The sequence below is a fragment of the Amblyomma mixtum genome, chromosome 10 (assembly GCF_055824585.1).
Source record: "Amblyomma mixtum isolate Tamu chromosome 10, ASM5582458v1, whole genome shotgun sequence".
Classification (NCBI taxonomy): Eukaryota; Metazoa; Arthropoda; class Arachnida; order Ixodida; family Ixodidae; genus Amblyomma; species Amblyomma mixtum.
The window spans coordinates 77,028,597-77,100,685 of NC_143021.1; the positions used below are offsets into that span (position 1 = coordinate 77,028,597).

The 72,089-nt window shown below is 47.5% G+C and overlaps 1 pseudogene across 1 annotated transcript; it reads left to right on the top strand.

The window, feature by feature from the left end:
• Positions 1-19,564: 19,564 nt before the first annotated feature.
• Positions 19,565-40,699, top strand: LOC149326184 (pre-mRNA-splicing factor ATP-dependent RNA helicase DHX16-like; annotated as a pseudogene). The gene is made up of 10 exons (XR_016286527.1): positions 19,565-19,586; positions 20,518-20,628; positions 20,962-21,284; positions 22,577-22,720; positions 28,302-28,360; positions 29,798-29,928; positions 36,148-36,320; positions 38,083-38,311; positions 38,588-38,665; positions 40,523-40,699. The product of XR_016286527.1 is annotated as a pre-mRNA-splicing factor ATP-dependent RNA helicase DHX16-like (transcript).
• Positions 40,700-72,089: the final 31,390 nt, after the last annotated feature.

Genomic DNA, 72,089 nt, shown 5'->3' on the forward strand with positions numbered 1-72,089 from the left:
CAAATAAAACAAACCATTATGAACGGACGAGACCTTTCAGCGGCCACGTAATTGGTGAAAGCTTCAAAAACCGCGTGTTCTCGCCTTGTGTGGCTAGAAACTAGTCGAATGTAGCAAACTTTCCGTTTCTCCAGAGATCATCTGGTGACGACAAAGCGTCGAGGCTCCAATGTCACTATATCAAAAACAAAAAGAAAACGCGCAGAGTAGAACACAAAAATCACAGGACGTTATTACCACTGTAGAACGCGAGATTTCAGGTGATGAAATTCGTATTTCTTATTGGCATTTATTTTCATATTGCTTTCAATACGCATGACCTCACTATTCTTTCACTCGTGATGTAACTGTGCTCGTACCTCTCAGACGTCAACGCCAACACCGACGATGCACAACCAAGAAACATGCCCTCAACAGCTGTCGATGTTAATACGTCGCAGAGCGTGCACTGAGAATGCAGACAACGAAGGCAGCTCCGTGGAAGATACCCGCTTTCACTGTGGGTCGCTTGGCGGCCTTGATGTCCGCTGACGCACCCTAGCATACTGTCGACGTGCCGGCATTCATTGTGTCTGAAGTAAATGGACAACTTGCAGAATTGCAGGAAAGCTTATTTACATGAAGGTCTCTTCAAACCAAGAACCTCGTTCACAGACCGCGTTTCCACTTCCTGCTCGGCTGGCTCAAGGGGTTAGCGCGAAGGGGGATGAGTCAGTAGCCCTCCATTGTATCGTTCTTGGAAGATGGTGAGGGGGGCTGCTCCCTAATATGCCGGAACCTGAAGCCTCGACGCACGCCTCCAGCCATCGAGATAGTGTAAAAAGAAGTTGCCGAAAGGTTACCATGATGCGTTCTCTTGACAAGTACCTCTCCCGACCCGCTCCTCACATCCTTTCCACAACTTCTGTCTTATATTGACAAAGCGACATCTCCCCCCTCGTTTTTCGAACGAGAATGTTCGGTTGTTGAGGGCACTCGATATGCTGAAAGTGTGCTCCAAGGGCCCTTCTTTGGCGTACGCGCTCAAGGTGGGCGCTCTTGGAATACCACAGAACCGGTATAAGCATGCGCACTATAGGAGACGTCACCGGACAACCACCGGAACGCACGGGCGCTCGCGCACGCGTAGGAAGCGGGGTCCGGTTTACGACATTCGGAGGACAGCGGGGCTCTCGGCGACTCTTTTCTTTATGGCTTGAAGCTCTATCAGGTTCCCAGAACTTTTCGCGGTTCGAGCTGCCCTTCAGAACACCCAACCTCTTTTCTTCACGGCTCGAAATTACTTCCGTCGGCTTCAGAGGGGGAGCCAGCCAGCACCAAGAACATGGAGGTGCATGCCCTTTTTCGGCGCCCGTTCGGCGTACGCCGTCGCTGTACTGCTTGCAGCATCGGTTCATGTTTGGTAAACTTCGGTATGCCAGGCACTCGGGCAAGTGGTTTGTCAGCGGAACGTTTTATCATATCCGTTCTAGAAGCCGCGCAGCAGCTGCGTGAAAGTGTGGAAGTTAAGCTGAAAACGATCTGGCTCCCGTGAGAAAGTCGGAAAGAGGAAAACATATTGCGTTAGAGCTGCGCTGGCTGGACTGTACAGAACAAAGACCCACACGTACTGGTAGTACACGAATCCGTGTAGGCCGGTTTATTGAAGTGAGCGTAGTTCTAACATTGCAATCGCACCAACTAACCCTGTTACAAGTAGAGATGCCGTGTTTTCGGTATCCGCTAAACTCCGTTAAACTCCGAAAAATGACCCCCGCGGCATTTTGATATGAATGCTGGAAAACCAATAAACACTGATTTGCAGCCGTCCTTGAAGAAAAGAATGCCAGTTTCAAGTGAAGAAATGTACTCTACTTTTTTTTCTCTAGTTCACCCGGAACACAGCCGCACTGAACTGTCCTTGGTACCATTCCTTTCAATCGAAACCAAATTCTGTTGTCGCGTTCCTTTGTCTTCTCTTTAACAGCGTGACGGTTTTCAAGTTTGTAGGTCAGGCATAAGTTTCCTGTAACGAGGAACGCAACAGGACACGAGAGTACACAGGACAAGCTCCCCACCCGACAAAATCTTCTGCTCTTTCCGCTCAGCAGTGCTTACAGGCTCCAGGGGAATACGGCGGGATTTTCACATTGCCTGCACGTCTCTCTCATTGCCAGTTTGGCAACTTGCCACTGTGGTTCCCCTGAGAGCTGGTACTTTTTTTTTGCGTTCATTCATGTTCTTGGTTTCTGGAGAGCAATCAAACAAAAGGTGAAAAGCTCGAGAGCCTGCTAGCAGTACTCGCTATCCCCGAAGACATGACTGTATATATAGTTTTTGTGAAGTGTAATCACGTGGTATAGAACATCGAAGCAATAAACACAGCAATAAAATCATTGGAATCAGAGGAGGCACTTGTCTGCCGCGTGTACTCAATCCTGGTTCATCTAGCCTGCACCTTCACTGGTCAATACCTTCCTGAATGGTCAGCGTTTGGTGCGAAGACCGATATATTCGCTACTCGAGAAGCTATGAAGTCCGCGAGAAATATATGCGCTGCTTCCGCGAAAACTCACTTGATAGCGATGACTTCTGGCATCAAGTGCAAGTTGTGGACCCGTCCATAGAGCAGGAATTGATGACAAAGAAGTCTTTAATGGATTATTTTAGCCTGTTGTGAGCTCTGCAGACCACCCGTTTTTGAAAGAAGGATCTCAGAATAATCGCTGTTCAAAATTACATCTGCTGACGTTTGCTTTCACAGCTTATGGAGAGCGCGCTGTAAAGAATGGCCGGCCTTGTTAAAACCATCTCTTGATTTTCTTGCCATCCCCCCATCAAGCGCAAATGTAAAACGTGTGCTTTCTGACCGCATTCCTCCGATGGCTGACAAATCTCTCAATGTACGTGTCCATTTTGTTTTCACTACGTGTAAATATAACATTTTATACTCTTTAAAGCCTTATAGTTCCATTACGAGAAAATCAGGCGCCGTGCGTTCGTCGTTCCAAGTATTTGCGTGTGTATGTACTACATACACTACAGACAATCCAAGCGATGCCATCACTGGCAAAGGCTCAATGCGGTGGCAATATTCCCAACTACATTCGCGCCAAAATTTTGAATAACCTTACGTCGTACAGCGTTCCGTTGCTGTCATAGCATTTCTCTTTTATTTTTACTCGTTTGGGCATTAATTCATTGGGTAGGGTGTTTGGTATATGTGTTTAATAAAAAAATTCAGGTGCGTTATATTTTCTCCAGTAATTATACAGCCGCTTTACAACACCTATCCCGATAAACGCCGGTTTCTCTCCGGCAATGAAAGTAAAAAGCGAAAATCATCGAACCAAAGAGAAAAAATAAACACCATATAACCCCCAAATGGAAAAAAAAAAGAAATACTGAAAACACGGAACCCTAGGTTTTTAGTGAAACGCCTTAGCAACGAAATAAAGCACCCAAGCGCTTTCCAAGAGGCGCCATATGGTGCGCGTGTCATTATTCCAGAGGACGAGGCAAGCCCAAGGGCCCCTGCCTCATTCCAGATAGACGCAATTGCAGGCCAAATCTATTCAGGGTGTTTCACGGAACTTGAACCAAAGATTAAAAAAAAAGGGTTGCTGCGTAGCTAGGTGAAACCAACGACATGTTGTTGCTCACTGTGTCGCGCTCCTCAGAGTATTTCTTATTTTCGCTTAATTAGTTACTTATTTAAGATCAATTATACATAATTTTAACGTTTACTGTAAGGGAACGTGCATTTTGTTAAGTTGTACAGGGGCGTTACGAAAGAACCGATCCAGTTTTTTGTAGCAACGTCCGTGGCCCTTTTTTCGAGTTTTCATGGAATGCTCGCTAAATATGAAAAAAAAAAAAAAAACACTTCATTGCGCTCTTGCGCTACTGCATTGTAGCGCTGCCAAGCGCGTTCTGAATGAAGCGTGCGCTCTCACCTTCTGGAAGTGAGCAGTCGACGCCGCTCTTAGCATAATCTTGAAAGTGCGATCAGCACATTCTTCCAGCATGGAAAGCGCACGGCGTGATCTGCCAATTGCGATAGGGCTTTTATGAGACATCGCGCAGGCAAACCAAAAAATGAAGTAAGCTCGTAAGTATACTGCATGATGGCTATAGGCCCTATGCAAAACTCTGTGCGTCAGCTTTTCTTCAGAGCAAAAGCCCCTTTACCATGGCAAGGCGGACCGTCCCAGGGGGAGAAGCTGGGTGCAGCGCTAAAGTCTCCTATTCCACGCTTTATGCTCATGTACACTAGGCTTGTGTCTTAAGGTGTTCGTGCTGTAACTGAGATTGAAGCTTATGACACATGTTTCTTGTTAGCCGATATGACAATGCCCCGGCTGATTCTGAAACCGTTCCTGGCGTGCAGAAATTAGTTTCAGACAAAAAAAATTGAGCTAAAAATTACTTCGTAAACACAAAAGGCAATTAGCGTTATGTAGGACGTTTACTAAACGCAATAACGAGGCTACCTCAATTTCTGGCTCCTCAACGCAAATGTATTTTTTCGTGGCTGTCAAACTTCTTAAGTTCCATTATTTGTTCAGTTCACTCTCCATCTAACCACTGTCCAGGCTCGTGAGCTTATCTCGTCCTATCTATGCCCATTTACCTCATCCTTCACAGTTTAGATACCTTCCCGACCATGTTGTTAATGATAGCAACTGTCAGGCTTTTAGGGCTCCGCTCTCTGATTATCGCAGCAAAATCTTGTCCCGTTGTCTCGAAAAAGTTCTGTGCCGCTTATGGGACGTTTAGTCATGTCTAATGTGATGTGTATACTTGCAGTAATCTTTGACAAATCATCGCTCGAAGTCGCACGAAGAAGGCACAGAGCCCTGTTAGCCGCGACCCGACTTTTCCTTTTCTTGCACGCCAACAAAGGGAGCACGGAGGGCAGCCGCACAGCCAGCCCGCCTTGAACACGCTGGGTGAGAAAAGAAAAAATAAACGCAATACGGCTGGTTTCTTGACACACAGGCTGAGGACACGTGGTTTCCGAAGCTTCCACTAATTACGTGGCCACAGAAAGGTCTTGCTCCACATGGCAGTGGAACAACAGCGACCTGATGAGATCAAAGTTTTTTTTTTTACCCGGTGGTGAGGCTTCTTAGTGTTCGCCTAGGTCCGTCTGTATGTCTGTATGTAGGTAAAGAAAATACCTTACGGACTGAGTGGGTTGCGAATCCGGACGGCGCGATTAGATTAGTTTTGCTGGCCACTGCATCAGACCAATACATCACTGCCTTTTGTTCTATGTACGTGAACCATGTTCAAACCATATGGAAAACAGTAGCAGATCGACATGACACGTAATACGACACACCTCAGCAGCACAGCACTCGCTCTTACATCACCGCAGCCGAACATCGCGTGTCCTAAACTACCCGTCTCTCGCGCTGTGCTTTGGGTATCTTCTGCATCAACTTGCAGCCGTGATCAGTGGATTCGAATATCGAAACCGCAGTGCTAAAACACCTAATTCGCATTTGCCGTAGCCACGACAAATGGACCAAAATTTATTTTTGTGCCACTCTTTGTGCCTTGCACTGCTCTCTTCACAAAGCTGGTGGCAGTCCTGCGTAACCAGGACGTCAGAGAATGCAATTGATTCTCTCCAAAAACTCTGATGGGATTTTTGGGAAATGTTTGACCGCTTCAGTCAGGAGTGGCACATTAGCAGTTGTAAGGGTTTTTTTTTTTTTTTTTTTACGTGAGCCGGCAAGGATGCGTTCATGCATGAGACCTTTCAGGACCGGTTTGGCAGACGCGCCAGCTTTGTCGTTCTTCAGCGTCGGAAGTAAAAAAAACAGCCCACTTTAGAAGAAAGCTCGGCCTGCGGTCCACGGCTCGAGGAAAAGTAAAAGGTGAAAAAGAGAAAGGCGCACACAAAGGTACAGTAGGAGACAGCACCCTCTCCCTACTGCCCTTTGCTCTCTCCTCCCCCTTACCCCCGCAACCGGTCACCTACGTACCTCTCGAAAATAACGCCCTTTTCTCCCTGTGTTCGTCATACATTTAATTCTGCGAATCTTGCGTCGCGTTGTCATAGCCTTTCTGAGAGGAACATATTGTCAAAGAGTTGTGTAGGAAGGGTAGCGTGAAATTCAAGCAAGTTTAGGTTGAAAGCGATGCCCAATTCTTCCTTATTTATTTTAAAATCAGCGATAGCAGTGCTTTGAGCATGCGGTTCGCGGGCGGTTCGGTTGTTGGATTCCCAGTGCCCCCCGGGTACCTATCGCCTTCCAATGCATACAAATTTTTTCGTGGTTTCTCTGAGGTGAATTGACTCGAAAAATGTCTTTCACCTAACCTTATGTAGAAGAAAACACTGTTCCATGGCGCTCTTTGGTGCAAGGCGGCCTTGCACCATTAAAACTTGTCAACAAAAGAAAACATCCTTATGGGAAAAAACGTAACGAAAACATTTCTACGCGTAGGCTAAGTACACGCCAGGAGCAAAAACGCGTATGCAATCTGTACGTAAAAGGCGTCAGCAAAACTTTGGCCAGCATTCGCGGAAAGGAAGCGGTGGAAACTGGGTACCAGCCGGACATCATTATCAGGCGCCTCCTCCCCTGTCCCGAAGACCCGTCGTCCTACAGAAAAGATGCAAGGCGTGGTACGCAAGAACCCTGCTCGAGTGCTTGGTGTCTAGAGCGGCGTTTACTTGAAGGGGTTTAGTTGAGGAATTCAGTTGAAAACCGGTTACTGGTTTCATGTAAACACCGCACAGTCGGTTCCGGGAGTCGAGGAAGTGAGTCCAGTCAACTCCGCTGCAGGGGGGGGGGGGGGGGGTTGACTCGCTCAATCCCAACGGAAGATAGCACGTAAACCGGATAGAGACGAAGAGTCGGGTTAGCGGGAGTGGACAGCATAAATTACGATCCTGTTCTTACGCTTGCGCCATCGCGCCTGCGAGACAGCGGTGCCGTGCCGCAATCTTGGAGGCTGCCACTGCCCTCACCCGCTGCGCTGCTCGACGCTTGGTGTCGCTGCAGTTGAACCGGTCTCGACTCGCTAAAATCTAGTTCATGTAAACACGCAATCGTCGAGTCGGGCTGACCTTACACAACTTGACCCCCCGATTCGATCTACCGCAGTCCGGTTCATGTAAACGAGGCTTAGGCTGGGGACACCAACAATATGACGGAAAGAGTGAAGCAGCACAAAGCTTATGTCAAGCAAATGAACAGAAGCGCAGTGGCCGTACTTCCCAGCCATGCCACCACAGGGGTGACTTTGACGGCACTATTGTGGTGGAAACCGAACCAAACTGCGCAGAAGACTTCTACTTGAGTCATGACGGAGGAGAATGTTGAATGTTTTCTGGGAACCACTCCTTTTTCCTACATCCACGGTTTAAGCTCCGTGACCCTGCGGTCGACCTTATGTGAGCTTAAAGAAGGCTCCGCAACGCGCCCGCAGTCGCACCTTCAAGAAGTAGTAGTAATCGTTTACTGACAAAGAAATACAAAAAGGAAGCACGAGAGCTGCAGCCGGTGGAATTCATGGAATTCAGAGCCGGGGAAGTCACAGGGAGAGGATAGCGAGGAAAAGTACGGAGGAAAGCTGCCGGCAGAAAAGACGGGGAAGTTTTGTACACAATTCACAAAATGCAAAAAAGTATCAAGTTCGCGCCGCTCGCAAGCTAGTGCCTAAGCATTGTTGTAGACATTTACAACGCGCGTAAATTAAGTGCATATTCTAGGCCGCGTGCACGTAGCGTCCTGTCGCTACTGGACAGCGCGAGCGGCGCATTGCGCAAGTGGCCCGGATGGAGCGCCCAGCTGCCGCCTTAAAGCAGAAACAGAGCCGGCTTTGAAACGTCGTGTTATCCTACAAGAACTTATTTGGCTGGCGTTTACTTCTCAAATAAATGCAAATTATAGTCCTAAAATTTTAATTGGATTTGCCTCTGGGTTGCAGCTTTGGGAAAAGGCGTAGCTTCCTGCACAGCAAATGGCGGATTTGTCAGAATAGCTCACAACATGCCGTTCTATGAACTCTTCGTTATCGCTTCATAGTTTGCACACAATTTTGACATGAACGCGGAAATTAGCAGCGATTATGGCAATGGCAAAGCCCTTAGCGACGGTGAATGATCGAATAACTGGAGGCACTTTAACAAACTAGAAGAAATGCTGTGAATTACCACACTACGAATTGTTACATTGGACAAATTGCCTAATGCGCACAATCAGTTAGTGAAACAGGCACGAAACGGAGCACCAGGTTTCTTGCATAGAATCCTGCAGTACTTGCAACGTACAAGCTTATGGGCATCTATATATGTACAGATGACAGGAGTACAGCAAGAAGCCAAACGAATTCGGCTTGATTGGGCTTGTACCCTTACAGAAATAGCTTTATATTCAATAAAGAGACTACAGAGGTACACTGATTTCAAAGCATCCCTGCTGCATTTTGACCGCATCGCCTAAACTTTCGAAGAGCTGAACGCTATTGAGCTTTAAGATGTAGCGATTAATGCGCTAATACCTAAGTTTCCTGGCTTTGTATAGTTAATGCGCACGCATTTCCACTATCACTCATCCTCAAGTAGCCACTGTATGCGTTTGCAATAGTAAATGTGTCTGTAAAGCTCCGGAGTTTGCTTATAATCCTCTATAATACCCATACATGGCGAGCACTTTCTTGTAGCGGCCCATGTTTGTGTGCCTACATCCGGTGGGGACACTTTTAATAAAAGGGCGCATTCACAAGGCATGACTTGATCTCCTTAAAGCAATCAAAAAAAGCGTAGACGTGCGCCTAGCCAAACGCACCAAGAGATGGCGCCACACGTTTCTTGCCGATGCTGAGGATGCATGATGAATAGAAAAATAGCCAGGGAAAAATTCTGCCTCTTTCAAATGTAAAATACTTTACATCTATTAAAAGATGGGACATTTCGCTACCTAAAGCTCCTAGAGCAGTCCGATATATTGTAAATCATGGCAGCTGTGAGTGATCAAATGAGGACAAGTGGGGTTTTTTTCGCGACCTCGTCATAGGCATCATGCGACCATATCTCATCGCGCAGGGTAAACGCAATATTTAAGCCACAGTCATGAAACTTTAGTAAAAGAAACTTTATGAGGAATTTAACCCCTCAGGGTCAGAGCTCGCTTGTAACTGTTATGCGTGATGAGATATTGATTTTTTATTTTTCATCGCCATTCAGTTACGCGCCGCCGCGCCGCCGGCTGTCGCGAGATGGCGCGACCGGTTTTCCGAGGCGCATGGGCCGGAATCCTGGGGATGGTCGAAAGGACGATCAGGCAGGCACATCCGACCTTTTCGGCTTACCTGCGCGGCGGCCGATTCCGAGATTTGGAGGAGCTGGCCGCCGGATCAAAGCGCATTCAAGGCGACATTCTCGCCGCGCGCGCCTATCGTCCGCCACCGCCGGCAAGCGAGGCCCTTGAGCCACGCTGTGCATGGAGAGGGGCCTTGCCCTTACCCAACCGGCGACCACCCGCACAACCTGCCTTTGAAGCTGTTAGCGGGCAAAACGAGTCATGGGAGTTGAGCGACAGAGCTCTCGATCCCTACTCGTACGGGAGACGGGCAGCCTGCGCTGCACCGTTTTCTGAAGCGCGTGCTGAGGGGCGCCAAGCGCTCCAACGCACAGCGGAGGGGGGAAACCCGACTCGGCCGACCCTTTGGTCGTGCAGCGGGCGGACCCAAGCAGGGAGAGGCGCAATTGTCCCGCGACCAAGCTCGCGGCGGTGTGCGCTGTTTCCGCTGCCAAGAGAGGGGCCACTTAGCAAGAGAATGCACCGTAGCCAGGCCTCCTGCGAGGCAGGGAAACGGCGGCGGGGGTCGGTCGTAAAGGGACCACCGGCCCAATCTCTGCTAATTCCCTCTGCGTACAGAGCAAGCTGCCTTGCTAATGCGCACGCGCCGTTTATTCCGGTCACCATTGCTGGCCGCGAATTTTCAGCGTTACTGGATACGGGAGCCAGCGCTTCCTTGTTCGGTGAAGAGGTGTTGTCCCACTTGCAAAAGCACTCTGTGCGCTTGCGGGACTGCCGTACGGCATTCAACCTTGCGAAAGGCGTAGCCCATTCGGCTGGCGCCGCGAGGCTGACTGTCAGGTGGGGAGAGCGGACGAGACGCACGCGTTTCATCCATCTCCCAGGGCTCAGTGTGCCCATGATTCTCGGACGGGACTTTCTCCTGAAAACTGGGATCGTGGTGGACATTGCGAATGGCGGCTATCGCGACGGACCATTTTCCCAGCTTAAGCCGTTCATTAGCCCACCGGCGTCAGTATCTGCCTGCGCAGTGAAGGCGTTCGGAGAGTGCCACGCTCAGCGGACAGGGCCACGCCCTTGTGTCGAGCGCTCCGTCGTTCAGCCACCCCTTTGGGACCGAGCGGCGCGGCACGACCAGGCACCACATCCGCTGGCCGCCTGTGCGGTAACATTGGATGACACACACAAGGCTCGTTTGACAGCGCTATTGCGTCAGTACGATGAGCTCTTCACGGCTCAACCTGGCTGTACCACTTTAGTGAGCCACAAGATCCACACTGGAGACGCGCTTCCTTTGAAGTGCAACCCTAGACCCGTCAGCCTTGCGAAAAGGCAGGTGATTGATGGGTTGCTGGATGAGATGCTGTCGGCGGACATTATCCGCCGCTCGTCCAGCGCCTGGGCGTCTCCGGTGGTGTTGGTGCCTAAGAAAGATGGCAGCCACCGTTTGTGTGTGGATTATCGCCGTCTGAATGCGCTGACTCGCAAGGATGCCTATCCGCTCCCGACGATCAGCTCAATCGTAGGAAACCTGGGCAGCGCGCGGTACTTTTCCACGCTAGATGCCTCCAAATGTTACCTACAGGTCCAGATGGCTGACACTGACCGGTCCAAGACCGCGTTCACGTGCCACAGAGGGCTGTTTGAGTTCACTCGTATGCCCTTTGGTCTCTGCAATGGTCCTGCGACTTTTCAGAGGCTCATGGACCGCGTCCTGGGGGAAGCGAAATGGTCCCACGCCATGTGCTACCTGGACGATATCGTGATTTATTCACGAACCTTCGATGAGCACTTAGGCCACATTGCCGACGTGCTCGAGAGGGTACGGGCTGCTGGGATGACTTTGAATCCTGCGAAAGCCCAAATAGCGCGGACCCGGGTTCAGTTACTAGGGTTCACGCTGGGCGAGGGCTCCATTGAGCCTGATGCGGAGAAACTTCGAGCCATACTCGAATTTCCCGCGCCCAAGGACGTACGCGGCCTGCGCCGTTTTCTGGGAATGGCCAATTTTTATCGGTCGTTCATCCCGTCCTGTGCCCGCGTGCAGGCACCCTTGACCAAGCTCTTGGGAAAGACTGCAGCGTGGCGATGGGGGCCCGAGCAAGAGCGATCCTTTCGCCTCCTGTCTAGTGCCATTGCCGAGACAGCGCAGCTCAGGCTACCCGACCTGACCAGACAGTTCGTAGTCCAGACTGACGCGAGCGATCTGGGTTTAGGAGCAGTTCTCCTACAGGAATTCGATGGCGTGTTGCAACCGCTGGCCTTTGCCAGCCGCTCCTTGCTGCCCTCGGAGAGGAATTATTCCGTGACCGAGAAGGAGTGCCTCGCCATCGTGTTTGCACTGCGCAAATTTGACGTCTACCTTGATGGAACGCAATTCGTGGTGCAGACAGACCACAGTGCGCTCAGTTGGCTGATGCGGCTCCGCGAGCCTGCGGGTCGGCTGGCGCGCTGGGCTCTCCTGAGACAGCATTACGACTTTTCGGTGCAGTATCGAAAGGGGAGCACAAACGTGGTAGCTGACGCGCTATCCCGTGCCCCACTCGCCAGCGGCGCTTTGACGCCTGTAGGCGGAGGGGGCGAAACAGCGGACGAGCCGCCGGGCGGCAAGGAGGGGGAGCCCGGAAACGGGTTAACCCATTCCGCTAACCAGGCAAGCAGCGCTTCGCAAAGCGGACGAGAGGCAAAGCTCTTCGTGAGCGCCTCTGAAGTGCCGACGCGAACGGAAATTTTGGCTGCAAACCTGAGTGGGGACGAGACCATGCTCCCCTCTGGGATGACTGGAATCGTTTTCAGCCGTAAAGAGCTACTGAAAGCCCAGCAAAATGACCCCTTTTGTCGCGAGGTGAGCGACGGTCTCAGGGAGACGGAGCGCCGTGACGCTACTTGTATTGTAGCGGGCGCAGGGGGGCAGAAGCCAGCGTGTGTCGCGGCGAACCCCGGGGATTCATATTTGCTGGACAATGACGGGCTCGTGCTGAAATACATAGCCACCGATGACGAGTCCATCGACCCGTTCAAGGTGATTATCCCCAAAAGTCTGAGGGGTGCACTGTTGAGATTCTCTCATGACGAACCACTGGCCGGTCATCTGAGTGGCTCCAAAGTTTTTGCAAAACTGAGTCAATCGGGGACGTGGCCCGGCATGAAGCGTGACATTTTCCGCTATTGCCGTTCCTGCCATGTCTGTCAAGCGGTGAAGTCACGGGGCGGCAAGCCGCCTGGAATGATGAAACCGATTGACAGTGTGCGTCCGTGGCAGATGGCCACCTGCGATTTGATGGGGCCTTTCCCCAGGAGCAAGCAGGGGTTCATTTACCTGATGGTAGTCGCTGACCACTTTTCCAAATGGGTTGAGTTGTACCCCCTTCGGAAAGTGTCAGCACGAGCGGTGCTGGATAAACTCCAGGAAGTGTTCTGTCGGTTCGGCTTTCCGGAAAGACTGATCACGGACAATGCGTCCTATTTCACCGCTCGGGTGTTCGGTAACACGTGCCGTTCCCTCGGAATCGAGCACTACACCACTTCACCCTACCACCCCCAGTCCAATTTGACCGAGCGAATCAACCGAACGCTCAAGCCAATGCTTGCGGCCTTTGCCGAGTGTCAAAAGGATTGGGCAGACCATTTGAGCGAGTTTGCGTTCGCCATCCGAACAGCTGAGAATCGCTCAACTGGTTTCTCTCCCGCCTTCCTCAATTTCGAGAGGGAGCTGGCGAATCCGATGTCAAACGTCGTGCAGAGCCAGCTTGGGGATGAGCAGACGCGGGCAGACTGCTCTGCTTATGCGTCGACGCTTCGGGACCGGCTTGATCGGGCTCTCAACAGAGCAAGGCAGAGTTTGGCGGCAGCCAGAGCCCAACAGAAGGCTCAATATGACCGCAAGCACCGCCGCCTGACTTTTCAGGTGGGTGATCTTGTCCTGAAGCGCAACCACGTTCTTAGCGATGCGAGCAAGGGGTTCTCAGCCTCGCTCGCTCCTAAGTGGCTTGGTCCGTACCGAGTGGTCAGAGTCTGGTCGCCACTCGCGTACCTGCTGGAGGATTCCCTTACGGGGAAAACCAGCCGTGCCCACATCGTAGACCTGAAGGCCTACGCGTCACGGTCTGACGAGCTTGCGCCGGTACCCATTGGTATCAAAGGCAAGCGCAAAGGCACAACTGGTGCTGCGGAACGCAAGCGTACGCAGCACCGGTACAATCTGAGGCGACGGTCACCGGTGTGATTTATGCCGGACGGCGGACTTTTCCGCAACCGAAGGCACGCAGCCTCAGTTAGCTGGCGAGCTTTCTCGTCAGGCCCTACCCAGGTGAAGCACGGTGTGTTATTTTTTGTTGTTTTGGCAGCATGCTCAGTTCCAGCCTTGTGTGTTTATCAGTTTATTTATTTGTTTGCTTGAGTCAGTTTCTAGCCACTTTCGTTTCCTGCTTGTACGTCTGTTTTCGTTCTAACGTACCGAGATGTACATAGGTAACATGAGTTTGTGTTGGAGTTCAGTTTTTTTTTACCAGACTTGTACATAGGCAAACTTCAGCCCGCTCGTGCTTGCTCTTATCTTTAGAAGGAATAGATTGGATTAGGTGTCGTTTGTACAGCGCGCCATTTCTAATTTCCGGCCCGACTGTGGGTGGTTGGCTCGTTAAGGAGCCGTGTGTCGCGGTGCGAGTTTTGTGCGGCCCGTATGGAGGGGAAGTTGGCGGGGCGTTTGGGGCGATGGGGGGCGGAAAGTGCACCCTTTGACCCTCGCTGCGGCGCCTCTGGACGCTTCTGATGGGGGGGGGGGGGGGGGTCGTTGTCGCCGACCAGCGTCCGCGCACGTGCCGGTGTATGCGTGTTTGTGGCTGTGGCTGTGTGCGCGCGTAACCATGAGCCCCACAACTTAGAAACCCACAACTGGGCGCCAGTTGTGGGTTTCTAAATGGACACAGGCCACCACCCACCGCGGGTTCGAGCTTCGCGCGAGCCAAGGGCCCCGATCAGCCGTCACCACACACACACTGGGACACCGATGCGGTGCACTCAACCTCCGCTGGGAGGAGAGCGATTCGCCGCAAAGAAATATGCCTCCAAGTTCACCAAGGAGACGTTTATTCACGTCGTCCTTCAGCAGTACACACGCACTCAATCGTCACCCCGTCCCGGGGGCGCGCGAGGAGCAAGGCTCCGCTGCGCGCACGAAGCGACTCGAGCAATGTGCGCCGCTAGCACGCCGCTGCAGGAGAATGTCCCCGCGGCAGTGCTGTGATCTCTCTCTCGTGTCGACCGTTGGGCCGGTTGCGAGAGAGAGTGGGCAATCAACGCAAGGTACGCTTGTCGGAGGTCGCTGGACCCCGCTGGACAGGCTCGAGCCGCTGCAGGTCAGAGGACACGTGCGGGCGAGCTCGAGTATATGCACTGGTCCGAACGGCAAAGGCCGGCACGGACAAAACAGTAGCGTACGCACCTTGCGCTGTCTCGGAGGGATCTCTCTCTCTGGGCCCCGCTCGGACGGTCGCGGGGTGCGCGGCCGCACAAAGCGGGTCCCAAATTCCCGCCAAAAGGCGCCAATGGCAAAGGCCCTTGGGGAGCCAGGGCGGAGCTGTGGCTAAATGACAGTGATTAGTCACCCAGCCGCCTCTCCACCGCCTGAGGCGGGAGCAAGGGAAAGAGGAGAAACAACGCGGGAGGCCGGCTAGCCGCGCAAAGGCGACGGCGGAAAGCCAGGATTCCCACAATCTCAATCTTGGGTGGCTACACTTGTTGGGCTTACGAGCCAAGGGAAAACAAGCTACTTTTACCATTTTCTTCGGTTCAGTCTAAGCTGGTCAAGAGGTGTCACTAACCTTTGTTTCAAAAATGCCTTAATGAAATCCTGTTTGATTGCCATGACATCCAGTTTTGCCCAGCTCATATACCGTTTGTCCTTTACTGGATATTCAGAACCTTTGTCAGTGTCTTTAGCCGATTGCTTTAAGCAGAAGTTGTAACATTCCTTTTGTGCCCCCGTCGAGACTAACTCCCAAAAGGAAGGTTGTACATACCTGTTCCCTACATCCACGATTGGTCGCACCAGTTAAATAGGCAGTCGAGTTGGCGTTGATATTGTTTTTCTAAACCTATGAAGTTTCAGTACCTGTAGTCAACCGAGATTATCCATCAGAGTCTCTTCGCGCACTGCACAGAAGACATAGTGTGTTCGAACGCCTTGAAATGCGGCTATGTTTACATTGGGAAAACAAGTGTGTCACTGAGAGGTTTAAAAGACCACCACGACGATGTGAACAAAGCTTGGGGGAGAACTTTGATGATTCACTGTCGCAATTGCAATTGTTTGCCAGATCCTAAACGCTGTGAACCGGAATTCACATTCTGCATTTTGCCTGACAGACACAGAAAATTTTGTGCGTGAGATAGTAGAGGCCGCTGAAATTAAAAAGAAACCGCAATCACTGTGTTAGCACACCTTCTTTATCGCTTCCTAAGGAAGAGTTCATGCTCTTAAATGCTTCTTTATCAGTTTTTGTTTTGTTTTCAACTCATGCAATGTTGTAGACACAAGGTGTCCTTTGTTCGTTGTTTTTTTAGGCCACAGTGTATATATTTTGACGTGGTTTCCAATACACATTGGCGATAGTCAGCACTCATGCCATCGTATTTATTCCTTCGTTGTCCTTGTCTTGTCTGCATTGTTTTGTCACAATGTATTGACCTCCTTTCCCACCTCTAGGGTTAATGGTATGGAGAAACCTTAACCAGATGCAGCCCCACATGCTTGGAGCATGTCATGATCTGTGTGCTCTTGCCGTGCTGCGCAGTTTATGCATAAAAATTTTATTGATTCCAAACTGAAGTATTCCCTAGCTCTTTCAATTTTGCACCAAACTGTTTGAAGCTATGCCACCAACTCCCTTTAATCCAACAGCGACACTTGGTACAGCATATGTGTAATCAGTCATCTCATTTGACCACCAGACATCACTGCATAAAAGGGGAAATCGCTCGTTTAGGTGTGTTCCATGTACTCTACAATACTTTTCCACAACTTAATGTTAAATGTTGCTGCCCCGCTTCAGACCAGGATGCCAATACCACTAAATCAAGAAATATTTCCTGTTCCCATTGAAGAATAAATTGGCTACCTCACCACATTTTCATTGCATGTGGTCCCTCAAAATTATGGAAATAAGTGATATCGCTTAGAGCATTGACACTGGTTTGTTTTACCTTTTGTTTGCTGCTGTTTTTATTTTTTGCAACTGATGTATCAATGGAGTGTATGCCTCTTTTCTTAGTGTATCGTCTGCGATATCTCAGCTGTGCTACTGCAGTCACCCTTCTGATGTTACCTTTATATTGTCCCTCTTATTAATACCCCACTAAAAGCCTTCAGAGGACAAAAAAGATGGCTTTTTTATTTTGCTCATTATGGCACACGTCAGGCTTATGTTTAGGGATATAGGAGAGGCCTTTGTCTTGCAGTGGTACTAGTTATGCTGCTGATGATGGTACTTAATGACGAGCATATGATATATTGAATAAGAACCTCAAATTATTTTTCTTTTTGAGTGCGAATAGCTTCAGTGGTTCTTGATTTAGGTTCACTTTATTCCTGTGGCCACAATACGGAGTTTACTTTTTTAGCACTCTAATACTGGCAAGAATAAAAACTTGTGGATTATAATTCTTTCATTTCAATCTTTTCTGCAGAGTGCATCGCCCAGTTTTCCCAAGCCCTCATGCACCGGTGGTACATCAACAAGGCTGTTTCATGGGGCCCAGCTGCATTGGCAAGTGGCTAAAGGAGAGCAAGAGGAGCATGAACACAAAATAAAACTGGCTGTAGGAGCTTCATCTATTTTGAAATTTGCTGTCTCATTGCGACAGACGTAACATTGCCGCATGGCCCCTGCCCCAACACCTCCCAGTCATCCCAATATCTCCCAGTCATCCCAATATCTCCCAGTCATTTCAACTTACCCAATCATTCCAACGTGCCCAGTCATTCCAACGTGCCCAGTCATTCCAACATGCCCCGTCATTCCAACGTATTTTCCATTACCATAATCCACCAAGGTTTCCAGTGTTGGTTTCCAATTTTTCCATTGTTGCCTTTTTTTCCAATAGTGGTCAGTATCGTTGCCGCCTTTTGTAGTCTCGCACGAACTTGGGGACGGGTCACGCTTGATGCCCAAATACAGATATCATCGGCGTATATTGAGATCTGGACTGATTGTGGCAATGAGTCAACCAGGCCGATGAGAGCTATGTTGAAAAGAGTTTGGCTCAGCACTCCACCCTGTGGGACTCCGCGCGAATTTAGATGCGAAGAGGTAGGTCCGTCTTCAGTCTGGACAAAACACGACCTCCCTGACAAATAGCTGTGTATCCAGCTGAACATGCGGCCTCCAATCTCAGCAGCTTCTAATGCGTCCAAAATGGCCTGATGCGTTACGTTGCCGTAGGCGCCCTTGATGTCCAAGAATAGTGCCGCAGTCAATCTTTTCAAGTTTTTTTGGTGCTGGACGGACGATACAAGGTCAACCACATTGTCAATGGAAGAGCGGCCATGTCGAAACCCAGACATAAATGCAGGGTAAATTTGGTATCGCTCCAGGTACCATTCCACGCGTGTTAACAACATTCTTTCCATGACTTTCCCGACACTGCTGGAGAGTGCAATTGGTCGGTATGCTGAAATGTCGAGTGGTGATTTTCCCGGTTTAAGGAGTGGTACGAGACGACTGGTCTTCCATGCATTAGGAACTATGCCCTCGCACCATGACTTGTTGTATGTGTCCAGAAGAACCCGTCGAGCCTCTTGGCCAAGGTTGGCGAGCGCGGATTATGTCACACCATCGGGCCTCGGCGATGACGACCTTCTGCAACAAGCCAGCGCAGCGTCAAGTTCCTCTATGGAGAACAGGTTATCCATTCGTGAATCCCGCGAGGGTGGAACATCACTGCAGTGCAGCGTTGTGGATGGGTTCGGTTGGCCTGTTATCCTTGCTCAAAATTCTTCGGCTACCGCGACCTCGCTGCGTTTTTGGTGGAGCGCGAGGGATTTAAACGGGTGGCGCTGTTGAGGGGACGTGCGAAGGCCACGGATCACACTCCAAACGCGTGACAAAGGCTTTCGTGGGTCAAGTGTCTCGCAAAATGTTCTCCAACGTTGTGTCTGCAGGGCTTGAATTCTGTGCTGGATTTTCTTCTGCAGGCGTCTTGCATCTCTGAGGTCTAAGCGCGACTTTGTGCGTCGGTATCTGCGCTCTGCCCTGCGCCGTAGTGCCCGCAGTCGCTGTAATTAAATATCAAAGTCGGTGTACTTTGCGACGGTGTTGTAGCAACACGTAGCGCTCTCCATGACCTCCTTAATTTTTGTTCAAGACCTGTCGAGAATCCTTCCATGCATGCATCCTCCATACGCGCTTTAAAAACTGTCCAATCAATGCGCTGCATACGTGTGGCAGAACGGGACGTGCAATGGCCGGTAAAAATCAGGTAGGTTGGGATGTGGTCACTGCTATGGGTTTCTACATCCGAAAACCATTGGACGTTGTTGGTTAGGCATCGCGAAACGAAAGTCAAATCTAGGCAGCTGCTATAGGTCACCCCTCGAATATACGTCGGGGATCTGTCGTTTAGGCACTGGAGGCCGTGGTCAGAGGCGAAGGAGACGAGTTTCCTTCCACTAAGGTTCATCCTAACGCCTCCCCACATGGTGTGGTGAGCATTGAAGTCACTCACCCATGGACCGGAGGTGGCTTGCATCAAATCACTCAACCTTTTTTCGTCAAAGCGCCGTGACGGCGCCATGTACACAGCCAAAAGCGTAAACGTGAGGTCACGGCTCTTCACTGTGAGGCAAACATACTGGTTGTCATTGTGTGGGGGAACCGAATGAAGCACATATGTAAGTTCACGTCGAATGTACACGATGACTTTGCTGGTTCTGTTGTGCGTGGGGGAAGTGAAAGCTTCATAACCGGATAATCGCAAAATGTTGGGTAGATTCGGTTCACAGATAACAAGAATGGGGAAGCGGTTTTCATAAACATAATGTCGAATATCTGAAATCCGGGACTGGAGCCCGCGGGCATTCCACTGAAAAATAAAAGCTTGCTTGACTTTCTTCGTAAAAGATTGTTCCGGGGGAGCCATGGTGCCTTCTAATGTAGAGCTGCAAGAACTGGCTGTAGCGCGTCCAGTACTTGCAGTGCGTTGTGTGCTGCTGGCGTGCGCAAGCCGGACAGCAGAGCACGCACAATATTCATCAGTGACGTTAGCATTGCAATCACTTGTATATCTTGGCCGTGGTCGGAATCATGCCTTTTGCCCGGATCAGTCGTAGGTGTTGCAGACATGGGGTGCGGCAACGTACCGGACGAAGTGTGTGCTGTAGGCTTTGGCAGTGGTGGCCACGTTGTGTCAGAGGCAGCAGGGCGTGTTTCACGAGTCGCCGGGCTTTCCTGATTTGTTGTCGGTGGAGGCGGACAAGCTGCACTGCCGCTTGGGGTCTTCTCTTCGAAGGTATTTCTTTCCTTCAACGACCTTCGGCGGCGGCGCGAACGACGTCGTCGCACCTTTGCAGCGGCTTCTCTGTGGGCGGAATGGTCACGCACCATTTGCTTCAGTACCGCCCTCTCTCTTTAGGCGAGGGCAGTCCTTCGAGGAAGAGGCGTGAGGGCCACAACAATTGGCGCACTTCAAGGCAGTCGCGCGGCAACTGTCGCCGCTGTGTGGCTCGCATTTTGGGCACACAATGGAGTTGTGACAGACCCCGCTCACATGACCAATTTCTCGGATTCCAAGCGTCCTCCCCGCCGGTTACCAATACTGGTGCACTTGCAGCTCCTCGTTCACTCGCTCGGGTTACGGCAACGTTGTAGGCTGCTGTTGGTCCGTCTGATGGTCCGTTAATGATCTTCGGTGCCATGTCAGCCGTAAGTCTCTGTACAAAGACATAGTTACAAGTTTAATAAAGAAACTGGATTACATTGCTATCGATATTACGATACGCGACGCAGCGTCTGCCTTCGTTTCGGCGCTCGCGTAATGCGATGCTCCTCTGCCGTCTCGTGATCGCCGTCCCGCATAGTTGTCCACGAAGCGCAGAGCCGACGAAGCGGCGGAGAGGCACGTGCACTCATGCCAACACCGCCAACACCTGCCTGACCATAGTTCCTTCCTTCCTCCATGCTGACGCTCCATCCTCAACATTCGGTTGGAATGTCATTTGAGCAGAGCAGAATGGTGGGCCTGTTGGTATGGCATGTAGAAAACCAGCCAAAAAAGACCTTGTCATTTGAGCAGGCCCTTGGTTTCCCGCCACTACGGCCACTAGATGGCAATGTGGCTGCCACAGATGAAATGGTCGGTGCGGTGGAAAGTTGGTGGTATTAACTCTATGGGTGGAAACAACCAAGCGTCGACTGACGCTGTACAAAAAAATCTTTATGAAGACTAAGAAAACTGCAGGGCCTCCTACAAAATAGGCTAGGACACTTACGGAGGTGTTTCCTTTTTTTTCGTAAGGAGACGACGATACGAACGGAAAGCCACATATCCAAATCCAAATCTAAATCCCTAGGAACATGGCGCCGCGCGTACGACGTGTTGTCGTTTTCCCCCGTGTGTTGTTTCCAGCCATGGTGCCAGCTTTTGGTTGAACGACGCCTGTTTTTCGTAATTGTGGCGAATATCGCATCGTAAACCAATGAAGGTCAAGGTGTAACAGCTGAGAGAAATTTTCCGCGGCGGTGCTCCGCGGTCGTCGCGTTGTGTGTCCGCGCACCGCGACGTGCGAGTCGGCCTGCTACTGATCGCTTGACTGAGTGTCCGCCAGCCACGGCTGGCGTGGAAGAGTGGGTCAGCGATCAGCTGCACTCCATTCTGGGGTTGAGCGATCGCTATGTTGCCCAGTTTCTGGTTAACATGGCCCAGAAGAGCTCCTCTCGGCAGGACCTCGTTGAGAAGATACGTGAAACAGGCACCATTTCGGTGGACGACGATGTTGCGCGATTCATGGGACAACTGTGGGACAAGGTACGCACTGTTGGCTCTGCCCTTGATTGCCTTCGTGATAGGCCAGTGGGGCACGGTGTCCAGATTTATTTGGACTTGAGAGAAGTTCAATGGAGCGATCGCCTGTGGCTTCACTTTGCCGGTCGTTAATCGTCTTGTTGCTTTGCAGAGGAAACGAAGAAAGATGAGTCTGAAACGGGTTTCAGAAAATTTTGGCTGACTCTTGCTGCATTTTCAAAGCTTGGGGAGGGGCAGTTAATGTGCCACTCCATGTGTGCTTGTGCTCTTCTTGGAGCACAACTGTGTTCGCATACCTAAAGGAAAAAAAAAAATGTCAATCGATTTGGGTAATTAGGCCAAATGCGGATGTGTACCCTAGTATGACGTCAATTGTCTGTTGGAGCTGCAGCCTAGTTGGTAGTACCAGGCTGCCACCTAATTGCCACAAGTTCTTCCGTTTAGGAACTGTGCAAGCATCATTCGAATCACGTTCTCCTCCTAACTCATTGGTGTTCGCATGTAATGGCTTGCTCTCCTGTGTAGAGTGCACCCACACAGTAGCCGCTGTCAATGGCCCTCGTGCAGCTTGGGCAGAGCTGTATATGTGGTGCTCTGCACTTTCTTCGCAATTTCATGGGGTCGGAGAACTGCATGAGCTTGCACTGAGTAATTTGGTGCTCAGCTTAACCAGAAACAATGTCTGCTTGGCCTTTTCAGGGGCGTTTCACTTTCTGCAGCTTCAGACCTTAATCATGAGAAATAATATGGTTGCTGCTATAAAAGGCGGTCAATTTTGCCATGTTGGATGCTCTTCAAAATCTTGGCATTGACCTCATGTGCTATTGCATCATGTAGGATATAAGGAAACAGCAAACATCCTCAGAGCAAGCCATTCTATTGTCGTTCTCCCATGTATGCATGCATTGTGGTGCATCAATTTTCTCTTTGTCACATCAGGGTGTTTGCTAAAGCATAGAACTTTTTACTAAGCACTGAAATGCCTCGGCTACCCTGAGAGGTTGCATCAGTGCTGAGTAAGGCTGCAAAACTATAGTGGAGGCCCTCCTGTGATGTATGTAGCCAAACGGGGAAGGTTTAAAGGTAATGATGAAAGGGTTGGTGGTAGTGATGATTTGCTGAGCATTGTTGAAAAAGGCGGTAACGTGAGAAAAATAATTTTCTTTTTTCGGAAACTGTTTCTAAACGTCCACTCAGCCAAGCCTTTTCATCTGAGCTGCTCGGGGGTTGTATTACGGGGAGGGTTATTGCTAACTTTCTGGCAGGTGGACGAGAAGTATGCTGCACGCTTGCAGGTACCACACAAAGAACTTCGGGAGAAGCCTGCACGGGCCCATGAGCGGGCCGTGCGTAAAGTGCTCGAGCAGAACGCCAAGTATGCACTGCTGCCTGACAGCGATGATGAGGCGCCCTCGACAGCATCGGCTGGTGCAGCCAAGGTTGGTCTTGTAGATGCTCACATTGCAGATGCACTCGTGGTTGCCAAAGTAGTGGTGTGTCGTATTATGCTTGAGCACACATATGCTGGTCAGAGCTTTCAAAGCTTTCCTTTGTAGCCGTATGGCTGCACTTGGGTGGACGTCAATGAGTTATTACTCCCTTATTACACATATGCTGTAGTAGGATACAACTTAAAAGTTGGCCATGGTCCACGGCATCGTGTGTTACTCCGTGGACCACTCACAATTAGTAAATGAAATTGCCTTTTGTGCTTCGCTGCATCATGCAAGCCAGAAACATTAAAATTTTTGATCTTATTATTTTGTCTTGTGATTAGTTCCTTATTTAAGTAACGATAAAAGCTTTGACAACGGAGTGCTTTTTTTTTGTCGCATAGAAATTGCATGTAGTGGTCCTGATTGTGGGCGGAGCTTCACTGCAGAGTTAAGTTGTATCTGGCTACAGCTTCTTATCTGTTCATAACTTCTTTAGTCCGGTGCATTTAGGGGAATTCCCAATGGGGCATGGATTCCTAATGAGGGAATAATTATAAACGAAAATTATTCCCATGTTAGGAACCTTTCCTTCTGGCCTGTTACTGTGAGCCAAGTGGTCAGTGTTCTCCACTGAAGGTCGTTTTCCCTTCATTTCCTGTCATTGCTCTCCTCTAATACCGCTGTGGTTAAGGCCCTGTGAATCCGTAAAAAGTCGTGGATTTAAGCATTTTTCACGGAATGCGTTTCCTTTTTTTCCTTTTTTTATTTTATTGCATTAAAGGCCCCAATAAGGGGTGTTGCATAAGGGGTGGTAAGATTAAGAAAGCGTAGTTGCAATAACAGGAAATTTGTTACATTTTCAATGAACTTGATGAGCAGGTGATGATAGCAGTGTTGTTTGTAAGGCCTTTCCCGCCTGCAGCTGTGTGAGGGAAAAAAATTGGAAAGGTGGCAGGCAGTGCGAGAACGTGGATGGGCAACTTGTAGCTGATGGCTAGTGCAGTGTGATTGCAAACAGGGCGAAGATAATAAGGTGCGATATGCGTAGGGGTGTGAAAAAATTTGTGAAATTAAGAAGGCTGGCAATGCGACCACAAGCAATAGGGGTGATAATCCAGTGCTGTTTTTAAGGAGGTAACGCTGAGTTCTTAAGAATACGATGTATGAATGAAACAAGTGGCGTGGTTTTGAACAGATTCGAGAGCATTAATAGGATAAGCTTGACGACGATTCCAAATGGGCAAAGCAAATTCTAGTTTAGACCTGACAAGTGATTTGTAGGCTAATAACTTTACATATTTGGGAGCATGATGTAGATGTTTTAAGAACCCTAACGTCCTGTTCACTGGTGGTATTATGTTAGTAACATGCAAACTCCAAGAAAGATCACTAGAGAATGTTGCGCCTAAATACTTGAATGACTGTGCTAGTTGTATAGGGACTTTACAAATTACATAAGGAAAGATAGGAGTACTACAGTGGCGGTGGATCATAGGAATAGCATGATAAAGAGCACAGTCGTCAGTGAACATATGTATGTCAATCAATCAATCATCAATCAGTTCAATCAATCAGTCAGTTTTAATCTCACAGTACAGCGAAGAAAAGGTGACAAGAAAAAGCCTAATGTTAGATGTTACGTGTGACGGTAAATAGTTAATGTATGTGAGAAAAGAAAGAGAGTTTTAGAATAGGGGGCCACAAGTCCTGCTGCTGGCCCCTATGATACGGACACGTGCACAGTAGGGGTTTTCTCTACACAGTGATGCTAGGCTTCGGTTCATTGACTGCAGCACCATTGCAGTCAAGAAGAGAAATGCTAAAAACTAGAAAATAAACAAGCGAAAAGGTTTTTTTTCATATATCTGGTTACTTTTCTGCAGCATTAAATTCACATAAAATAACCGAAACAAACGCTATAAACAAGGAATGCTTTTAAAATTTTTTTAGATTTTTTACCACGTGCAGCGCCATCGAGAGTTACCATTGCACCAGAACGCAAAATGGTAACTCTCAGAAATGTAATTATTTTCGTTTCTGTTAACATACACACAAATAAAAATTACTGCATAAATAAGAAAACGGAGTGGTAATGGAATGCCAGTTCTTCGTGGCCCCTTTTTGGACCCATTTGAAAGCGGAGATCATTGGTTTGAACCTCCAGTGCTTTCTGACATCAAACGACGTGCACTCGCTATCGCTAAGCCTAGCAGCTCTGTAAACACGGAAGCGATCTGAAAATTTGGCTTGTTTTATGGCTAAAATTTTGTGGTGCGGTCATATTCAGACAGAGTGAAAACTTTGTGTGCCTTTCATTTGCCGTGAGCATGAGACTAGTGTCAACGATGAATCTGTGGTGAATCGAGAGGCCCCGCTTCGACGGGCAGCACCATGTTGCCCAAACGTAAAGCGCGTTTGGGCGCACCGGGCGCGGCAAATAGTGTTCCCCGCTAACGTTAACCCATGACGCAAGGTGGGCTTTGCGTTCTGGGCCTGCGTACTGTGACGCCCCAAACTTCTTGGGGGTCCCCAAAGCTTGGGGCCCCCTATTTTAAAACTTATCAAAGTAGTGGGCCAAGCAAAGAATCCTGTGGGACGCCTGACGTTACTAATGGACAGTTTTAGCTTAGCTGGACATCCGTACGGCAAATACGGTAACGCGTTACCGTTGCTACTGTTGCCAGGCTTGCCTAGCTATAGTTGCTGTAGCTGCCGTGTTTGGCATACAGTGGGGCTAAAACTCTCAAATACCTGTTCCACATGCAAGTGAAAAGGCTAGCAAATCCGGCTGCGGCAGCGCAAAAACCTGTTATGAGTTGTCGCAGAGGTGAGCAGCGATGTTCCAACAAGTTGGAAATTTTCACTATGACGTGCCACTCAGTTGCTTAGTCACTTGCATGCAAGGCAGCGAATTAGAGTTTCTATTGTTAACAGAGACTAACTGGGAAGGATTATTCAAAAACTGTTCATTCCACTTCAAAATATCGAGGTGCAAGTTTAATCGCAAAAGTTTTTGCAGTAGGTGTTTATGGGTACTTTATCAAAGGCTTTAGCAAAATCTAAAAGTATGATGTCAGTCTGGAAATGAGAATCAAAGCTAACGTGCAGATCGTTGGGTCAAGTTGCGCAAGTTGGGTTAAGTGGCAAGTTGGGTCTCACAGGAGTAACTCCGGCAAAACCTGTGCTGTGCAGGATGGAAAAAATTGTTACAATCAAGAAATGTCATGATATGGGTGTAGAGGACACGGTCCATGTTTTTGCAAGGAACACTAGTTAGAGAGATGGGACGATAATTTATAGGTGAGTTCTTGTTACCTGATTTGTAGACTGGAACGACCTTCCCGTGTTTTTATTCTTTGGGCAGATGGCCTGTGAGGAGTGGCTGAGTGGACAACAAGCACAACAGAGATGAACATGTATCTCTGCTGTTCTTCAATATTTTAGTGTTGATATTGTTGATGACGGCGGAGGATGAAAGTTTAAAGTGTGCTATTGGATTTACAGACATGAAAAGTGACGACAGTTTGATGAAACAAATGGCTTTTATCTTATTTGCACTAATATAACGCGAGAGAGCAGTTTGAGAGCTCGGGTGAATTCTAAAAATAAATATAAAGATTTTTATGCAATCTTAAATATTTCATGCCAACCATAGCCACGGGCCTCCTCAAAAAACGCAGATAGCGCGTTAAAATACAGAAGCAGTGGATATGACAATGTATATAAGATGCAATGCTTCAGATGCGCGTGCCACAACTGAGCAAAGGCAATCCTCCGATACTTGAATGCACGCAGCCTCCCACGCGACAGCCACCGCCCAGTGCTGCCTCTCTTTGCTTTCCCAGCACTCAACTCTTTCGGTGGCTTCTCTTCCTCAATGACCCCCACCGCCTCCTTTCCACAGTTGCCTCACGGTAGTTGAAAAGCTGGCTTCTCCTAATGGCTCCTCCCAAGCCTGGTGGTGAAGGTCACTTTAGCTATCTTGAAAAGCTTGGGGGAAAAAAAAGACGGGAAGAATTGACCCTATGTTCATACCCTGGTTCTGAATATAATGCGAGGGGTATTCTTGGCTTGTCTTTGTTGTGTTCACATACGAGGATGATTGAAGGGCTCTTGTCAAGGGTTGAACATTAAGCTTAGTTGGTAGGTCGGTTATCTTGCCTTCGTTCTAACTGCCAGTGTGGTCCTTGCCAGCGCTTATGTAAGTCTGTGGCGCCGGACCGCTACAGATCTTGCACCGGTTAATTCAAACGGACTTCCGAAGGGAGGCCCGCATCCAGGTATGATAGGTGCGTCCAGAGGTTGTCGAAATAGCCATACTTAGTATTTGTTCCATGCCGTGTATTCACTCGTGCACCTCTGGTGGCAGGCATGACGAATGATGGACAGCGCCATGTTCAAGAACAGTCCAACCACTTAGTTTCGGTTTCGCTGTTCGGAGCTTTGCGCCAGCCCGTGGGGATGGCAGCTCAACCAGCCACCATCAGAAAACCAAGCCAACCTAGCTGAGCACATTTTAGATGCTGATTGGTGCGTCGCTGGTCCCCCCCCCCCACTTGCCTTTTTTGCTTGCCACTTCAGCACCATTTCCTTCGCTTCTGTGCATGTGGTTCGGTTCATCGTCTAATTTTGATGTTTCAGTGCTCCTGACAGTATGCACGCAATAATGCATTGATAGAAACATTAAGAAAGAGTCATTACTGTGTCATTCTTCTCTAAAGCAGGCACCCATTGCCTAGTCTTTTAATAAATAGATATACCGTGATGCAGGCAGTTGTTGACAGTCTTTTTCGGGGTCATTCAAATGTTTTTTTCGGTTCCTTGAAGTTCGAAGCAGCGAGCTTTTACTGTATTCGCATGGTTGTGTAAGGTTGTCACTGTGGGAACAATACAACATAGTTACTGGCGGCTACCGTTCGGCCACAGAGCCCCTTTAGGTTAGGTACTAGGCTCACCTGCAGTGTTTTCCTTGCCATAAACGCATTGAAGAACTTCAGGAATGGCCAGTTGTGAGCCTGAAAATTTCACTTCAATGATTTCACTGGCTGCTGTCATTGTGCCTGTTGGTGCTTCTGAAGGCCATTGCAGGAGCAGTGGTACACACCAGATGCTGGGCATGGGGTGTCAGGTCTTGCGTCTTTCACTTTCAAGTTAAAGGTTGCTTCATAGATGCACCCTAATTTGGCCGCCTGGACGGATTGGTTTTTCATGTGCAGCACTATAAGGGCTCTGCCAAACGCAATGCAGAAGAATGCATGACGTTTTTTTCAACCAGTACATAATCGTCATGTGTTATTATTCTCAATATAGCCTCTCTTACCTGCAGGGCTTTTGTATGTATTATTAAACTCGTGTCCATTCAAGAATATCGGTTGTGTTTGGTATTGACCAGTTCTTCCTAGCTGCATTAACCCATTGTGCATTACTGACTCGTCTCAGAAGAGTGTGCAGTGTTATTTTACACTTGCGTAACTGTGTCACATTGATGGGATGCAGCGTGCTAAACCTGGCACCATGATATCATTGGAAGGGGGGCCTTTTGCAGTCAATGAATGAGCTCATTATTCTTCTTTGTTTTTTGCAGAAGTCACCGAAAAAGAGGCACCTTCGTCGGAAAGCAGATGATGGCAGCGACGAGGAGAGGTATGCCCTGCCATTAGCACTCTGAGATTTTTAGTATTTTGGTGGGCATTGAACACAACCTTTTTAGTGCAGTCTCGAGGGGATTAAGTAGTACTACAGCCTAGCGCCAGTGCGAATTTGAATCCCAGTCGTGGATATTTATTGCATTTTTGTGTTTATTTCACTTGGCACAAACCCACAAACATCGCAAGATCGTGCTCGGGGCCACGGCTGCGTGCGCTTTTTGTGGTAACAGTGTGGCAAGTCGAGACAAGTTCCTAGCACATCCAAAATGAAAATGGCATTGCCACCCCACGCTCCACTTTGTGAGTTGTGTGCAGGGTTGTCTCATGTTTCTGTCTCATGTTGCTTGTCACTGTCATAAAACATTTACACAAATAAAAGACTATAGTACATAACAGGTAAGATCATTTTGACATATACTAGCTAGCTGCTTTTTTTTCCTTTGACTGCTTTCTTTTTGAAGAAAGACCAAGGTACACAAGTGATTTCTGACTACATAGAAATACCACTTATAATATCATGGAAAACAAATGGTAATTCATCCGTAGAATATACCTCGCATAATTTGTGACTGCACATAATCTGCGCACCCCCCAACCTTTTACCTGGATTTTTTAAAACAAAACTTTTACTCGCTTATTTTGCACTCCCTGCTGGGCCAGACCACAGCGTGTGCGTGGATGCATGCGAGGCAGGCTTGGAAAAATAGGCGTGGCCGCGTTGCCACATGCGGTTGCGAAAGGTGTGAGTGGCGAGGGCATGAAGTATGCACCGTTTATCCAGCTCGCTCGCGCTGGCAGTCGCTTTCCCAGGCGAAGAGTTGCACGCACGCCCGAATCCAAAACTGCCGAGCATTTTGCTGTGCAGTTTGCCGCTAGTCAGACGGGCTGCACGCGAGGGTGTCGTTTTATCGGCCGTTGTCTCCTTTGCTTCGCACTGCTGGCTTCGCGATTGTATCCTTGTGCAGTTATTGCCTTGAGCTGCACACAGGCTGTCATGCCACCACACGGGGAGCAACAAAACGTAAGCCAGGGCGGGAGGGGTATGCGTCTCATATTTAAGTCAACCTTTTTTTTTTTTTGCCCAGCGAGGGGTACGATAGGGGTCTACGTATAGGTGGCAATATGTATTGTGCGTTATGTGAACCTTGTAGAGTTTTTTAGGACATGTTCACCAAAATTTTGCATAATTTGCGCACCCTCTTTTGAAACCTGAATTTAAAAAAAAAAACGCAAATTACACGCTTAAATACGGTAATACCCAGGATCAACCAAACACCATGTTCTGACATGAACGCCGAACGAAGTGTTCCAAATTTGAAAAAAATATAAAGAGATTTCCAACCCTTAGTGATGATTTGTCAAGAAAAGATTATCCCTGGCTTACATGACTGAAGGTTTGGAGACGTAACTTTTTTGTTGTTGTCTGCTGCAGGCCACCTGTGAGTAGGGTGAAGGAGGAACCGAGCTGGGACTCGGGATCTCAAGGAACGGGACGAGTTTGCAGCCCAGCTGCGTGATCGGGGGAAAGACAAGCGCAACATCGTCGAGCGCCCTGACAAAAGGGCATGTGGCATTCTCTTTACTGCTCACCTTGTCTTAAATACTGTTGCAGTCGCCAAGTTTCAGTGCTTGACTCTGTTTTTTTTTTTTTTGAGGATTCTGCCAAGAAACCAATTATAGGAGATTCCTGAGTGGTCGAAATCCCCATGAAATGAATAAAAGAAAACATTGACAGTTGGCAGTAAGGCATTGTGTTTCAGCTGACTGGTCTTTAGATGATTGTGCACATCTTACAGAGATGTGAATTACACTTCACATGAGAAGAATATAGATAATGCAGGTAATTTACGCTCTGGTCGTATTCCATACATTTATTTCGCCCAATTTTTGCTGTCAGTCATCCCTGTAACTTGGACAGGTTATTACCTTCAGCATGGAAGTGATGCTCCACATGTGTTCACGTTTACTGTTTACTCAAATATCGCCAGCATCAGCCCCACTGTGCCCATTGCAGGACAAGGGCCTCTCGTGTCTGTCCCCTTCCTTTCGTCGTCGTTTCTTCTTGCACAGTGTGCAGCTACTCCAACTCCCCCTGTCTGGCATCCTTGTGGAAGGGGGCCTCTCCCATATCCCTCCAATTAGCCCTGTGCTGTGCCAGCTGTGGCCACCTAATCCTCTTAATCTTCTCATCTCATCTACCCACCCAACTTTCTGCTACGCTTGCCTTCTCTTGGAATCCATTTCGATATCCTTGACAACCATTGGTTACCTTGCCTTCGCATTACGTGCCCTGCCCAAGCCCACTTCTTCCTCTTGATTTCAACTTGGATGTCGTTAACGAACGCGTGTTCTCTCACCCACTCTGCCCGCACCCGGTCTCTTAAGATTACACCCATCATTTTCCTTTCCAAAGCTTCCTGCGTTGTCCTTTAGCTGAACCCTTTTCATTAGCCTCCACGTTTCTGCCCATATAGGTGAGTACCAGTAAGGTGCAGCTCTTGTATACATTTCTCTTGAGGGATATTGGTAAACTGCCATTCAGTCATCTCAGGCAACCTGCCAAATGTGATTCACCCCATTCTTATTCTTCTTTTCAGTCTCGTGATCCGGATTTGCGGTCACTACCTGCCTAATAGTAGGCGTATTCCCTTACCACTTCCAGCGCCTCGCTACCAATTGTACACTGCTGCTTCTTTCCGAGACTGTTGATCGTAACTTTGGTTTTCTGCATGTTAATTTTTAGACCCACCATTCTGCTCTGCCTGCCCAAGTCAATTATCATGCTTTGCAGTTCATCCCTTGTCAGGCAGTGTCCTCAGGGAATCGCAGATTACTAAGGTATTCTCTTTTAACTCGTATCCCCAACGGTTCCTAATCCAGGCCTTTGATTTCCTCCTTTGAACAGGTGATGATTAACATTGGTGAAATCACGTCTCTCTGCCTGACAACCTTCCTTATTGGATTTTTATTGGTGACTTGATGACGGACTATTGTGGCTGTGCAGCCATTGTAGATATCTTCCAGTATTTTCACATAAGGCACGTACATCTGCACCCTGATTCTGTAATGACTGCCGAGATTTCGACTGAGTCAGACACTTTCTCATAACCTGTAAAGGCTGTAAATAGGGGTTGGTTATATTCTGCTCATTTCCCTATCACCTGACTGACAGTGTGAATATAGTCAGTTTTCGAGTAGCCATTACAGAAGCTTTAAAGTGATATCTGTGAATATGATTAGGGACAATTATCATTAGAGGTGTGCAAAGTTCGAAATTTTGAATACAAATCGAGTAGTTATATATTCGGTTCATATCCGTATTAGAGAAATTGATATCCGAGAATTTCCGAATATATTGTAATTCCCAAATATTTGAACAGCGACCATGTAGACCTTTCCATCGGGCGAGGAGGATGTCGAAACGGCTCCTCTCTGGGCTGTTGTGGAAACCGCTTGCACTGCGCTAGCGCGAGGCACACACAACCGCCCAAGGAACCCCTATGGGAAAGGCTTTACGGTGCTAACTCAGTCCGATTGTGTTGATTTCAGTTGCAAAGACTATACTCTGTTTTGAAAAAAAGTAAGGGCGACCGCATTTGCCTGTTTATGATTTTACGAAATTTTTTTCATACTGCACAGATATTCAATATTTGTTGCAATATTGGAAGCCATTTCTTTCTTCATATTCGTATTCAATTCGTATTTAAAAAATTTCATTGTTCACACGCCTCCACTTATGAACTTCTGAGACAGGACTGTTATGGAGTGACTGTGAGAAAGCACTGACTGACTTCTTTCTTGTAACACGCAAGAGTACTATTTTCTCTGTATTTAACACCATCCTCCGTTGATTGCAGGGTCCTTCATTTGCAAGAATACCTCCTAATAGGTATATCACTGGCGACCACGTCCACTAATTCATTAACATAGATAAGAAACAATACCAGTCCTAAGTATTGCTCCGTGGTACACCTGGCAACAGCGAGCACATGCGATAAGCAGTGTTTAATTCCACAAACTGACTTCTTTTGCAGAGATATGCACTTACCCATGCTTTGGACTACCTTCCGTTATTGGAAGGTAGTCCAGAGCACTGTAGTTTAGGCAGTAGTTTATCATGAAGCACTGCATTGAAGGCCACAGAGGAGTGTCTGTCTGGCCAGAAACATGAAGTACCCTCGGGGACTCGTGCACAGTTGACAGCAGCTGAGTCCCAGTAGGCGTTCCTTTCCTGAAGCCATGCTGGTATGAAGGCAACGCTCTCTGCTGTGTTGAAAACTCTTGAATGCAGTGTGCTCCAGAAGCTTACAAGTACTTGTAATTGTGTTGTCAGCACTAGACAACAAAGCTTTGAAGCAGCCGAGCTAACACCTTTTATTAAAATCACCTAAAATGAAATGTTGCAATAAAAACACTATTGCTTGATTTTGTGCATACAGAGGAAAATTTCATGGGTGAAGTCCTGTAGTAATGTTTTCGTGAAGATGCTGTGTAGGAGAGATGTGCGACACAATTTGGCGCCAGATATGAAGAAGCATTCAGTCGCACCATGGAAGTGGAATTAATGATAGGCTCATGAAGATTCACCACATACCTAAACTGATGCTATGGCTTGAAGATGTGGCTTATAGGTTCATGGTTGAAAAACAGCGCACAAAAGACTACACACAAGAGTAACGGCGACGACAGGACAAGCGCTGAACTCACAACTAAGGCTTTATTGCGAAAACCTGGGTATATAAGGAAGGCATAATACATGAAAACAAAATTGAACAAACAAAACTATGACAATGATAAAACTAGCGTGCGCCCGAAGCCCAAAATCTGGCACCTCAGTTGTGCCATATTTGCACAGGGTCTCCCACGGACTGAAAAATGTAGGAAGAAGCGAGTATGTTTTTGCAGGCTAGTTGGTGCCTAAGCATTGTGGGTTTTTTGCGCAAAAGACACGACACAAAGGAACGAGGTAGACAGGACAAGCGCTTACTAACAACTCAGGTGTTTATTGACATAACATTTGCTTAAATACAGCAGCTGCTCTTATCAAACACGAAAAGGGAAAGAAGAGACTTAGCATACATATATCAGATCAGCAGATCAGCATGTTATGTCAATAAACACCTGAGTTGTTAGTAAGCGCTTGTCCTGTCTACCTCGTTCCTTTGTGTCGTGTCTTTTGCGCAAAAAACCCACAATGTAGGAAGAAGGTTCAACGTTGATGTATTGCTGTCTGCTCCTGTCAAGCTCAAACAAGTGTGTGCTGCGATAGAAAGGAAGAAAGTGTCGAAAAAGAAAAAAAGGTTGCGGTGTTGCGCACACAGATCCGTTTGTCAACTGCCAAACGTGTGTCGTCTACAGCTTTCCCCTTTCCTGCGGAGCCCGCTACATTGGACAGACCGGCCGTTGCTTGAACAAGCGTTTGCAAGAACACAACAACAATTTAGATAAAGGCAATGACCAATCTTATCTTGTTACTTATTGTAAGGGGTGCGCAGTGATGAAAAACAAGAAGAAAAAGTGCACTGCTTTGTTAAGTCAAGCAAAGGTGTTGTATTCTCACAGAGATCAAACCACGCGGGAAGTAGCAGAAGCATACTTCATCGCAACGGAGCAACGGGGCTGTGTTAGCAAACCTTCGGTTGCTTTAAGTGATAACGAGACCACGTTTCTTGGCAGATTTTGGGCTTCGGGCGCACGCTAGTTTTATCATTGTCATAGTTTTGTTTGTGCAATTTTGTTTTCATGATTATGCCTTCCTTATATACCCAGGTTTTCGCAATAAAGTCTTAGTTGTGAGTTCAGCGCTTGTTCTGTCGTCGCCTTTACTCTTGTGACTAGTCTTTTGTGCGCTGTTTTTCAACCATGAACCTATACCAACTCGCCCAACTTAACATTCTACTAAGTGGCTTATAGCACTATTTTACTAAAATTTCAGCATAATGCTGTATTGAGAGGGCCAGCTGTTGATAATTGTGAGAGAGTACATCGTGGGTACACATCAACCTTGTTAATCAACTGAGCATGCTCGGTTGTGCATGTTGATTGACTTACTTGGGTGCGCAACTGCCAAGAAGCTACTTCTATGTTAACCCAGTGGTCGATGCTTGCAGAATAGTAGGAGGAAGAAAAAAAGCCTACAAGTGCAGTGCAGACCTGGCATGATAACAAATGCTTGTTATCATCCATAAGTTATCATCGACAAGACTGCTTGAAGTGTTTGGGCAAGGTGGTTCATTCCTTCAGAGGTATAACACATTCGACATGTGCACGGTACAACTTCTGTGTTATTTCTTTGAAACGAGCTGCATTTGTACCATCTAGGGAGATCACAGAAGGCAGTCACATGTGCGTTTCAAATCAACTTACTTAAATTCTGATGATACCCCTATCAAAAAGCAAAACGTTTTGATGGGGTTAGCGAGGGAAGTAGGAGACAAACGAACATGATAACAGCAACACATTGTACCAAAGGCAGAATCATAGAAAACCGAAGCGAGCCAAACATGCCGATAAACGACAAGCATGTTGTACAGCAAGGTCACACATGTCCGTCTAAGAAGGTTTACTGCTGAATCTAAGGACCTGAGGTTTACCTGAGGAATGCCTCAGGGCAACTCCATTCAATTCCTGGGCCTGAAAATCCTTTTGTAATTCAGGGTGTATTCCGTGCTATAAATACAATCCACGCAGAAAAAAAATCAAAGAGCCATCTTCCCTACAAAAGCGCACATTGAAAGCTGGTCGGATGTGGAATAGTAGCTGGAGTAGTACTCGCCAAAAGCTGCCTGCACTTCACAAACAGCAGCCTTGAAAATGAGGTTAAGCGCCTCGAGCAAGCAGGTTATCCCACCAATGTCGTCAGCAGTGTGTCTTCTGCATAAAAGAATGGAACAAGAAGACTTTGCAGTCTCAAGACAGGGCGTAAATGTGATTCCTTATCCTCATAAAATTTCTCACAGCATGAAGAAGATTGGCACCAGGTGTGATGTCAAGGTGTTCTTTGCTGCGCTCAGTAGACTGTGTAGTATATGTGCAGTTCTTTCCAAGAAATGAGGGGCGTGCAAAGAAGCATGAAAAGCGCTACACTCACCCGATATGTCAGTTGTATAAACTCTGCACCATGTGCATAGTGTTGAATTTGAGTCTTGAGCATTGGAAGGGTCACATTAGTAAGAGTCTAGGATCTGAGCTGAGGTTCTTTTTGCTGCTTTTGTAGGCACTCTGTGCTCTATTGCAAGGTTCGATGATACATATAACTATAGGTAGTGCTTAACAAGGATCCTGGGAGGGTATCCTCCCCACTTTACGTTAGGAGGACACTGCAATTGTTCATTGTCTCGCTGTGCAGCCAGTCATTGTGCATGTAAGGAGCACTTTTAGGAAGAGGCTGTAAAGATTGACACTGGCCAGTCAGTTTTGTTCCACTGGCTCCACTGTGATGAATTCCATCAAAAACTCGTCCGTTGAAGTCTTTGCTTCATGACATGGACAACGTCACCACTCAAGAGTGGGAAGGCATTTTTTCTTGCGACAGTATGTTCTCCTTCAACTCTGTACACTGGGCAGCAAATTAGCCTGAATGTTTCGTTACAAACCACTGAGAGCATGGTACTCTCTGTCCATGACTTGCTTTTTAATAGGAAATGGCATCTTGTGGTAATGGGGATCATTTTGTCTTGCACGGTCTTTGTGTCTTACTCCCTTTTTGTTGCTGCTGCTTTTGCTTTCGTAGTGAGTGAGGCCCAGTCCTGCACTTGCTGAGGCAGCCTTTTGCACGCGCAGCCATTTGAGGGGGCTGCCAAACGGCTGAAAGTGGAGGCGGAAGACAGGCACTGGATCCTGCCTTGCCTGCGGGTGGAGTCACGTCGCAAGTATTGGGAGAAGCGGAAAGACGACAAGCTGGTTGAGCTGGAAGCCGACATCCATGGCGAGCAGTTCCTCTTCTCTGACGTCAAGTGTGTGCTGTTTCATTCAGGGCCCTCCAAACCTTGGCTCTTTGCATTGGTGAAGCCGTTCTTCCTGCCACTTTGTGAGCGAGAGTAACTGGTAGATGGTAACGGGTTTCAGCAAGGAAGTGGCTTAGAACAGTCTGCTGGAGGATAAGCGGGAAGAGTAGCGGCCAGTGTAAAGGTGCTCATGAAAGCCCCATTTTCCAGCTGCCTAGAGCGAGCAGTTGAGGTCCCCCGCACCTTTAAGTTCTTGAGTGCATGTTTAGACTGCCAAAAAATTGTGTGGTTTCCATGTTCTGAAAACTTTTGTGGGCACCTGTGCATGGCCTCATTTGTAGTGCATGTGTTCTTCAGTGGGAAAATCCTCCGAATAAGATTATTCCAAGTTACAGCTGGCAATGCACAATGTTCATACTACATAATGCATGGTTGAAGAGATTGTTGAAAAACTATGTGGCAGCTTGTGCTGATTAGCTGAAAGAAAGCAAGTTGGCACCTTGTTATCTGCCAAAAAGACAACTGGGTACAGGGGATTACACCGCATATCAGGGGTTCTCAGACCGGGCTGCTTCGAGTGCTTTTTGGGGTTCCCCGAGTACCTAAAACTATGCACCCATGCCTTACTTTTGCTGACTTTATTGTGGGACTTGTCACACTCTAATTGTTTATTGCAGACTATTCTACTGTGCAGCCAATCATGATTAATTGAATTTGGACATTTTGCATGCATGTCGGGCTGGAAGGAATGCAAGCCAAGACGTGTGGGGTTCCCTGAGGCTGAAAAGATTAAGGACCCCTGCCTTATATTAAGTGGCGCAGTGGTGGGAATGTTGCACTGTCTGCACTGCTGTGGAGTCTGCTGCATGTTGCTACGAATGGGAGATGGGCCAGTGTGCTGCCAGCTCCAACTGACTTAACGAAAAGGTGCTGAGCCGCCGCATTGGCTCAGTGGTTATGGCGCGCGGTGGCCGAATTTCGATAGAGGCGGAATTCTAGAGGCCCGTGTACTGTGCGATGTCGGTGCACGTTAAAGAACTCCAGGTGGTCGAAATTTCCGGAGACCTCCACTACGGCATCCCTCATAGCCTGAGTCGTTTTGGGATGTTAAACCCTCATAAAAACCAAGCCAAAAAGATGCTGAGGGTGGCCACTTCACTTTCCCACCTGCTGTTAGTGCATGCTGTGATAGGGTGTGCACATGCACGTGGACCTTGGCAGTTACTGTAGCCAGTACTATGCCACTCACAATACTAGAGTGAAAGAACTGGGAAGATAAGAACGGGGCATTTGGCCTCACGAGGAAAGTATACAACAGCTGCATCCTACCGGTACTCATCTATAATCGGGCAGAAACGTGGAAGCTGACAAAAAGGGTTCGACCTAAATTCAGGACAATGCAGCAAGCTATGTGAAGAAAAAGGATAGCTGTAGCTTAGGAGACCGGAAGTGGACAGAGTGAGTGAGGGAACAAATGCGGGTTAATGACATCATGGTTGAAATCAAGAGGAAGAAATGGGCTGGGGCAAGGCATGTAATGCGAAGGCAAGATAACCGCTGGTTATTAAGGCTAACGGGGTGGATTCAAAGAATAGGCAAGCGTAGCAGCTGGTAAAAGACAGGGTTAATTGGAGGGACATGGGAGAGGCCTTTGCCCCGCAGTGGGCATAGTCAGGCTGCTGCTGCTGCTGCTAATGCTGATGGTGGTGATGATGATGCTTACTTTGAACAGCCCTTTTGCCCTCAGTTTGCGAAGAATGTAGGATTAACTTTGGGGAATTGTGTGCATTGCAGATTCTTGCCCTCTGTTATACACTTTTTTGGAAGTGCATCATCACCAGTTGGCCTTGTGTTGTGTGCTGCAGGATGACATTGAAGAGTATGTCGAGGTTGATGAGCGGGAGCAGGTGCCGCAGGCAGAGCAGCGCAAGTGGGAAGAAGAGCGCATGGTCATTGCCCGCTTGCGCTTCGGTGCCAAGGATGCCAAGGAGAAACGCAAGGTGAGCGCCACCTTTGGCCAGAGTGATGCAGTTGTGTAGCAGATAACTAACTTGACTCAAAGCTGAAGCTGTCTAGAGAAGGCTCTCCTGTACGTGAAAGGGAACGCTCACACAAGAGCGAATCCTGCTGTGAAAATCTCTCTTGGGCAGGGAGACTGTTGAGATCCCATGTAGTGCCTTTATCACTGTAGAAACAGGGATGGAGGCGTCTTTTTCCTTTCTTTCACCCCTGGGGTTTCTCACCTTCTTTGGGGCGTTTTTGTTTCTACTTTCCAGGAAGAGAAGTACGACCTCATTCTGGATGACGCAATTGAATTTGTCCAAGCACTTCGTGTACCGGGAACAAAGCATCAGGTGAGTTCCCTCTAGGAAAAATGAAAATGCTGTGCAGCAGCTACTTGTGACAGTAGTTGTCTGGCTGCGTCATCCACCCTGTGTGTGGAGGGAGCGATGCTGCCAGGAGCCGCATCCATTCTTGAACGGGGCTTGCATTGTGCTTTCAAAGGTATGCACCAATAACAAGCTTTACAGTAGAACCCCACTATAGTAAAGTTGCTCGGACCAGCAAAAATCTTTATTACTATATCAGGGTCCTTACTATATCAGCAGTTGGTGATGGCATGGCTCTGACTATGCACTCTCGCTGCTTACTGAGCACGAAGTGTTGGTTTATAAAAGAAACACTTAGAAATACCTTACATCCTGCTCTTATCATCCTTTTATGTGATAATTATTTATTATCAGTTATCATACATTACGATGTTTTCGATATCGTTTAGGTTTTTTGGAAGAACTGCGTTTATATGAATACAATGTGGCTATCAAAATAAAGCAAGTTTGATTCCATGTGAAAAGCCAAAGCTTTTCATGATCCTGGCATCGTTTTCTGTGGCTTCAGCATCATTTAAGAGGCAGTAGCTAAGAAACGTGCGCGGCAAAGTCAAACGCAGCAAAGCCGCCTACGCAGTTCCGCAGCGCCTCCACTTCTTGCCCCTGCTTCCCCGTGCTTCGCGCTGCCGTGCTACGAACACACGCCCTTTTCTTCCCTAATCCTCACTGTGCTTTTACTGGCTTCCTTTCTCAGTGACCCGTGCCGCCTTCTTTCTACGTTCATAGCCAGCTTTTCTTTTTCTGTGCGTGCCGCGCACTTTGCCTCATGGCCTCAAGGGCTTTAAAAAGTTAGCTTCTCCTCGCGGCTCTGGAGCATGGTGGTGGAGCCACCTCAAGGAGCGCATTCGGTATCTATTTGTCTCACGATGGCATCATTCCGTGGGGAGTACATCACCACAGCCAGGCGCTTATTTACTATAGCCGTTTTTTTTTTCGAAGAAAATCTTTACTATAACCGAAAAAAAATGTACAGTAGCCTTTGGAAGATGAAATGGGACCGCAGCTTCACTTTATTCTATCAGAGACTACTCTATCGGAGTTTTTACTATAGCCGAGTTTACTATAGCAGGGTTCTACTGTATTGCAGTTGCATTGTTCTTTGGTGATTGGGAATGTTGAGGAGGCTTCTGATTCGGTTTGTGCCTTGAAATCGGAAAGGCTACTTATAAAGTCGATGCAGCATGACTCAGGTCAAGTAAGAAATAGCTCCAGTGCTTGTGCATGTTTGTCAGTGAAAAAACTACCTCAGTAGTTTCTCATAGCAGAGCAAAAGTCATGAGGCCTGTGCAGGTAGAATCGTGCGCTGTGAAGTAGTATCATACCAACACTGATGACTCGTTGCATGAACGAATTGGCTGTCTTTCTTGTACAGCTCCTCCAAGTTACTGCACAGTTAAACTGTGTTGCTACATTCAAATGCGGAGATGTCCACAATAATGTGTGACCCAAAACCAGTAAAAACGTTCCTCAAGAATTAAGTACGGCGGCTTTCAGTGGCACTTTCACTTGCAAAAGGTGTTGGTTGGCATTTGTTGGCAAAGAACTGTTATAGTGCTTGCAGGCTTTTGTCTGAAATCTAGAAGAAACTTTGCAGCGCATGCAGTCTGGTGGCCGAAAGTTGCTGAGATCATCTCCTAATTGTCATTTTCGTATGCGCCTGTGTCAGGGGAAGCACAGCGAAGAAGCCATTTGTGGTGCTTTTGATGTCGTGTGTGTCGGTCGCCACTGAGTTGTGAGCTCACTTTTGGCATTTTTATTGCTAGCTATTGTATCAATGAGATTCTGTCAGATGAGAGTCAAACGAGGGGTGCCATTCCACAGGACAGCGGGCCCGAGCTGAGCGAGCAGAAACGCAAGAAGCTGACCATCCAGGAAACACGTCGTAGCCTCCCCATTTACCCCTTCCGTGAGGACCTACTCGAAGCTATTGGAGACCACCAGGCAAGTGTCTGTTATATTACAATGCAGCTGCAGCTTGTGGGGCCCACATGCTGTTAATGGGGAGCATTTTGCGCAGGGTGTGTGAATGTTCAAAACAGTTTGCACCGCGCTTTCACTATTGCAGCTATTCAAACCTCCTAAGCTTTGAGAAATTGCGAATTTATTTTTCATCTAAACTTGCAGTGAAACAACGTGATAATTCCAAGTGGCAGTATCTTGTCACATGATTTAGCATGCTGTTCACCCATAGAATTGTTTGTCAGCTTGCAATAACGCACTCATGGCAAAAGCACAACCATCATTGCGGTGTGCCACAATGCAGTAGCTAGCCATGAACTTGATTGGCAGGGATCCCCTCTCTCGATTTAGATCACGATGATAAGAGGCTGCTTCGTGGGCATTATGTTTGGTCGTTGTGGGAGAGACTGACAGCACGGGCCAGCTAGTTGGGCTGGGCTAGTTGGGTATGCATGTTACACTTCAAGAAATAAGGCGCTAAAAAACACGAGACGAGACAGGGCACCTGTATCGTCATCCTGTCTCGTCTCGTGTGTTGTGTAGCACCTCATTTCTTGAACTGTTCATCTCCGTAACAACAGTAGCATCAAGAAAGAAAATGAGGCTGCTATCACACTATTGTGCGAAAAATGCTTAAATGTGTGGTGGCATTGGGCTGCCGAAGCGCGCACCTGCAGAGATGTGCTTCACCCAGGCAGCGTCTGGCGGAGGTGCTGGCATCAAAGCGCCTCCCACCTTTAGCAGTGCATGTCTTGTGACACAACCATTCTTACTGCGTGCCCACGGCGGGTTGGCTGCAGGCAATGCCAACCTGCGCTGTTTCTTTGTGTGGGGTGCCCTGGTTAAGGGTATGTGAATATGTTCTCACAGTCCGAATGACTTTGTTTTGCTGTATAAATTTTGTTTTACTGTACCGACCCAAGGACAAGGCTCTGCATGCCGACACAGCACGCAGGAACTTCTTCTCCCCCACAGGAGACCACCTGACACTCATGAGTGTGTACAACCAGGTATTGGCCAAAGTGTGCTTGGGTGCACTGCATTCGTTCTCTGTGCGTGTTTTATTTCCTGACATGCTGGCCACCCTTAGATTTAGTACACAGTTTGCACCTTTGCTCTTTTGTGCAACTCTTGTACAACGCTTGTGGCTGTTGTAAACAACGTGCTGTCGGGCTTTCATGCGGTCTGCTTTAAGATGTGTGGTTTGACAGCTGTGCACCCCATAGTGCTCCGTCGGTGCGTATTCCGCTTTTGAATTAAATCGGCCTCACTGTTCTTATAATCCTTACTGTTGCCAAAAGTATACCTCGCAAGCATCGTCGTGCTCAGAACGTGTCCTGTCTCCAGTTTTTGGAACACCCACAGGGGCCTGATCGGCCCGCGTCGCTCGCGTGTTCACTGCCGCATTGCTTCTACCTGCAGTAGGTGCGTTTGCCTCTCCCTCCCTCTTTTGCGGGGACATCAGAGCACGCCTTTACCCTTTACGCGCTCGCTCTGCCGCGCCTATTTCTATTCATCTGTCCGGAACTGCCCTGCAGCTCTTCGGTCGGCTGAATACTCGCCCCGGCTCCTCACGTACGCTGCAGCCGTGCGAGGCGGTGGCGGTCGGCCCGCTGGTTGTTGTATATCTTCCGGCTCCAGTGGCCGTAGTTTGGCGTCATCACTCCGAGGTCCGGTGGGTGCCTGCAGCGAGCTGAGTGAGCTTCGTGCAAGCGGGCCCAGATGTTCTAGAACCAGCATTTTGCTAGAAATAATAATAATAATAATAATTATCCTTTTATTTTTGTCATATGAAGTACACTGGAGGCCGGCAGCAAAAGCTGTCATGTACGACAGCTTCACTAAGCCGCAGGCCCCCATTACACTAAACAGCGTCACAGGGGCAATTTTTTTTCTTACAAGAGGAGAAAAGTACAATACATGCTCACAATTGGAAATTCTCTTTCCTACAGTAAATGTAACCGACATGAATATGGTGGAATTGTGGCAGAGGAGACAATTACAAAGTTACAGTTTTTCTGATGCAATAGAAAACCAAGAAGAGATACACAGTGATGGAGCAGTCGACCAAAGGAACAATCACAAATGCAGTTTCAATTATTCAGCAGAAATAATAACAATACATATAGAGTGATGGGGAGCTAAGAAAGAAAAAAAATGAATAAAACACACATTGCCATTTGAAACAAGTGAAGAGAGGACGGAAACTAACAAGGCACACTATTGGGAAATATGGGACTAGACAAACATGGAGGGCTGAAAATGAAATGAAACAGTGTACAATGTTTTAAAATGCTGTTGAAGTGCTTTAAATGTGATATCTTCAACGTGTAAGTGTTCTAGATGTAATCTGTTTAGTAACCTGGGCAAGTTGTCCTGTAGTGTCTTTAAAGCATAGGTTGTTTTGTAAGTTATTACTTTCCAGGGCTGAGTGTTACCTGTCTGGTGGGCTGTAGTGTTTTCCTGCAAGTTGGTTAAATGTTTTAAAAATGAGCTCTTATTTATTTTTTCATTTCTGAATGATCTCCACAAAATGTAGTCGAAGAATTTGGCAGCTTGGATAACATTGTATATGTCAAAAAGATGCTGTGTTTGAGAACAGAAATGGAAACATTTTATTATTCTAAGATACCTCTTCTGCAACTTGCGAAGCCTTAGCAAATTTCCATGTGTTGTGGTAGACCAGATTAAATGGCAGTAGTTCAGTCTGCAGGAAGCCAATGAATTATAAATTAACATGACAATATTGGGGGCAAGTATGTGACGATTTCGGTATAATTAACCCAATAGATTTTTGAAAGCAGAAAGGTCAGGCTAGACCACGCCGAGAGCCTTCACTTCCCTGTCACCTTGAGGGTGAACCAAGTATAATCTCTGATAGCCTACAGCACCAAGCTTGCCGTATGCGTTGTCTGAGTTAGTCTTGAAATTACGCAACAGAAGTTTTAACTCAGTACTATAACGTGCTGGTAATTTTCTTCCCATGCAGGCTCAGGTGCGGACGACATCCACCTAGTCGCCCTTGCAGTCGACAGAGAGGAGTGCGTCTGCAGAACCACGCAGTCTGCACAGGGCAGTGGGACTCCTTCTTGGAGCCTTTCTTGTTTTCAAGACCTGTTATCCACCCGTCTGCCCTCCTACTACGGAATATTTGCAGAGGTAAATGAGTATGAAATAATGCGAAGGACCTTTTCGATGGAAGGTTGGAAAAAATTTATTCAAATAATATGCCTTACTGAAAATCGAGTAATATTTCTGCGAACGAAAAAGATATCCGCACCTATGGTCAGCTGCCTTGGTTATGTGGGTTTGTATAGGGTTCCTCAGTACAAGGTGCGGGACTGAAATCTTTTCTTGCAATGATTTCTGGTTTATGCAGTAGCGAGTAATCTGGTAACTTGGCAGCTCATAGCACAGCAAGATGGCATTATTTATATCATGCATCATTGTTTACAGTGCGTATCAAATTTGTTACATTTCAGTTTGTGTTCCAGCAAAAAACCAGCGAATACTGACACACAAGTAGATGAGAATGTACACACACAGTACTGCCAGACTTACACCTCATTTATTTTTGCAAGCGGACATGCAAATGAAAAAATCAAGTCCAGTCGTGATTCCGTTCCCGATGAAAAGCGCCACTCTTCTCTCTGACAAGGACACACAGGTTCCTTATGCAGGACCACACATTTTTTTAAAATAAAATTTTTTAGAAGTGCTTCCAGCAGTTCTTGCCCGTGCCTGGACTTTTCCCTGCGTGCAATGCTCGTGCAGTGACGCAGAGGCAGGCATTTGCTATAGTCCTTCACATGCAAAGCAAGGTTGCTACCTGTGCCTGCTTGCAAATTGTTGCCGTGTTCTCTAAGGCGTTCATTCAGGCATTGTCCAGTCTGCCTGATGTATTGTTTCCCACTGGACATGGGGATTGAATACACAACTCCCACCGCATACTTTGTGAACTTCGTTTGGTGGTTGTTCTTGCAGGCTCGTTCTCTTTCACAGTCGGAGATGCGCGTGCAAAGACCAGACAGCTTACAAGTGGCTGAAAACACCAAGTTGATACCAGAATTTCCTGACACTGTTTTCAACCCCTGGGAGTTTTTTATGGAAGTATGAAACAAGAAAAATTGAGGTGATCACATACTTCTATAAAATTTTCCATAAGCTGAAAGAGTGCTTGAAAAATTTGATGTCAACATGGTGTTCTCAGCCCCTCATGAGCTGTCTGGTCTTTGCGGCTGCATCTCTCTGGCTGCGGAAGAGAACAAGCCCGCTAGACCAACCACCAAACGAAGTTCACAAAGTGTTCGGCGAGGGTTGTGTATCAAATGCTCATGTGCTGTGGGAAATTAGGCATCGGGCAGACTGGGCAAGGCTTGAATGCACGCCTCAGGAAACAAATTGCGTGTGGGCACAGGGAGCAACCTTGCATTGCATTTCAGGACTGCAGCAAATGCCTGCCTTTGTTTCCCCGCACGAGTATTACTATCAGGGGGATATGCAAGCACGAGCGAGAACTGCTTGAAGTATTTTTAGTCGGAAGCAGTGAGTGGTCCTGCATAATCCAGCTATCTCTCCTTAGCATAGGGAATGAGTGGTGCTTTTTACCGGGGATGGAAAGATGACTGCATTTGATTTTTCATCTGCTTGTCCGCTTGTGCGAGAAAATGGCTTCAAGTGCGTGCATGAGCCAAAAATAAATCATTTGTAAGTTCAGCAAAAGTGTGCGTGACTTATTGTAGTCCTGTGTCTTGGTTTTCACAGGGGTTTTTTTTTTGCTATAACTTGAATAACCAGCTCGCTCAGCAATTCACATTTTAGTTGATATGTTTCATGGATTTTTCGATGCCTGAACATTTTTGAACATTTATTATTCATGCTAGTGCTATTATCAAACCCGGTGCCTTTTATTCTGTTTGCAGATCCAAAGGCACCGAATTTCGTAATGTAAGATCTAATACTCTTGTTTAGTGAGCTCTAGGCGATGTGTGAGATATTGAGACATGGTGTTAATTGAAAAGACTTTCTAGCCATGCTAGCATTAAATATTTCACAGTGCTCTGAAGCACTGCAAAATACCTGCAAAGCTGTGGTTGTAACAGTGCACTGCTGAAAACACCTGGTGGAGTTATTTATGTGAATTGAAAATATTTTTGTCATCTGTGCAGCTCGCTCAGACTTGAAGAAAGTAAGGCGTAAATCTATCAGTACATATGTTGTATACCGTGTGATGGTCACAAGTGCTTTCCTCCAGAGCGAGACACATTGATCTGCCAGAGTTGTCCAGTTGAATGAGGTGCTTGTAATGCCTTCCACTTCCGCACCTGCCATCTTAAGACTGCCTAAATTGGTTTATTCACCGTTGCCTGCTGATCAAAGCTTTGCCTGGAGGAAATCTGATGTGTACCTCCCTCGAGGCAGCCATACCGTATCTCAAGTTTTAGGAAATAAGGACAACTTTAAGCATTTTTTTGTCTTTTACCCTGAGGATCAGCCAAGATAAGTCAATTGACAAATTAAAGTACAGTGACTACGTTGCTTTCCAGTGATAAATGTAGAGGTAACCTCGTGGATATAGGCTACATCGACAAAAGGACGATGGAATAAGGGAAGAAGACAATGCACCTTTTGAACTGACATTGTGAAATTTTTTCGCAAGCTGCGATATAGTTCAGCGTTGAGCGGTCGTCGCAGCTTGGCAAAGCCCATGCCTTGCACGCCACGCAGCAAGAGGCTGGTTAAAGTTCATTGTGTTGTGCATGACAGTTAAAATGCAACACATTTCGCAAATGAAAGTTTTACTGATTTGTTATCTCTCTTTTATAGAAATGAGAATTATGTTTTTGTTTCATTTAGAAGTATGTAATTGTGGCAACAAAATTGTTCCTTGTCATTATTTGCCTACGTGTGGCCCTTTTCTGATGCCTTCATACTGTGCAATTTTGTACATATTCATCACCCATCATCCGTGTATCTAATCTGGCTCTCCATTATGATCTGTTTATCAGATGCCAGGGTCCCTGGATGTTCTTGGGAGGAAGCACCTAAGGCAACATAGGGAGCTGCAAGTTTAACGCTTCTTTTTGTATTTCGGCAACTAACAAAGCACTTATGAGCAATAAATGCCTTGAAAGAAAAGATATCGTTTTTGTAGCGTCTTTCATAAGATATTGCATACTCCAAACAACTTTGAATTGAGAATTATAACAAAAGATAGAAGCGAGCTTGTAGACTTCCAGTATTCTGGAAACCCTTGATCAAGGAGCCAGACAAAGTCCATATGAAAGGCAGAAACTACAGTTGAGATCATTTCCAGAACGGTGAATACCAGCTTCTTAGGCTTTTATTAACATACACAAGTATGGACCGTAACTGTACAGAATTATGGATGAACTGTAGAGAATAGACATCAGGCTGTCGTGTTAACCTGAATGTGTTTGAGATTGACAAAGAAAACTTGAAGGATAGTCAAATTTTTGCTTGCGTGTTTTCATCTTTATAATATTGTGCGGCACATTACAATATAAATGGATGACCACGTGGTATTCAGCGACAACAGCTGAATCGTATAAATTCAATTATTACTGTTTTTGTTTCATCAGCCAGTTGATTGCTGTGATTGCAGCCAATTGATTGATTGAGATAGCTTAGGAGCATCTTCCTGTGTTCCAGAGGCAGGTTGTGCAGCGTCTGGTTGGTGATGCCATCGGGAACTGATGCACATCGACTGCGCAAGCCGGACGTAGCTGTCTCGAGCTCTCGAAGAGTGAACGGGGCATACATAACAGATGTCGACGCAGCGGGTAGAGTACAGGAGGGAAGTCCTGAAGTTGCACCAACAAACGCATCAGCTAAAAGGTTTCTGTTTGCGCATAGCGAGGGCTTCGCAAGGCTACGTAGGGCGAGAGACACCAGCAAAACTGCCAATAACTCGCCATATTTTGGTCATCGGCGAAAAAACAGTCAAGATAAGGATTCCCATTGCGACCTGTGCAGGTTGTTCGTATATCGTCGAACGGCAGAGTTAATCCTAATCGCTGTGCTTCACTTTTTTTTTCATTTGTTTGAGTGTATGCGCGTCGGCCATAACGCTCCGCGAAATCTTAGGCGCCATATTTTGTAATTCCTGAAGGTGGGATTTTCGTTGTTTTGGTTTCTGTTATTTGCTACATGTGCATTTTTTCAAGTACCTGTACCTAGCTATTTTTTTTCTCTTTCTCTTATTAACCTGTACCTGCCTGCTTAACTTGTTTATTTCTCTTTTCAGCCGTTTATATTCTGTGTTGCATATTTGTTAAGTTTTCATTGATAAACCCCCCCATATGTAATGCCCGCGTTGGGCCTTAAGGGTATTGAAATGAATAAATAAGTAAATAAATAAGAAGAATGCCATCTGCAAAGCTTTGTTGTCCTTTTTGCATATCAGTTGTCGTTCCGCTCTTCGACACACTGCGCAAAGGTTCCCAAGTTTTAAACCCCTAGCCGGGAAATAATCAAACAACTTGACTGCCGTGGTTTCTGCTGTTTTACTAGAAATCATTTTGACTCTAACATCGCGAGAAGCACTTGCTAGATGCTACCTGTATTTTTCTGAGTTAATAACATGACTGGATTTAGAACCACCCATTCGGAAGTCTGCAATAAACACAATGTTCTGCAAAAAAACTGCTCCAGCAGTTTCAGACAGCCCTTTGCAAAATGTGCAAGCATCCCCTGAACCGGCCGACAAGAGCCTCATGGGAACACTAGCTCTCAATAACAATCAAGAACTTGCAAAGCACATAGCTTCCTTATATCACCTGCTCGACATCATCTTTGTAGTTCGCTTTATATATCTTGAGCTCCTGTAGCTCAGCATCTTCAAAACCACAGCTAATCGTGGCTTCTCGCTGTAGTGCTGTGCAAAATTGAGATCTTTGGCTATGCAGATGACGTCGTCCTCTTTTGTACTGATAAAAAGGGTATTGTAAAAAAACCGGCCTAAGTAAGTTGGGAGCACCTCCTGCCTGCACTGGGACAAATCTGCAGCATCTTCGTTACCGCACTGCTGCGAGTGCGCATTGCGCAAGGATGGAGGTACAAAAGTCGAAACGCTTTTCGCTACAGCCGCCTAATAGAGCCATTACGGCACTGTCAAAGAACGAATGACCTTGAAATGCTCGCAGAATGTTTCTCCTTACAGTAGAGAAGCTTTCTGCTTGACTTGTGTTTTGAATGATCCGCTACACGGAGCATTCTAGAAACATTCATTTCAGTGCCTCTGAACGCTGTGGCCTCATGACTTTTGACCAAGACTGTACATGGGCTGCATAGGACTTTTGTGAGTGCTGGGGTGCCCTCAGAAGCAGCCTATGTGTCGATAGAATATTTTGCTCCCTTGATTGGAGAGACACGGGAGAGGCCCTTTCCCTGCACTGGCCGTAATCAAACTGATGATGATGATGATTGTCTCATGAATCTGTCGTGCACTTTTTGTACACCAACTTGTTTGGGGCTTTTATTTTTCAAAACCACAAACGTCTCAATTCCTGGCAGCTGTGCTTAACCGGCATCTAAGCACTCATGTGTTTTCTGGACGTGGTCATGGGAAAGTTTCGTGCTGGTGCATTTGATTTCCTGACTCTTCGCTTTTCCCTAGAACACCTGTACCTCCTTTCCAGAAGGCAGATGGCAAAAGTTCTGACCGGTCATTACTTCCTCTACCAAACTATCTATAGCCTTAACTAGCTTTTCTTGACGCCAGTGTATTAATGCGAGTTCAGCGCATGCAGATTCAATCGGCCGCAGAAACCTTGTTTAGACTCCACACATGCACCTTTCGCGTTAAATATGCCTTCGCTCCAAGGGAACGTTTATGCTGTGGTCAGTCAGTTGTTACGTGTCCGAGCAATGAGAAACTGTTGAACAATACATTGTGTTGTGTCGTGATGCTCTGTTTTTTTGGGACATACTTCAGCACTCCTAAAAAGGACCTTGAGATCAGGCATTACACAATATGATTTCACCCTTTGATGAAAGACTCCCGGATTCTGTGCGAACTTTTGGTGTTCATAGGACTGCTTAGCCTGCATTAAAGACGTGTGATGGATAAAAACGCTGTTGAATCATGTGTCTGGTTTCGCTTTCGTGACGTGTGCTCCTCCCGGAATTTTCATGTGCAGACGGAGTAGTGGACTGCTGGTGGCGTGAGGCTGTGTGCCGAGATCGCTGCATTCGACCAGCAGAAGTAAGGTATATGGAGATAGTCAGCGAGGCTGCTGTTATTCCATACAACAACGACAGAAAGAAGCTCTACGTTACGTTGGTTTTGCGGAAAGAAAAGGCTCCCTGGGTCAGTGGACGCCTCAACTGGCCTTTGAGGTACGCGGCTGTGATATCCAACTGCAAAAAAACCATGCTTTCGCACAATACCCCGCGCTGAGCAATACTAAACTGTATGCCTGCTTTTATTGCATGTTTATTTTCTTTTGAGTTTGCCTTTTTTTGTTTAACCCATTTGGGCCCAAGAAAAATCTGAGAGGGATTTTCTTCATTTTTAGGACATAATCCTCTCTTATAAATAAAAACAGGTAAATTTCGTTACGATTGCTTCATTCTTTCCAAAGTTACACAGGTGTACTTTTTGTAGTACTCTGGGTCCTCCCCATAGCACATGTGGCTTCTACGCTCCATTCCTACTTGGTGGTGTAAATTTTATTAATGTGTCCGTGATTTTTATGCAGGGTGATATAACTCTTCTTGCATGCCCTCATGAATCTTTTCTGGCTGTACTGGCATCGCAGTTATTCTAATTTGAGCTGGAAGCTTTCTCCTTTCCAAAGAGGAACCATACATGATTTAGCCACAGTGTGTGCGAACCGCTGGTTGCTGCATGTCGGGGTGCAGGTAATGACGAGTAACTTTCTTACCAAAGCAAGATAATCAGCAGCATCGTCTCTAGCAATTTGGCAGATTGTCCTAGCGTTCATAATTGCAAAGTGGAGCTTTCGTGTCAACAGCCGCCCCCACTTTTTGTCCCTAATGCCGATGTAGTAGCAGTTGGCAGCTTGATCCGAAAGGTCAACACCTGCCATACCACTGTTGCAAAATGAAAGGAGTTTCGGCTTACAAAAGTCCTGTTTTTTCATGCGCTCTAGGCAACCGCTTTACAAAACATGTAGGGCCAATGCTGTTATAGCTGCAGGCCATACCGAGTACACGGTCCTCCTTAGACTTTAATAAAAGCAAGTAACCAGCGCTATTGAAGCAAGAACCAATTTTTCCTGGCTGATTCTATTCCATTGCTTTCTTTAGATCAAGTGAGCTCTTCCTAAACCCTATTGCTGAACGGTGGTTCCTGTAGCTTGAAATTCCTCCCGGCGGAGCGCTATAAGAATGTCTTGACTGTTAAAAAAATTGCCAAAAAAGATGAAATGGCCACTAAGCGTTGAAATAACCTCTGGCAACGACAGAACAGTGCGCGCTTACAAAAGTTTCTTTTGCAAACTCAAGGACTTTCCACAGTAGGTGTGAAATGCATAACAGTAACCGGCGCTCTGCAGAACATCCAGTTCTTATAACCAAAACATTATTGTGACCAATTAAAATGACACCATCGTCATATTGAGGATAGCTAGCGGCACGTGCAGCAGTCTCTGAGACGGCGCTGAGCAGACAAAGGGTTTTTTTCCCAAAGGATTGCAAGGAACCATAAGATCTATGACCTGGAAGACATAGCCGTTGTGCACACAGGAAGACCCAGTGTACTATACAAAGTACGGCAGCTTATAATTCATCATAGCGCAAATAAAGCAAAAGTTGCGGGACATTCAAAGCATCCATTGTTTACTTTCATCTTTCATGCTACTTTATACTTGAAACTAGCATAATATGTGCATGAACGTGGCAGCAAGAAAATTGTAAGCCAGCGACTGCCGGTGCAGTTCGGGGGAAACAAACATCCTGAAGTTTCACCGTGGAAAAATGACATACTGAGAACAGGACATGCGCCTTCTTAGTTAAGGGGCGTCGGCCGATCCCCTGGTGACAAAAGCATGACCGATGTGAAAAGAAAAATTCAATCTTTCATGTTGAAATCATAAATATTATAGCTTTACTTTTAAAAGTACGCTGGGCGCTAATGGGTTAAGTGTGACACCCGCTGCAGTGGTTCAGTGGTTAAGGCGCTCGGGTATCGAGCCGGAGAACACCCGCGTTCAGTCCCTGCCGCGGTGGCCACGTTTTATTGGAGGCGCAACAGATCAGGCACCTAGGTGGTTGAATTCTACGACATCTCTTCCTCCCTAATGCTTCTTTCACTCCCACTTACCTCCTCCCTAACCGCGCCTTGAGGCGCGGTTAAGGTGTCCACCAAGAAGTTAAACGGTTGTTGCTCATTTCCTTTCCTCAAAAACCATTCATTCAGATGAGAGTGAGAGAGTTGCTGTACCATTCCTTTTGACGCTATCAACTATTATGGAGTTTAATCCGAGAGCAACAAACCCTAATCCAGGCGCTACAGACATCAATCCGTGAATAAGTATATTAAATGTTCAGCGTTTGTGTAGACTCCACGTTTAGCACTTTCTTACTGTCCCATGTAGATTCGATAGAGAAGTCCATATCTGGCATGGGACGAGCCGCTCCTGTTAATGAGATAAACTTTGCTGACGAGGTAACGCAGTGGACGCAGGTGTGTTCGCTTTAAGCCATCCGGGACACCTCAGATGCTTTATGATAAAAAAAATGCCGATGATTACGTTACTTCCTAATGCAAAATTTGAGCACAACTAATCACCTGATACAGCTTTTCGATAGATTGGGGAAAAGATTTCGACGGCGGTGACGGTAAGCTTCTGCTTCGATCGGCGATACGCACCTGTGGATTCCGGAGGCGACGGCGCTGGGCCTCTGCTCATGCAGCTCGTTTAGCAGCAGCGGCAGACGATGGACATCCACCGGTTGCCTCTCTCATGGCTCAGAAATAACCGGCAGAGAATAAACTGTTTATATATAGGACGGCGGTTCGCAGTGCCGAACGGCGGCGGCTCTGTATTTCGGCTCCGGCGGTGCTCATATCGAGATCCGCCGCCACCGATCCGGCACTCTAATTGCCGCCGCATAGGGGTGGCATTCGAGGAGGATTGAAGAGAGCAGTTAAGTTATCGGGAGGTCGCGGGAGATGGCGCGCGCAACTAGAGCAGCGCGCTTCCCCGGCTGCAGAGCTGGTTACGAGGGACAACGGCTACGCTACGAAACGCAGGAACGGGCGCCAAAGCGCTGCGTTATAAAAAATTAGCTGTGGTTTAACGGCTGTTGAGCCTTGGTAGAGAGCGTAATATGTGGTGTATCAGGAAACTAGACTGCATGGCGTACGCGTAATGTTTAGTGCATACCTGTCGAGACAGGTTGCTCACCCAGTGAACGCTGCGGCCCCACCGCCGCGTACCTCAAAGCGCTATTGAGGGGCCCACTGACCAGGGAGCCAGCCATGCGCTCTTCCCTTCCTCAAAATCATCGGTGTCTACAACGTTGTCGACGACAACGCCAATTAACTTAATGAACGCCGAAGATCTAAGCTTCAGTGCCGCGTTTCAGTCACAACGTTCTCAATGCCAACGCATGCAGCGTACATCTGTTTTTGAAGCTCCCGCTCTTAATCGGTTTCGGCGCAGCTCCTGAGCGGCTGAAGGTCAGAAGCAGACATTGCGCAGGTTCTCTAGACCTGGGAGACCATGCTGTGCTCGGAGGACCCGGTCGTGCTGACCATCGCCATCGGCCGAACGGCCAGTGTTATAGACCTTAGGAACATAAACACTTCTTTCGTAAAGTAGTTTTTTCTCTCACTGTTCTAATTCACTTGTGCTCGAAACTTGTGACGCAGCTCACAATAAGCCTCCCAACACAGCCATATACAGACTAAGCTCATTAGAGGCATTCTTTTCTTTTCATTCATGATACACGGCGACAATATGTATTCGGCGTTAATAGGTACAAAACATTCGTCGTAAAAGGTACATGGAAATTAAAACATCTACACCACTAATAATGACAAACGCCTCCCTAATGCAACCGTCTCTCATACCCGTTCCCAGGAACAAATAATGTAGCTCCACTACTGTGAGCATAACTATATTTCCGCGTAGGTATTATACAGATTGCTATTTCAGTATGCATTACGAGGGGGTACCCAAAAGAAACCGGACTTATTTTTGTTTGAACTTATTTCTTCACATTTTAAGCACAGACCTTCAATCTCCTTCAAAGTATTCCCCACTTGCAATGATACGCTTGTCGAATCTTTCATTCTATTTTTCACAACATTGTTTAAATTCATTTTTTGTGATGCTTCACAGTGCCTCCGTCGTTTTTTTCTTCACCTCAGCAACGTCAGCGAAACGCTTTCCATTCACCTATTTTTTCATTCTAGGAAACAAAGAAAGTAGCACGGGGCAAGGTCGGGAGAGTATGAGGGTTGAGGAATAGGGGTCATGCCATTTTTGGTCCAAAATTGTCGTAGAGACAGGGCGGTGTGAGCAGGGGCATTGCCATGATGGAAAAACCAGTCACCCGACCGCCACAAATCTGGCCGCTTCCACCGCACACTGTTGCCCAATCTTTTCAAAACATCCAAGTAGAAAGCCTGGCTAACTGTCTGACCCTGCGGAACAAATTCTCAATGGACGACTCCTCTCACGTCGAAAAAACAAATCAGCATTGTTTTGAGGTTTGGTTTAACCTGACGAGCTTTCTTGAGGCGAGGTGAATTTGAAGTTTTCCATTGCAATGATTGTTGCTTTGATTCAGGATTCGATTCAGGAACACTTGAGTTGTCCCCATAGCATCGTCCTTGTACGTCTTTCTTAATATTTCAAGAGTTTCCATTCAACTTTTTCCGAGCAAAAATCGTAATTTCACCGGCGCACGCTGTTCACGAAAATCAGCCATTGCAAAAACGACGTTCACACAAAACAGTCGTCACTCTAAAACTCTGCCTAAACTAGTCTGACCTCCTTCAACGACGGCACTCGGCTTACTGACTCTGGAATATTCGTTCTATGCGCTCCTAGTGGCAAAACGCGGCACCACAGAAGCTTTGCCGAGCAAAAAATTTAGTCCGGTTTCTTTTGGGTACCCCCTCGTAATCTGTAAATTTAGCTGTTACGCAATAAACGCGCTTGCGGTGAGCGTCCAACGATGACGCATAGCGCGCGGCAGCGTGCGCCTGTTCTATGGGCAAGCGCGCCTTATATACCCCTTATTTAAACTGCGCACTGCGCATGGCTGGGGCGAAAGGTCAAACGGTGGCGAGGAGGAGAAGCGGTGGCGCACATGCGCAGTAGCCTGCGCCGTGCGTGGCATCACTCTTGCTCCGACATACGCCGGCACACTCGCGGTGTTTGTTGAATAGCGTAGTGAACACTTCAAAATCAAGCAAAATGAAATTGTGCATTTGCCCCGCGCTCGTGCAAAATTGGTTTTGAGGAAAGGAAACATCGAAGTAACTCTCACATATCTCAGTGGACACCCGATCAGCGCCGTAAGGGTAGGGAGGAAGGTGGGATTGAAAAAAGAAAGGAAGAAAGAAGTGCTGTAGTGGAGGTGTGCGTAATAATTTCGACCACCTGGGGATTTTTAACCTGCACATGCAGAAGCGGAGCGGCATGCGAGAGGGGGATACCCTGCGCCTGGTTCAGAGCCTGGCGGTCAGTCGCGTGGGTTACGCCCTCTCGTACTTCAACCTCAACAAAGGAGAAGTGGATAGTGCAGATACCATACTCTGCAAAGCTTACAAGACAGCCCTGCATCTACCAATGAACACCTCCAACGCCAAACTACTGGCTCTTGGAATTCACAATTGACACCTTCGAAGAGATCAAAGAAGCCCAACTGGTCACGCAGTTAGCCAGGCTCCAGCAGACTCCTACGGGGCGCTCGCTTCATAGGCGACTGGGGCTAGGCGGAACTGCGGAAATCGAGAATCGTACTGCGAGCATACCGCACGCAATTCGCCAGACGCTAAAGGTTCGCTCCCTTCCCCGGAACATGGACCCCAACTTGCATGCGACCCGTAGGGCAGCCCGGGAGAGGTACGTACAACAAAATCTAGCTACAAAATCCACAACAGTATACACGGACGCGGCTCCGTATACAGGAAGCTCACATAACAGCACAGTGGCGGTAGCTATTGATTCCAACCTAAAGGAATTAGCTAGCGCCTCAGTGAGGGATTGCACGGTAACTGAAGGGGAGGAGCTGGCCGTAGCTCTAGCGGCGGTAGTCGGTTATCGAAGCAACACGTCCCTTACCATCCTTACAGATTCAAGAGAAGCGTGCCGTAACTACATGACCGGCCGCATAGGTTGCGCCGCGCTCCGGCTCCTCCAGAGCGCGACCCCACCAAAAGTCACACATAGCATTTACTGGGTGCCAGGACACACCGACATCGCGGGGAACGAACGCGCCGACGAGGTAGCTCGAGGGTATATGAGCCGAGCTTCCTCTCAATCGGACGATCTACCCGACCGAGTCGGCCCTACGTACTTAGACATTCTCAACTACTATAAGGGGGTACGGATCCGCTATCCGCCGCCTCATCCTCATCTAAATCAGCTAGAGGCAGTGTATTGGCGAAGATTGCAGACAGGAACATTCCCAAACCTGCATATGGATGGATGGAAACAACTTTATGACGCAAAAAAATCTTCCCCAACTGGTCCAGGAGTCCACGGGCTTGTGCTTTACGTAAAGCCCGATCCACCAGCCATTTCTGGCCGGCGGGCTGAGCGGTCCGTACAGCAGCCTCCCAGGAAGAATGAGTGGGATTGGGGATGGGGGTACTGCCTTTGGGGAAGGACATTCCCAAAGATAGTGGAAAAATGTGGATCTGGGCGCGCCACAGGTGGTACAATCAGGAGGAAAGGTGGGGTGAAAGCATGAGACGGTGGGGGGAAATAAAGCAGCCTGTCTGTAATTGTCGCCATGTGGCGCTGGATGAGGGCGACAAGGTACTGTGGGGTGGTGGTATAGTGTCATGCGGCTGAGTTTGTAGAATGTTGTGATTTGATGATATGTAGAGAGGACCGATGGGGCCTCTTTCGCAGGGTTGGATGCCTGATCATCCGGGGTCCGGGAGGAGAGTTCTCGGGCCAGCACATGAACGTGCTCATTACCGGGGATCGAGGCATGCCCAGCGACCCACGACAGAGTAACCGTTCGGTCGAGAGAGGTGACTGTGGCAAGAATACGATGTGTTGCCGGCGTCGCCACGCCCTTTATGTAGTGGCGGTACGCGGCCTGGGAATCTGTGCAAATTTCGGTTACGTTTTTGTCAATGGAGGAGTGGGCCACAGCAAGTGCGATGGCGGCTCCTTCCGCTTCTGCAGGCGAATTAGTCCGGATAGTGGCGGCGGCCCCCACTGTGCCGTCTTCATAGGCTGCGACTGCCGTGAAATATCCTTGTTTCGAATTTTCTGCCGCGTCAACATAAAGGATATCGGAGCGGTTGCTGTAGGTTTTCGTGTAATAGCTCGCTCGTGCCTGCCGCCTACCCTGATGGAGACTAGCGCTCATATTGCGCGGTAGGGGCTTCTGATATATGTGATCCTGAGTGCGCAGAGAAATCATGTAAGGTGTAGGACTTGTTGAGGTGGGAATGGGTGGATTGAGACGTAGCTGTTGCAGTAGGCGTTGTCCTGTTTCTGTGCGACTCAGGCGGACTAATTGGTTGGTGCGTTGAGCCTCTATTAATTCAATCACTGTATTGTGGGTACCAGTGGCCAGGAGATGTTTCCAGCTAACCGTCCGTGGAAGACGTAGGGCGGATGTGACAGCCGTGCGTATTAGGATGTCTGCCTGTTGTGTTTGCCGCTGAGTGAGTATGTGGTATGGGAGGTGGTATGTAATGCGGCTAATGATTGGTGCATTTGTCATATTGAGGGTCTCGCGTTCAGACATCCGATGATTGCGTGCTGCCGCCCGCCTGATAAGTGGAGCGACCTGTTTGGTCTGTCTTTGCAAGAGCGGAAGGGTAGCGGTTGCATCGAGTGTGTTAATGAGAAGGCCGACAATCTTCACCTGAGGCACAATGGGCATTGGATTCCCATACATGTGCAGTTCAATCTGGGGGTCACTGGGTAGGGGCTTCAGCTGCAGGAGTTCCGATTTATTTGGAGAGCAACGGAGGTCTGTGTTTGCTAAATGAGTGGTGGTGATGTCTATGGCAGATTGCAGGATATCCTGGGCTGTTCCAAGGTATCCTCCCGTTGTCCAGAGGGTTATATCATCTGCGTATATGGCTGTGTGGAGCCCTGGGATAGCAGCAAGGGCCTTTGCCAGTGGCGTTATAGGGCAATGTTAAAAAGTAAAGGTGACAGAACCGCCCCTTGTGGGGTACCCCGGTTAGGCAGGGGGAAAGGATGGGAGGTAATATCCCCAAGATGGAGTTCTGCCGTGCGTCCCTGAAGGAAGGCCCGAATATATATTGCCATATGCGGGTGCCGCACCCCGTGGTAGCTGATGTCATGATGGTATGGTCATGGCTTATTGTGTTGAAAGCCTTATGAATATCCAGGGCCAGTATGGCTCGCGTACAGGCTGTACGGCGCTTGGTGCAAAAGAGGGACTCTTGGAGGGTAAGAAGTACGTCTTGCGCCGAGATGTTTGGGCGGAATCCGAATTGAACGTTGGAGAGAAAGCCTGTTGTTTCTAGAAACGGTTGCAAGCGATTGAGATTGAGATGCTCGAAGAGCTTGCCGGCACAGCTCGTTAAGGAGATGGGGCGCAAATTTTGAAGGGTGAGGAGTTTGCCCGGTTTGGGTATAAATCGCATGCTGGCATGGGTCCAGGCTGATGGGAGCGTCCCAGCTTGCCAGTGGTTATTAAAGAGCTCCGTGATTTCCTGGAGGGAGACTTCGTCCAGATTGAGTAGTGCCTTGTACGTTATGCCATCCGGCCCTGGCGCCGTAGAGCAGCGAATACTGAAGAGTGCTCGGCGGACTTCGTTTAATGTGATGTCGGCATCAACTTCTGGGTTAGGTGGAGGTAGATTGGGTGCATCTGCTGACTGAAGGGGTGTGGGTATGTAAGTGTCCCGTAGTTGGCCAATTACGTCGGTGCCCTTTTGGAGCTCTAGTTGTATTAGACGTTGTGTGTTTACTTGTGTCTGAGATTTAGTGGTTGTTGGATCTAAGAGAGCGCGTAGGAGGGACCACGTGCTTCTATGAAAGCCGACAGAAGACTAGTACTTAATGATGTGCTGCCACTGTGGAAGTCGAGAGTGGCACTGCAGTGGTGTAAGAAGTCAATACCTAGGATGATGTCATGCATAGACCGAGGGAGCACCATGAATTAAGTTCGGAACACATGGCCGGTGATCACTATATTTACAAAACAGATACCAATCGGAACCAATGATTCTCCCTCTACACCACAGAATATCAAAGCACTATCCCAAGCAAACATTATTTTATGACCGAGATGGTTCTTGAAAGCTGAACTCATCACAGACTCTGGCACCAGTGTCCACTAAGGCCACGATAGAAATACCATCCACTAACACTTCAAGGCGGTTCTTTAACATAATTAACAAATGGCAGAAGAAGTGAAAATATCGATGACCCTATGACCGCACCTCCATCGGCCGCACACGGTAGTTTCCCGGTGATGGTAGGGCAACCACGTTGGGGAGAACGCGGGGGTGGAGTCAGGCTTCGGTCAGAGGCAGGGGAGTCATTTCATGGCAGTGCGTAATTGGATGGGTGCTGGGGAGATGTCAAGATAAGGTCACGAACAGGTGCATTGGAACTCGAGTGGGGGTTCGACCACTGGCACTGGTAGCGGGAAATCGGTCCCCGGCGACGGCAGAATCTGGAAACGTGACCGACCAGACTGCATTGGTAAAAAACTGGTGGGTCGCGAGGGCACTCTGATTAACACTCCTCGTAGCCACTGTTCGATCGAAGAGGCCATCATACTCCTGCTGCTGCTAGTGGCATTGAGGGCGAGCTGGTGCACTGGGGTAGGGACGGGTGATCATGGAATCGTCGCCGTAATCGATGCAAGTTTCACAGGGAGAGGAGTGAGTGGACGAACCTCAAGAGCAGGAGCGATGAGCTGCAGCTCCTTGCAGAGGACAGCTCTCGTACGAAACTTCACTGCAGCACCCAAGATCTTGATGCGGGGAGAGTTCATCGCAGAAAATTTGATGAATGACTTCAGGGAGATTCACAAATTCACAGGCTCATGGAAATTCATGCTAGCAATGGTGCTGACGTCAGGCAGGCAGCCAAACATTGGAGTAATTCGATACATTAAGAGTTTCAAAGGTGCGACAATGCTTGATGATGCCCGTGGGAGAGTCTAAGGTGTCTGTACTTATAAGAAAACTGTAGATGACCTCCGCGGTGCCTCTTCGGAGATGCCTCATGCGATCTTTTTGGACATACGTGGATTAACGACTGCAGATCTTCAATACCTCCTCCGTTTCTATGTAGGTCATGAACATTTCACCAGGCATTTGCGCATCTCCACCACACTGTTACAAGTTCTATTTACAAAATCTATTTACATAGGCAGGTGGACACGAACTCTATGCGTCAGCGGGAAAATACCGAGCTTCTTTTGCGTGCGCACTTCTTCGTTGTTCTTTCAGAGTTGATAGGTAGTGCGTGACAATATGGCAGCTTCACTATGGCTTCATGGAAATGTGGTGACTAAAATAACTACTAACAAACCTTTTCTCTTCATTTTTGTGACCCTAACCACATCTACAGCACCACAAAGGTCATTCCCGCTCACCTCGAACACACCCACTGCTTTGTCAGCCAGAGCCATCTCATCCCCACAAGGTTCCAAATATCATCTGCTAACCCGACCCATTGCCGGCCGTCCACTGCTATGTTTGGCTTCTTTCATAATGACCCTTTTGTAGTATCGCCCAGCTGCTTGTATAAACTTCTGGAAAGAACACTACTTGTTTCTGTAACAATCTTTTGTGCTATCACCCGTAAGTGTTTAAAATTTTACAATAAGCTTTTACTTTTGGCTCCCTTATGAAGAGTCATCAGGTCATCAAATGCAAAACAATTTGGGACATGCAAATATTGAAATTTTGGAATATGAATTCAAAATGCCTTTGAATATCGCATCAAGTATCACATATCTGTTCACTCTAAAAAAAATTTCAGAAGATCAACAGGCAACCTTTATTATTTTCAGAACAGTGTATTGACTTTAGAATGCAAGTAAGCAAAGTTATACAGGCACAGCACAAAGCAAAAGAAAATATGATATGCACAGAAGTGTGTGCTTCTTGACTAACATAATGACGGGTAGTAAAATCTTCATAACTCATATTTCCAGAGACCAGAAGAAATGCCTGATTTATCTGATGGTTGACACATGAAATGCCACCGCCACCCTAAAAAAAAATAAGAATAACAACTACCAAAAATGCGATGACAACTTACGAGGAGGCTCCATTGCCCAAACAACAATCAGCATGTGACGAGCAGCTTCGGTGTGTCCGAAGAAATAAGTGGATGTAAACGAGGTTAACACAAGTTCGCATCGAAAATGGAGAGACTGCTTATATGTATATATAAAAAGATATGAGCCTTGACAAGCCAGCTGACATAACCACGGGTTAGCACTTAAGCTCAGAAACTGAATCTACATCTAGGTTATTTCTTAGGCTAGCAACAAGGTAGCTCCTTGCATCGTCGGCACTACTTCTGCTATAGGCATACCAGAGGTGCATGGACTACAGTGCACCATGCAATAGGTGGGATTTCTGCACTATCGTTTCCATCGCCGGCAACACCTCGACACATCCCCCTTTCGCTGGGAACCCAATGGGCAAGGCAACAAGGGTGTTTTACCACGTACCTTAGTTTACCAAGAGATAGCGGAGCCCATGTTAGAAGAGATGTGAAGGCGGTGAGACAAGTGCCGTGTGTATGGGCGCTAAGCATGTATCATAATATGGATAAAACAAAAACTGCAGGCTCTGATGCTGTCGTTGTTCAAAAGGGGCGTTCAGCCATCTTATTCTCATCACTTTTGGTATGCGGGAAGGTACACCAACAGAAACTGCGCACGAGGTCCAAGCCTCACAGTGTCCAAATGTGGCCGGCCCACATTATAAATAGCATGGAGACGATGCCTTTGTACTGTTTTCCTAACATGTATAGCATGAGTGATTTTTTATTGATTGTACCTGCTCAGAGATTGTGCTTTTTCCACACATGTAATCTAATAAAAAACGACTACATTTTCTGTGTTTGTGTCTATGCCATGATTAACCAAGAGAAAGCCTATCAGTGCATGTCAGCAGTTCCATGATTCACTGCAACAATACAGCTCTGAACTGCACAGGAGTGCACTAGACAGAGCAATGCCAGCTTCTGCACGTGCAACAAAACTGTGAGGCACAAGTGTACCTCGTCACACTGTTGTGACGTCAACACACAACAATGCACATCCACTCCAAAACTGTGCTTGCACTCAAGTCTCATCTGCTTGTTAATTTCGCGCCAATGGTCAAACCTGTCCCACAACATGGTGTTGCACACCTGCTGGAGAAACCGAGGTGCCAGCACTGTGAGCTATTACACCGGAGGTAAATTTCACATGCAACTACCATGGTGCTTCAAGGCTGAGAGCAACGTCTCTCTCCTGTGGTTCTGCTGTGTAAAGGACGTGCTGATATGCGTGTGAGCACTCACTTAACGTTACCTATGGTGATGAAGCATTTCAAAGTTGTGGTGTGTACACTGAAAAAAGTCCCTCGTGCATATTGCAGAGTCATGTCATTGGATTTTTAAGATAACAAATGGGATCCCTATAAGTGAGAACCATCACCTAATGACACTGCTTAGCACCCTTTTTCTTATCATGAAATTGTGGGGCGAAAGAACTCAAAAGCACCTGATTTGCTTTTCACGCATTCAAAAAGAGGGCGTTGTGTGTACACAGTTGGGTTTGAAACTATCTTAGTTTAGTTTATGGGGATGCAATGTCCCAAAGGGACTCTGGCTATGAGGGATGGCGTATCAATCGGCTCCGAAAATTTTGATCACCTGGAGTTATTTAAGGTGCACTGACATTGATCCCGCAGCAGCCAGGATCGAATCGTTGTGCGACCTTTCACTCCACAGAATGTGTTCAACATTTTGAATGGAAACTGCAATAAAATTCTAATGTGCACTGATCAATTTCACACAATGGACCCAAATTACGAGCTTTACGATTACAAGATTATAAGATTACAATGTCTTTCACAGGCACTAATCACAGTATTTTTTCTTTCAGCAGCCATGACCCTTGCAGTGTGGTGACACGAACACCTTATGTGAATCGATAAGGCTCTTTCAAATAACACTATCACAGCTTAGAAGCTAGCAGAATGTGAAATGGTCACTAAGTTTCTACTCTCACAGATGATACAGATTAAAAACGGTGTGGAAAAAATACTCCACAAATATTATGCCATTTATGTCCTGTGGAGACAGTGCTCTGAAAAATGGTGATGCAGATTTAGCGAACTCTTTTGTTGGCTTTCATTCCAAGGAACAAAGAACTCTTAAAGCCTGCAAATTAATGCAAGACACGATTTTGATGTTGGACACCTATATGTCGCTATTCATTCCTGCCACTAACACTGCTGGAATAAACAAACATTTACACAATGACAAGTTTTCCTTTATTGTCATACAAACATTTAAAGGTTCAGAGATATTAATAAATGAATTTATAATTAGGGTCACAAGAATTATCCCACTCAGAATGCACAAATAAAATGAATTGTTTGCCACCTGTCACTCCCCCAAATCTCTTTATTGAGGCAAGGTGACAACTACCGCCAGTGAATAATACCGGGTACAATGTTCTTGAAAGTCTCAGTCCAACAACAAGTGATGGCATTCATGTATGACCGTGATTTTATTCCCATTTATGCGGGTTTATAAGCACAGCAGGCTTCCTATTCGTCTTCAGGAATGACTCGGAGCGGGTGTGTAGTCTAAAGACACAAAAAATGTCGTTTTCTGACCAGTTTGTCGAAATGAACAAAGCTTAAAATGTAATTAATGACGCAGATTAGCTACACTTTTTAAAGGGTAGTCAGCTAGAATCTTGCTAGCTTGTACACAAATTGGCAGTTAGCAAAGCACTTATACCAGGGGCACCATGGACCATTGCTATTTTTTGTGAGCAGCGTTCTTGTGGTAGTTCAAATTATGGCTCTGAGTGAATCTCTTTTGGCACAAGTCACATTGGTAGGGTTTTTCACCCTTATGGGATCTAACGTGACTCACAAGGACTGAACGTACCGCAAAAGCCATGGGGCACAGCTGGCACTGAAACGGCTTTTCACCCGTGTGGGTACGGATGTGCACCACCAGGCTGCTCCTTTGTGCAAAGCTGCTGCCACAGTGGTCGCAACGGTAAGGGCGTCCGGCTGTGTGAGTGCGCTGGTGTGCCATCAGGTGACTCTTCATTGCAAAGCTGTTCCCACAGTCATCACAGCGGTATGGGCGGTCGCTTGAGTGAGTGCGCTCATGTCTCTTCAGAGCAGTAAATTGTGTAAAGCTGCTGCCACAGTGGTCACAATGGTAGGGACACTCGCCTGTGTGAATGCGCTGGTGTCGCTTTAGGGTAAACTTATGGGCAAAGCTCATTCCACAGTAATTACAATGGTATGGGCGGTCGCCGGTATGGACTCTGAGATGCACGACTAGCTGGGATCTTGTTTTGAATCCCTTGTTGCAGTGGGTGCATTTGTGCAGCTTATTTCCTGTGGGATTACCCCGGTCGTTATCCATGCCAGGAGGAGCAGATTCCATGCAGTGGCTCGCAGGGTGCCTTTCACTGGTTGAATCTTGCACAGCAGGTGCGCCATGGTCGCTCTGTGTCACGACTGAATCTGTGTTGCACAAGCAGAGTACTTTAAATAAACAGCATGAACCAACAAGCCAATGTTCACTTCGAATTAGAAATAAAAGTTGAATGCGGAGGATACACTCATCATATCTATGGGTATCTATCAAGTTTTATTGAACAAATTTGCCTTAAGGAAAAATCAGGCCTGAAACAAGATGTCTCTATCATCAATTCTGCACGCAGGCAAAAAAAAATTAGGCTACAAGAAGTGTTATCACTGCCAAAAAAATAGGGCAGCCTTTGTAATCCATGCACAGTTCCTGCATTTGACTCCAAGGCTTGCACTATTCACAACACGACAGACGTGTACTGTGCGATGTCAGTGCATGTTAAAAACCCCAGGTGGTCGAAATTTCCGGAGTCCTTCACTACGGCGTCTCTCATAGCCTGAGTCGCTTTGGGACGTTAAACCCCATAAACTAAACTAAACTAGAAACTGTACAAAGTCCACACGGGTAGTCTTAAAAGTGACAGTGACGTATGCTTAGCACAGAGGACAACACCATTTTTTTTGTTTCATTTGCTGCTCACACAGTGTCCAAGAGGAGGAAAAGACTAAAGGCTAAAACCCGGATGAGGCCTTGGTCCCTGTAAAGTTTTTGCATCAATGAACTGAACTCACAAGGGTGACAGTTCGGTCAGTAGTTCACACATAACAGAGTATCAAAGGCATACACTGTCATTTGCCACAGTTCAGTAAACTACAGCTTCCGTATCCTACAAACTGCTCTTTGGAACATAACTTTCAGGAAAGCATATATGGAGAAGAAATGCAGATTCGAACCTGGAGAGTTCTGCGATGAAGGAACCCCATGTTTCTGGTCCCTGGAGCGCAAGCCTGCATGTGAAAAGCAGATTACATTCACTAAGACAAAAGATTACAGGTGCAACAACTCATGTAGTGTCATGTGTACAACACAGTGAATATGGAATACACTCGTAAAACAGCTTTTCCAAGTTGTGTAAATTGAGTAGGGCGAGCCTGAAAAGAAGTGAACTCAAAAGCAAACCTTCCAGACCGTTTCTGCATGCAGATGACTGCTATACCTACGCTCAAATGACTGACAACTGCCTACAAATTTATACACCTACTAAAACTGAGCCAACAGCCATGGCATTGAAGAATGAACTCGGACAATTCCAGTCTTCATGGGAAGGACAGTAAAAGTTTGCCCACACAAGTTTAAAATATAACGAGTGTCATTACTGCTTAATCACACAAAACATTGGTACAGCCAGTATTTTTTACTAAACCATTTGCGGTAGCTGTATTGCGCACAGGAAAAAAGCTTCAAGAAAATGGTGACTGGTGAAAACGTCCAGGTTAAACATGCCCACGAATGTTGCCAATTTACCCAACGTGATGTTCTCCCTCACTGTCTTCAATAGTGCAATTAATAAATTAATAGAGTAGGAACACATCTGAAACTGTTCGCTGTTCTATCTTAGGTGCAGTTAGAGCATACCACATTTACTTGTGCAGTAGCAGCATCTCCAATTTTGGGATGAGAAACGGGGAAAAAAAGGAAGAAACTATCGTGACTGAGTTTTTCAATGCGCTGCTCTGAAAAACGTTTAAGGTGACCAGCTTTTCTAACACCATGGATGGCACGGAAGCTCATCTCTGTGAACATGATGATGAGGTGAGTGAGCTCATCGAAAGCAGTGGGAGTGTGGGGCTGATGATGACAGTGACGAATTTTTTTAAGAGGCAAGGGCAGCATTGGTCAAAGAGCATCGTGGTATAGGGACCTTCATCAACACCAGGGGAAGTCTAAAACCCATTTCCAAGCATTCCATCCAAAAGGAGCCAGGGAAAAAGCTTGCACAATGTACTGGTGGGTACCCAGTGGCACAGGGAATCCAACCCTGCACATCCTACATGTGAGATGCACGCTCCAATGACTAGGCCACCACTGCAGCGAGAGTGAATGTGGCGAGAAAGAACGAATTAAAGTGCGACTTGTGATTAGTTGTTGCATTATTTTTAGCGGAAATCATAGCAGCACTTTACTCGTTCAACGGACATTTTGTGATGCAAGGGAACCAGTCAGAGAAAACTAAAACACGAACACTGTGGGCCAGTAAATCTCGTAAAACTGGCACTACATTGTGCAATAGTGTATAGCATCACTAGAGCGCACAGCATAACAAAAACATAGGCCAACTTTTTTAAATTGCTTTGCATTATAATAAAACAATTTCCAGCTCAAAAACAAATCAAAGCCCATACCAACACAATGACATGAAATCTGTACACCATGACTTCCAGGTGCGTAGATATACATTCAGTATTGTTAGAGAACTAAAACAAACACTGTCGCGTTACACTGCATACAGCTAAATGTAGCCTGCTCTTAAAAAGACCTCAAAATGAAATGGAAGATCTCAGAATACAGGCTAAATGAACACATCAAGGAATACAGTAAGGAAAGTCACTAATGCTATGTGCTGTGAGGGCGTTGCTGGGGCTTGACGATCACGTGCCAGGCTTGCGTACTACAGAAGTCAGCCTTTATTGCGGCCAATTCTTATTTACAATAATTACACGGGGCATGTGGCTTGAGAGGGGCTAGGAGAGCGCACCGCGTGGCGGGCGGGCAACTACACAACAACACACTCGTCGTCTCCCCAGCTCCGAGCGGCAGCGGGGAAGGCGTCGTCGCTGGGAAGGTGGCGCCATCTGTGAGGTAGTGGCGAACTGTGTTTCAGAGGAGCTACTACCTCACATCCGGCCCCACTTTTTCATCAAAGTCCCTTTTGATGAGCGCAAAAAGGAAAGTAAACCCTGGGCAATGTGGGAAATGGCAATGTGGCAAATGGCAACTAACAATAGGCCTGGCAGGTTCACAAAAGCACTACAAATTAAAGGCAAAGTCAAGGACGGGCATGAATAACACAAAAGAAAGCCAAAAAGTACAAGCACAGCACTTTCAAAGGTCCACTTCATAGTCCTGGAGATAGGTGGGCCTGTGAAGGACGATGCGAACACGAGGATGCGGTCCAAATACACTCTGACACCCGACCTTGCCGGAGGTGGAAGGTCTTGAAAGATGAGTTGCATGGCACGTTGAAACGTTGAAGGGGCGTTCTTTAGTCCAAAGGGCATGCGTGTCCACATGTATGTCCCACTATGTGTGATAAACGCTGTCTTGGAGTAGTCTGCCGGTCGTAGGCTGACTTGCCAGTAGGAAGATTTCAGATCCAAACATGCAAAATAAGATGCTCCAGCGGCGTCTTGCATGATATCATCAGCATGGGGCAACGGGTGTGCAACACTTATGGTGAGTTTGTTCAGTGGAACATAATTGACGCAGAGGCGCTTCTTCGCTCCTCTTGACACAACGATGACTGGAAAGGCCCACGGCCCAGTGGCAGGCAGGATGATGCCTTTACGCAAGAGCTTGGTTGTTTGTTCATCTAAGAACTTGCGGTCCTCTGCACAGTATCGGTATGGGCTTCTGCTGTAAGGCACAGCATTGGGCACTAGGTCGATGCATTGTTCCACACCTTGGAAATGGCCAATGTCATCCTCATCACGAGCAAATGTGAGATGATGATCAGAAAGAGCAGTAGCCAGAGTTATTTTCTGTGTCTCTGAGAGATCCTTTGCAACTAAGGCAGGAGGCAGGTCAGGATGAACTGTTACAGCTACTGTACCATCCGGTGCAGTAGTACCTTGTTCTGGCAGGTTCTTGCACAAGGGTTTCCAAACTGGCTCCATTCCTGGGAGGGGCACGTCCTGGAGAGCCAGTGAAGATGGCACTTCAGTGGATTGAGCCAGGAAGGACTGCCGAAGGATCACTGCACATGAGGCACGTGGATAGAGCTTCAGCTGCGCCTTTATGACAGTACCCGAGGCAGGATGGTGAAGTTCGGCTGGATTTGGAGGCTCGAACACGAGTCGTGTGTTGCTGGCACGAAACCAATCTTCACCCAGTATCACAGGCAAGACATTGTTGCTGATGACGGCGGCTTCCACTAGAGCTGTGATGGGACCCACTGTAATCTTCAGGCAGACTGTACCTTCAGGATACACACTTGATCCACCAACGACTGCTAAGGGCTTGTGTGTCCAAGGCATCAGAGGAAGATCTTTGACTGCTGACTTGGTAATTATAGTTACCTTGGACCCTGTATCCGGAAATGCATCGTAGGATCCCAAGAGTCCGATGCTAGCTGTGAAGAATGAGCATTCCAGCTGAGAGCCATAGATGTCTTCGGACGGGCTAGCGTGCAATGCAGGGGCTGCTGCTTGAAGTAATGTGGCGGCTGTGGCCAGCTGTTGTGTGACAGTCTTTTGTTTTCTGGGTCACTTTGATGCTAGATGGCCTTTTTCATGACACTTGAAGCAAACAGCTTCACTCAGTGACTGTCCTGGACGAAAGGCTGGAACACCATAACGTTCTGACAGGGCTGAGTACCGAGCTTCCTTTTCAGAAGGCGACAGATCCGCTAAACGAGGACGATTTGGAGGGCTGGCAGCACGGGATGTAGGCGCACGGCTGGGCTTGGGATTGGAGACAGCTGGAGGTGTCACTTCAGATATAAATGTCATCGAAGAGACTTGTCTGGAAGGCAGGCTGCCGTTATTGTGACTGTGCACGGTCTGCCCGGGACGATGAGCAGGGCTCCTTGCGATCTCTATATGTTGTATTGCCCGGTCAAGCTGTGTGCATATGTCAATGAAGGCCGCCACTGACGACGGACGTTGCGCTGCTATGCTTGTCGCTGTGCCTGGGCTCAAAATACCTTGCAAGAGATATTCAATTTTTTGAGGCTCGGTCAGCGGCGCTGGACATTTTTCGATGACGCGAAGTTTTGCGTAGGCATAGTCGCGGGGAGACTGAGGGCTGGTCTGCACCAGGGACATAACTTGTTGCTGCCATTGCAGTAGCGTCAGTTCGTCGGCAAATGCGTCGAGAAAAGCTTTACGCCACGCATCCCAAGTCGGGAAATGCGCGCCAAGAGTCAGGTGCCAATTTTTTGCTGTCCCTCTCAACTTACTTGCGGCGATGAGGCGGGTTGTTTCTGGCGTCCATGAAGCAAGCTGCTGCGTTCGTTGAATTTCTTCGATCCACATACGCGCACTTTGCTTGTGGCAGTTCTCGAACAATGGCAAGGTAGACGATACGTCAGGCATGGTTGTCACGTGTATCTGCGGCATGTAAGGAACTTGGTATTGCGGTGACGACGTTGGAGAAAATGGCATTCCAAATGGCGCTTGGGAGTACTGTGGCTCCGTTGCAAGTCCAGGTGTTGTTACGAAAGGCTGCGGTTGCCGCGGCGGCGAGAAAAGTTCTTGCGCTGGCATGGCTGCGGCATTGTCAACGAGCGGCTGCGCGGGAAGATACAATGGCGGGGGCATGACGCACGAGGCTGCATTTGGGGCTGCTTGAACCTTCGTAGTAGGAGAAGAGGCACTGAACTGCACTCCAGGCGAAGCGCACATATAATGTTCATAAGACAAACTGTTCGAAGCAACTGGCGCAGAGGCAGGTCTGGGCGCTTGCATGGGCAAGGCTGCACGGGCGTCTTCCAGGCACGCTGTGAAGCGCTGAACAAATTCTTCTCTTGACCCAGTAGCGTCGATTCCGCGGCGCATGAGCTCTCTCTGAATAAAGTCAGAGCTGAAGCACGCGACTGTAGCGGCGTCGACTCCGGCCCAATTGATGCCCTGCATGGCGCTTACTTCGTACGAGTAGACAAAGGCGTCGTCTAGACCAGCATGGCGAACATGGCGGGGGCTGAGAAACAAAGGCTGCGTCTAGTCAGGCATGGCAGGAGCGGCGTGCTCGAACGGCGAGGCTGCAGGTTCTGTCGTCGACTGCGCCAAATGTGAGGGCGTTGCTGGGGCTTGACGATCACGTGCCAGGCTTGCGTACTACAGGAGTCAGCCTTTATTGCGGCCAATTCTTATTTACAATAATTACACGGGGCATGTGGCTTGAGAGGGGCTAGGAGAGCGCACCGCGTGGCGGGCGGGCAACTACACAACAACACACTCGTCGTCTCCCCAGCTCCGAGCGGCAGCGGGGAAGGCGTCGTCGCTGGGAAGGTGGCGCCATCTGTGAGGTAGTGGCGAACTGTGTTTCAGAGGAGCTACTACCTCACAGTGCAATGACAAAACAAGGTAGGTCATTAGTGACCAATGACACCGAATCCAACGTTCTTAGACAGTTTCAGTTTCGCAGCTCCCTATACTCGCCGCTTGATGGCGTGCCTATAGTGGACGTCGCTGGAACTAACGGCGCTGCAGTCGCGCTTTTCTACGCATCTCGCGCGTCGTCTGCTACACCCTCGTAGAGACGGGAGGCGCCGCGCCCATACCTGCAGGTTAATTATTTTTTTCCGGCGTGACCAAACAAGAATATGGCATAACTGCTGTTAGTACGTGTCGAAAAGCTGTTCCGCTTGGAGGGCAGAAGGGTACAACCTATGAGGTTGGGGCGAACAATATCTGAAGGAGGCACGCACGATCGGCGCGGTTCGCCTTTTAGGTGTCTATAGTCCCAACCTTCTCGTGTGTGTCATTGTATATATTATGTTTTTTCTGGCGGTTATAGCACTTCACACCAACCTGTGCAACGAAATAATCTACTGTTTCTTGTGTTCATTAGGTTCGAATAATTGAACGTGATCTGAATAAGGTAAGACAAACTTGTTTAAATGTTTCACTGTACAGCTCTTTTACGGCACATCGTTTGTTAAACTGCGCCATTTTTAAAAACAATTTATCGATCTCTTGAGGAGAAAATTATTTTAAATGTCAAACGCTTCCATGGAAAGAGAAAAAAAAACGTCTTGCTTTGTAAAAAGCGTTCCATTAATGGGTGCTTAAAGCAGTTTTTCTCTCTTTCTCGCCGACTGCACTTGAGCAGTTACCAGCATTTCAGAGTTCATTTTCCTCGAAAAAAGTTCATCCTCATGATGACGTAAAACTTGATCACTTTCGGAGTAACTTCCTGGCAGTGAGCATGACAACCGACTGCAGGCACAGAGGACTCTTCATGCTTGTCTAGTACCTCCCAGGACAGGTCGCCAAATACAACGCGTTTCTCAGGGGCTTTGTGAACAATGCTCTCTATCATATTTAATTTATGACTGCGTACAGCCTTAGCGACGGCTCGTGAAGGCATCCTGGCTTGAACGACCTCAGGTCAGTCAAGTGCCTCTGAACAACATCACTTGGGCTGGCGTGTCCAGGAGCAGTCGTCAGCGTGACCTGGCAATCCTTACAATGCACTGCCTTAGCTATCTTCTTATGCACATATCCTGCTAAGTAATAAACAACCATTTCTTCTGGTCCAGCTCTTTCGTATCCATGCTCGCCCAAGTCATCACTTTCACTCGAAAAAGAGCTTATGCTGAACTCAAGCTGAACTGTATGATCGATTTCAGCTGCTTTAAGGATGTCATGAACGCAGGCGCTGCAAAGCTGGGAGATCAACCAGTGCTGTTTCAATTCCTTGATCTGTAAGCGTTGCGAGCGCTGCTTTCAGTGCCACAA